The sequence below is a fragment of the Cryptomeria japonica genome, chromosome 1 (assembly GCF_030272615.1).
Source record: "Cryptomeria japonica chromosome 1, Sugi_1.0, whole genome shotgun sequence".
NCBI classification, from domain to species: Eukaryota; Viridiplantae; Streptophyta; class Pinopsida; order Cupressales; family Cupressaceae; genus Cryptomeria; species Cryptomeria japonica.
The window spans coordinates 231,643,579-231,715,667 of NC_081405.1; the positions used below are offsets into that span (position 1 = coordinate 231,643,579).

General features: G+C 33.3%; 3 protein-coding genes and 1 pseudogene across 3 annotated transcripts; 2 read left to right on the top strand and 2 right to left on the bottom strand.

The window, feature by feature from the left end:
• Positions 1-10,545: 10,545 nt before the first annotated feature.
• LOC131035349 (exocyst complex component EXO70B1-like) lies at positions 10,546-11,827 on the bottom strand. Its single transcript, XM_057967025.2, has 2 exons — positions 10,739-11,827; positions 10,546-10,647 (listed from the first exon to the last, which is right to left on the bottom strand). Exons 1-2 carry the CDS (start codon positions 11,825-11,827, stop codon positions 10,546-10,548), a joined length of 1,191 nt encoding a protein of 396 aa, XP_057823008.2.
• Positions 11,828-11,890: 63 nt separating this feature from the next.
• Positions 11,891-12,472, bottom strand: LOC131857150 (uncharacterized). Its single transcript, XM_059209303.1, has one exon. The coding sequence runs from the start codon at positions 12,470-12,472 to the stop codon at positions 11,891-11,893; it is 582 nt and encodes a 193-aa protein (XP_059065286.1).
• Positions 12,473-47,644: 35,172 nt separating this feature from the next.
• LOC131857151 (exocyst complex component EXO70B1-like) lies at positions 47,645-48,965 on the top strand (annotated as a pseudogene).
• Positions 48,966-62,252: 13,287 nt separating this feature from the next.
• On the top strand, positions 62,253-63,980 carry LOC131857153 (exocyst complex component EXO70H1-like). The gene is made up of 2 exons (XM_059209314.1): positions 62,253-62,548; positions 62,618-63,980. The coding sequence occupies exons 1-2, from the start codon at positions 62,253-62,255 to the stop codon at positions 63,978-63,980; spliced, it is 1,659 nt and encodes a 552-aa protein (XP_059065297.1).
• The last annotated feature ends 8,109 nt before the right edge of the window (positions 63,981-72,089 follow it).

Here is a 72,089-nt window from a genome sequence, read left to right on the forward strand (position 1 = left end):
GCAGCCACCGAAGTGCTAACTGCCATTACCACCCCTTCCCAACTATTTGGTAAGGAACATAGCAGCAAAATAGTTTTCATTTCATCATCTAATGTAATTCCTACTGAAACCAATTGAGAAGCTAGAGTATTGAACTCATTGAGGTGATTCGACATAACTCTGCCTTCTTTCATCTTCAGATTGTATAACTTTTTCATGATAAAAACCTTGTTCGATGCTGAAGCAATCTCGTACAATGAGGATAACTTATCCCACAACTCCTTCGTTGTTTTCTATGCTGAAACATTAAACAATACATTATTTGAGAGTGATAGAAAAATCGTTGCTCTTGCTTTCTGATCGAGCTTTTCCCACTCTTCATCTGACAATTTGCCTTGCCCTTTCGCCTTTCCTTGCAATGCGGGCGAGAGATCCTGCTTAATAAGCAGTGACTCCATATGCAATTTCCATAACCCAAAATTTTGACCTGCAAACTTTTTGATCTTCCATTTATCTGCCTCATCCATGGCTCCGAAAGAACTTTACCGATTTGCAGAAAATCAAATCAAGCTGTCCTAGCTCTGATACCAATTGTTGAGTTATAAAGAACACAGCAGAAAAATAAAATGAAATAAAAAACCAGACAACATGCACAGAAAGACAGAGACAAGAAAATTATAGTGGTTCGTCCAATCTGAACTACATCCACTCTTCAAACAGGGGGCAACTCTTTTATTAAAATTACAGACGTGCAATACACAGCAACACTCAGCTGTCTCTCTATATCTTTACATGCATAGACATTATCTCTATTAACCATCACAGCAGCTGGGATAAGCAACGGTTTTGGAATCATATTCTTCAGTTACATGCAGGCCCGAATGATTGGGTTTCACTGACATGCAACGTTACAATGCAGAGCCGTTACATTGGGAAGCTGATTCCTCCATACCACGGAGGTCCGAAACTCCGGAGTGCCCTCATGTTTTCATCGCTTATTAATCTAAATGGAATCTGCACCATGTAAAATGCTTTATCGATTTCTTTTCAACCATGGTTCGGAACAACAGATCGGTCTGCGAATTCCATCGATGCCCTTAAATTTGGCTTTTCTCATGCTTGCTCTAGATGAGCCCACTCCTTCTTATTCGATATGTTCCGAACTACACTCGCCACTGGTCACTGTGCTTCCAGTATAAACGCTTCTTTGGTTTTCGAGCTCTTCGCTGTCTTTGGTTGCACATCTCTTTCATAATCTTCTGCTCACATTTGAAAGCACACCGATGGCCTTCTTCTGATTATTCTTGCCTTCGCATAATCTTGATTACTATGCACTGAAAATGAATGTGTTTTCTATCCCAATGAAGCTAGCTACGTATGGCAGCTAATCAAAGTCTGACGGGTGCATGAACACACAGTGTTCAATTGATCAAAAAGGCTACCCAGTTTGAATTCAAATGCACCCACACTTGGAAGATTGAACATTGGTTTAGGGACTGTTTCAGTGACAATTTAATTAATTTGATCTTCACCTCTTTTTATTCAGTTCATATTTGCCAATGTTCTCGCAGCATGAACCTAAATGGGAGCTTTGTAACAGGGTATGGATATCCATCAGATGTTGTAGTTGCAACTGCCCTGGTAGACATGCATGTAAAATGTTGAAGCATAGACAAGGCACGTGAACTGTTTGACAAAATGCTTCAAAGAAATGTAGTTTCATGCAATACCATAATTGTAGGATATGCACAAAGAGGATTTTTTGAAAAGGCTTCAGAAACTTTCAAGCAAATGCAATTTATCAGCTGTAAAGCCAAATTCCACACCTTTGCTAGCGTCCTCCCTGTCTGTGCCAAAATAGGAGTTTTCGAACAGGGTCTGGATATCCATGAAAGCATAATGGAAGAGGGACTCTTGTGAGATATTATAGTTGGAAATACTCTGATCGATATGTATGCAAAGTGTGGAAGCATACAGAAGGCAGGTGGATTGTTTGACACAATGCCACAAAGAGATACCATCTCATGGACTTTAATGATTGCAAGATATGCAGAAAAGGCTTTAGAAACTTCCAAGCAAATGCAAGTGGCAGTTGTAAAGACGAATTCCAAATGCTCCCAGCCTGTGCCAAAACGGGAATTTTGGAACAAGGTATGGACACCATGAGAGCATTGTGTAAGGGGGATTTTTCTCAGATGTTGTAGCTGCAACTACCTTGCAACATGTATGCAAAGTGTGGGTTCTCTTTTAATTATCATTTCTCTCTACCTCTTTCCCTATCTCTTTGCCCATCCCTTTTTATCTTTGGCTATATAAGAAATTTAAGATTTAATATTTCATTTTAATCAAACTCAAATATTAAACTCAAATATTAAAAAAATAATAATAATTGGAAAAAATATAATTAAATAATATCATTATATTAAAACTTATAAAATATATCATAAATACAAATATAAATAACCAATCTTTTTTAAAAATAAATTATTATATTTAATACAAATTAATTATTAAAATTATATATTTATTATCAAACACATAAACATTAAAAGTATATTGTTTTATGTTTTACACTTGTTCTAAATGATAAATATATGAAGGTGAAATTTTAGCTAGGTTACTTCACAAGTTTTATAAATTTCAATCATACTAAAAGATGAGTAGATTTGCCAGTTAATATTTACAAGAGATGTATAGGAAGGTAGTTGCATTTAAAGATTGCATACTTATTATTGTTATTATAACTTTAAATGGTCAACATAAAACGTGACCTCTTGCTGCCAATAAACCAAAGATTTATATAAAAAATAAAAATAGCCAAAAGATTCACATTATTGATATTTTCACCATTGTTGGTCAAAGTTAGACCCTTCAATTCATAGAATATTATAGAATGTTATACTAGCAATTGCACCTTGGTGGGCAATGGGTATGCTGAAAAGGTTTGGAAGATCAATTATGACATAAATTGATCTAGATTTGCATACAATTGAGGGAAACATAGTGATAGAGAGATATGGAGACATAATGAGATGGAAAAAGTGTGTGTGTGTGTGTGTGTGTGTGTGTGTGTGTGTGTGTGTGTGTGTGAGAGAGAGAGAGAGAGAGAGAGAGAGAGAGAGAGAGAGAGAGAGAGAGTAACATAAACAAGTTATAAAGAGAGGGAGAAACATAAAAATATAGAGATAAAGATGGAGAGGGATATATATAGAGAGGGTGAGGGAGAAAAATATTGAGGAGAGAGGAGAGACTATTAAAAAAAATGATATATATATATATATATATATATATATATAGATAGATAGATAGAGAGAGAGAGAGAGAGAGAGAGAGAGAGAGAGAGAGAGAGAGAGAGAGAGAGAGAGAGAGAGAGAGAGAGAGAGAGAGAGAGAGAGAGAGAGAGAGATATAACTTTGGAAAGATAGAGTGGGTGAGATATAGATAGGAGAGATGAAGGAGAGGGAGAAATAGAGATAGATAATAAGAAAGGGGGAAATCGATAGATAAAAAGATAAAGATATACTTTAAGTTACTGATAAAGAGTAGAGAGAGGGATATAGAGAGAATAGATAGAGTAAGGGGAGATATAGAGATATAGATAGGGAGGGAGAAACATGGAATAAGAGAGTGTGTGTGCATGAGAGAGATATAGAGATAGAGATAGAGAGGGAAAAATAGGGAGTGTGTGAGTGAGTGAGACATATGGAGATAGAGATAGAGAGGGATATATATGCAGAAATCTAGAAATCTAGAGAAGGAAAATATAAAGTAGAGGATAATTAGAGAGATATAGAAATATGGAGTAATAGGGAGAGAGATGCAGGGAGAGGTAAGAAGGTAGAGATAGGAGAGAGAGAGAGAGAGAGAGAGAGAGAGAGAGAGAGAGAGAGAGAGAGAGAGAGATTAACTCATGTTTCTCATATCATATGACTCTTCAAAAGGAGCATTTATCTTCTTACCATTCTTATGATGAAGGAAAAATGTATCTAGGTGACACTTGTTTGTATCAAAATTTTGGTTGTAGGAAGATACAATTATTTTTAATCTTGGTGGGAAAGAGTGTCTCATGGAACATTATTGTTACAGTGACACAAACACATTGACCAATAATAACTAAATGCACTTTTTAGACATAGAGGGTTAAGATAGTTTCCACTGTCTTGAGTGACTAAATATGCCTATCAATCATAGATTCTAAATACCTTAGTTATAATACATTGATTAAAAATGCATATAAATTTATTTATTAAAAAATATTCATCATTAATAATACAAAAAAATAAAATTAGATTATTAATCCTTCTTTCCTACAAACTATCATATTGATTTCAAGGTTAAAGTATGATAATATTGGATCTTCTCAATATGCTTTTTCTTGTTCTTTAAAATTTAAGTAATAATGTATTGAATAAATATTTAAATTTATTTTAAAAAACTATAAGAAAAGGCTAAAGTCTTGGACACCAAAATAACGTATACATGATCAAGATTTTGTTTTTCATCGACCATTTCACCCCCCTACTTTCTATAAATAGAACATTCTCAAATTGTTGATGTTTTGATGATTCAAATTCCCTAGTAGGTGATCATGTCAATGGATGGAGTGAAGCCTACTAGCAATTGACTATATTTTTACTCTATAAGATGGTATGTGGAGTTTAGTTTATGTATTATCAAGGTTATGGTTATTATTAAAAGAAATAACTAACATAGGGAAAAAAAATATGCTCCATGTCGGGTTTAAATTGAAATGCAAAATATAATTGTAGTAATACTCATTACTGGACATAAAAAAAATTGAATGCAAATTAGTGCAGAGTAAAGGTAAACTATGTGTTGAAGAATCTTTGTTGTTGGGAAAAAAAATGGATACTTTGTTCAAACATATAAACCCAATCTAAATTATTTTGACCATTAAACAAAGGAATTCTTCTAAAAAGAACCTTTTGAAGACATAATTTATTATGCTTTCTCCTTTTTAGATGGTATAATTAAAATCATATTTGACTAATATTTAAGAGCCACTAATATGCTTCAACATGTGTTGAATGTGTATGGCCATGTCACATGTGTGAATTGTATGCTACAAGATATCAAACTCATAACTTTAATAATGACATTTTGGATAGGTGCTACTATATATCTAATGTGTATGTTACAAATTGTCAAACATGATATACTATGAAACCTACCCTACTTTTTTTTGGTGTGCTTCATGACATGACCTTCTCATGTCTTTCATATATTTTGTGTTTCATGTAGTGTATTGGTGGATAGTGGTAGCATTGACATGTTATTGGATCATTGAACACCTTCCAACTAGTATGATTAATTCTATCTATTTAGGATATGTGTGATATGTATTGATTAGAAATTATTGATACTAAATAGAATTTTAAGCAAGCAATATTCATTAAAGTAGATCTTAGTTGTTCTTTTGAAGAGGTTTCATGTGTTGTCCATTTAGTGTGGGAGAAGAATTCATTAATTCTCAAATATTATATTCATTCTATAAAATACAATTATATTTTTTCTTAATAAAACTAAATTATCTTTGTTATGCTAGGGATGCACAATTTGAATGAAAAAACACTTGCATAATTTTAATGTTGGGCTCAAATTATTAAATTTAGATTTGAAAAAATATAGTTGTATTAGTTGGGCTCTAATCTAAAACAACTAATTTAACTTGATGAATTGTAATAAGCATTTAATCTTTTCATTTTGCTTCCTCATTGTCGATATGTAGTAGTGTACATTGTGATAATCATATTCCATGAGATGACATCTTGTTCTTCTTTAATTCATATGATCAAACAACTATAGATGCCTACCAATTTTTTATACTTAACATATATGTAAACATGATTAATTTTAACAAATTACTATTACTTTTTCATTTATTCATAATTTGTTCATTTTGTTGTGATGAAATAACCTAATTGGGGCATTAGAATCTTTACAATGGCAATATTATAATAAAATTCTATATTGCTTAATTTTGTTTATAATTTGTCTTTGTGTTGTCTTAGGGCTCTTAACAAAATTACCATTATGTTTAACAACGTCCTTTGTGTTTGCATGAAAAGGTTAGGTCTATTTCAGTAGTTGTTTATGTCGTGGATCAAAATTGCATATACATATTCAAACATTTGATAAATGTGACTTGAATTAGGTTTACTTTGATAACTTCGTCAACATCTACTTGGATAACATTCTCATATACCCAAAGCCTTGTAGTAATCATTTGTAATACACAAATTTTTGACATTTAATATATGACAAAGAGAAAAACTTAGAAGCTACCCGATGAGGATAAAAACTCAAGATTTTACATTTTTAAAGAGGTCAAATACTTCAAATGTCCTACAAGAAGAATATTAATTTCAAATATCATGAAATTACATTGAAATTTTGTATCTTATAATGGGTCAAATCCAATACCATGGTTATAATCTGATACATTTGCTTTTATTCCTTATTCCGTATAGAAGATAGTTTCTTAATAGAATTGAGATAATATCAAATTAGACAAATTCGAAGAAAGATATTAATGTTCCAATAGAAAAATAATGAGATGTCCAACCACTTCTATTAAATGATGTTCCAAATCTTAAAAAAATTGTATCATTTAGACCAATTTAAAGAAAAGCTTTGATGCTAACTATGTGTAATCTAAACTTTTCCTAGGTGACATAAAAATGTTTACATAACTAATCATTTCTCTCTCTCTCCATACTATCATGTATATTTCTGCAATAATTATAAGGTAAGGGAGTCTCATGAATTAAACAACAATTGTAGTCAATGGCGCTTTGTTCAAATTGTTGCGATTATGATGGATGGTGGGAATTTAATTCTCCTCCAAATTTTGTCTCCTTTTTTTGGGTGGCATCGTGAGTTTAGTAATTAGGGGAAGAGCACTAGTAGTTGAGCATGTACCAATTGTTGTAAGGGTTGTTGATACCTTTTGTTCCAAAAATTGAACAAATAAAACCTATTGTTTGAAACAAAAAAATATCAATTTTTGTTAGGAAATGTACCAACAGTTGTTAGGAAACATACCAATAGTTGTTAAGAAATGTACTAATATTGTAAAACGTAACCAATCAGGTGATGCCATATCAGCTGCACAACTATTGGGGTCTCTTTTGCATGCCTATTGGTCTCAATTTTTTTTTTGGGCTGTTTTGGACACCTTCGCAAAAAGCATGCTGATGTGGCATCATATTTTATGATGTGGCCTTGAAACCTTAGTTATAAGTAGGGGACTTGCCAAGTAAGCTGCTGTAAAAAAATTGGAGTGATTTGAAATTTCCAAGTAAGATTTTGAGAAGCGCGAAGTTAAGGTGCACAACTACTAGATCCTTTCCGCTAATTCTCCTCCAAATTCTCTCTTTGAGTGACGAGTTGGTTCTATCAGTTGCAGACTTGCAGTGATCACTTACTTCTGTCAAACACTTGTCCTTTAACCCCTTTGTTTATGTGCTTTTCTCAGCTAGGTTTCAATGGCATTGCAAGATAAAGAAAGTGTCCGCTGGACAAAGAAGAAAGGGCCCACTTTCTTTATTTATTTCTGCTACTTGTGACTGGGAAAATGGTGAGTGGAGATGGTTATCCATGCAATCCGCTATCAATAGTACGTTGTCGTATAAAAATTGGGTTTAAAGTTAGCGCTCTGAACAAGGAAAACATTGCAAAATCGAACGACAAGAAACGTCCAATGTTATGATCCCTTGATCTGTAAATTTAGCTCGTCCATTTCATATTCGACATAATTATCTACTTCATGCAAGGTGACCCGTATTTATGAATTGAGTTAATCAGATGTTAGTTTAACAATACATACCAACTACATTCAATCTTTGTTTCTTCCAATAACACTGACACGAGACCATGATTTCTGCGGTGACTGTAAAATAACACTAACAGGAGCACCGCGCGTAAGGTTTCAAGTTGCTATGCTTTTTCATTGAAAAAAGCACTATAGCAGATGTGAAACAGTCAAAACAAAAGGAAAATATGACCATCAAGAAACAAAATGGAATCCAATGGTTTAATATATTTCAATCATCTTGCACGGGTATTAGAAAACGTAGTCTCCCTCTCCCTCTCTCCTCCCTACCTATCTCTCCTTCCCTCTCTTTATCTCTACCTCCCTCCCTCCCTCCCGATCCCCTTATCTATTTATCTATCTCTACCAATCTCTTCCTTTCTCTTCTCATACATTTCTTTCTCTTTCCTTTTATATATACCCCTCTATATCTCTATCTTGTTGTCTCTCTCCCTTAGAGTCTCTATATTTTCTTATATATCAATCTATCACTTTATCTCAAAACATTTATATCTCTCTCTAGCCCTTCCCTCTATCTTACTCTATATATCTCTATCTCTTCCATTCCACCTCTACCCCTCCCTCTCTATTTCAATATATCTTTATCTATATCTCTCTATCTTCATCTATATGTCTTTATCCATTTCTCTCCCTCTTCCTATCTTGCTCTATCTTCATTTCAACCTCTACATTTCTCTCTCTCCCTCTATCTCTAGAAATGTCTCCATTTTTCTATCCATCCATCTCTATCCATCCCTCCCACCTTCTGTCTTCCTAGACCTCTATATCCTTATCTCTTTCCCTCTCTATCTCTATCTCCTCAAATTTATTCTTCCATCTCTCCTTCCATCTCTATCTCATTATCTCTCCATTTCTCTACCCTTATATATCTCTCCAATTGACCTCATGTACAACACAAATGTATGCAAAATATAGACCACAAAACTTCCTACTTGACATTCCACACCTCTTAGGTGTACCCATTGCACACCAAGGTGCAATTGCTAATAATAATAATTTGGTAGTAAAAGTTTTTTTTTGTTTTAATGAAAATATAAAAATATAATAAGAATAATATATTAAAACATAATCATATCTTAATAATAATTTAATATTAATTATAATATCATAATATAATAATGATTGAATATTAATTATAACATATAATAATATAATTCTATTTTAAGTGGAATAATGAATAAATATGATATCTATTGACATACTTTACCTATACTTCTCTATATATAGGTATGCTAGTTGTACATATATTTATCATTTTCAAAATGTATATGAGGGAAGCTCATGGTCTACATTAAGTTATAAGAGAAAAATCTCAAATAAACTTCTTTTTTTGCACATTTTTCTTTTTGTTTAATAGAATTATATAGTACAAACTTGCATAGATATTTAGCGATAATTTTATGAATCTTTTACCTGCATTAAGATCAGGTTTAATTTTTTTAAGTTTTGTTCTTTCAACCCATGCAAAAATTAACACTCCTTTTCTTTTCCTTTTTTCCATTTGCTTCTTTCATTTTTCTTGTCTTTCTTATCTTGTTTCTTCACTTTTCCTTTCGGTCTATCAAACCTTCAAGGGTTATCATCTAGACATGATAGTGGAATCATCCCCTATGCCCTCACACTTACCTTCTTTTCCTTTCTCATGTGCCTTGTAACTTATCAAGATTTCAATTTTAGTCATCATGACATGACTATAAAGAATTCTCTTAATCCACAATGTTCGATAGAATTCTCTTTTCTTTACTTTTTTTCATTTTCTTCTTTTATTTTTCTTGTCTTTCTCATCTTGTTTCTTCCCTTTTCCTTTCGGTCTATTAAACCTTCAAGGGTTGTCATCTAGACATGATAGTGGAATCATCTTGGACGCCCTTACACTTACCTTCTTTCCCATCCTCATGTGTCTAGTAACTTATCAAGATTTCAATTTTAATCAACAGGACATGACTATAAAAGAACTGTTTTACTCTGCAATGCTCTATGATTAGGTTAAACTAATGAGTTACCCATCAAACTTTCATAATTTTTCATGCCAATCTCTAACATTGAATATGACCTATCCTCCACCTACTATCAACACCCACATGCATTAATGGCTCTTTTTTTCTTTGGATTTGGTTGAGGTTTTATTATTAGTTGTATGATTTTATGTTCATTTTTATCATTTTCTTCTTTTTATCCTAAGCATCCCTGTGATCTCCATCACATTCTATTTTTTTTTGTGTTGGTGAGTTAGACTCCCTCGTTGTTCACTTGTCAATGTATTGTGCTTTTGGGACGGTTCTGGCCATTGTAGACTTTATTCATCATTCATGTCTTTGTTCTCCCCCTTAACTAAACAATTAATCATTTTGATGAGATGCAACAAAAATTTATTATTTCAAATCAGCCTAAATTACAAATATATATCGCAAAGTAATTTTCAAATCAGCCATGATAGTGATGAGCATATGTGAGCGAGCTTGACAGACTAAAGACCCTTCACTAGACCCTTCACTGTGAAATTCACATAACCGTTAAAAAGCTCAAAAATAATTTTAGAAGTGATAAAATGAAACTTCAAATTAACAAAAAAATAATTTGAAATAAGATAATTAAAAGAATCTTTTCTATGTTTTTATTCTTGTTTGTTTGGGTGCTCGGGGAAGGGAAGACCTCAATTATTTTAGTGCAAGTCGCCGGCACACTTGTAAGTCAAATTAAACAATATTAATTTACACGTGGTTCTGCGTAAATGGCAAGCTTACATTTGCACGTGATACTAATTTTTTAACAGAGAAAACTGCAAGCACGTTATCACCGGTCGATTTGTTGTACTGCATATAACAGAATGTATAAATGTGAATAAATCAATCAACAGGATCTCTTACTGGTCCCTCTAAACATGTCCAACACAAAATTTTGCACCTCCTCCGGGGTGTATTTTATGTACGAATTGCTTTCAAACTGGCTCCTCAATCTGGCAACTAAGGAAGCGTAGGGCGGTATCAACTTCTCAGTAATCGAAACCCTTAACTTCTCTCGCAGGCTGACGTCAGGAACCACCCATCCACCATGCCTCGTCTTCACCTCTTCCGTTGCTGAATTGAACTCCTGTAATCTCTCTTTCAAAGCTCCGCCATTAGCAGGAACTTTCTCGTTTGTTAGACACGACAGCAATTTTACCAATGCTGACCTCTCGTATTTCACCGCGTACTGCCCAACTTTATTCCACTCTTTCCTCACCCACTTCATCCCCAGAATATATTTGAGCTGGGAGCCATTCACTTTCTGCACTACGTAGTGAAGGTTGTTCATGAGAAAGAGATACGACAAAGACACGTCTTTATACAGATCACATTTTTTGTAGAGCTTGCACAGCAGGATGAAGATGGTCCATCCGATGTGGACAGACAGCGGGGCAGAGGGATCGTTCAGCTCACTGTCGGGTAGGGCTTTCGCTAGCTTTCCTGGAACGTCTGTGATAATGTTTACCAGACTCTCATTGTAATCGGAGAGAAAAGAGAGATAATTCATAACGTATCTGGTAAGAGGGTGAACAGTGCCGCCAGGAATGCGAACCTTAGATTTCTCCTTCTTAACGGCCTTCTCAAATTCCATCAAAATCCCTCGGCTCGCCTCGCTTAGTTGCACCTGGATCTTGTTGGCTTGCTCGTGCACGCTTCGGCATGACTCTTGAGAATATATGTCTTCTATGTCGGGCATAAGATCCGTGAGCACTTCGTAGAGGTCGAGCACCCTGAACATTCTTTCGGGCGTCCGGCTTGTGGCGGCCACGGCCTCTGCGAAGGCGAGAAGCCTGTCTGTGGGCTCCTTGACGATTTCGGCAAAACAATAATCTCTCGTCTTATCATCAAAACCCTCAAACACATAGGCGCACAACTTCTTCTCTCTGGCAAACAGTGTTCGGATGCTGATTTTGGCGGCGCATATCCATTTCCTGATCTTATCATCCAGGAGTTGCCAATCGATTTTCTGAACATCGTTCAACCTCATCTTCTCCACGCCCAGATTGTATAAACTCTCTTCCACCACGGATTTTCTCGTCAGAGTGAAGACTCAAATACATTCCCTCGCGTACCCACTCTTCGCCATGCGATGCGCTATATTCCGCAGATCCAACACAGCGTCCAACGGAACTATGTTGAATTCGCATGTTTTGTCTGTTGACGAACAGTTGGAGCTGCAGTGGCTACTGTGATCATCTTCGCCGTCAGAGCATCTGGAAGTAGTGATGCTGTCCTCTGTGCTTGAAACAGACGGGGGGCTGGCTGATGACTCCTGTTCGAGATCGATGGGTTCACTGTTAGCTAACAGAATCTTGTGAAACTCGTTCTGCAGACGGGCCATTGACATTTTCATCAGCCGCTGCGCACGGATGAGTTGGGCAGTGTAGGTGCCGCCGATGGACAAATATTCCATCAGGCGTTGGAGATTTTGGACTGTGTCCATGTACATACGGACTTCTTCTGCGTTGCTCTGAAAGAGCATTTTGCTTGTTGTATTTCTGTCCCATTTGTGAATCAAAATCTCTGCTGCAGCTAACTTCTTTTCCATTTCCTCCAAATTACTCCTATCAAATGTGTTTGTCGTAACAGGGTTGCCAAACGTGGGGAGAATTGTAAGGATGTCTCTGGTCATGTTATCGGATGTATTCTATAATATACATCAAGTTTAAACTTAATGAACACAAATAAACCGATGGTGGTTCGGCAACTCGGACCAGTGAAGAAACGCAAGGAAATCTTGCAACCCAAACTTAAACTATGTTGGACCGCTTGATCAGAATAAAATTTGAAAATATTATTATATATTTTTTTAGTTTGTCTATACGTTCGTAATTGGCATTTTTGAAGGCCTTCAGGGCATTTTTAGCCCTTGCAAGAAGTATGCTCTTTCAAAATCTAGTCTACAACTCTTGGAGACCTTTCCAATGAGTTAAACGGCTCGTAATTTTGAGTCCCATGTAGAAAGTTATGCCTAGTTAAAGTTAGGAGAAATTTTATATAGTTTTTTGAAAAATTACATAGTTTTAGATTTTATTATGTAATAAACAAATGTGATTGTTGGACTTCGATTCTCGAGGGGTTTTTGTGACCTTTGGAATCTCATGAACTTCTATGTGTTGGATTTTCGAATGGAATAGATTACTTTTTGGCTTGCTTCAATTCTATATTATCTTGTTCATCCACAACACCGTAGGTTCTCACTTAGGTGTTGTCATCTGAATCCATAATTCGGATCACCAAAATACTTGGAATTTAAATTAAGTTTAAGACATACGATATATAATATAATATTTGATGCAATTGTGTGGAAGCTCTAATCAAGTAGGAAGACGACACGTGAAAAATGCAAGTACTAGATTTGATGTAATTGTCTCGAAGCTCCGATCATTTAATAAAACATCACGTGAAAAATACAAGTGCTACAATTGAAATCGTGAGCTTTTTGAAGAAGACGAAGGAATTGTTAATTGGAGACAAGAAGACGGGATAACGTGGATGGTACAATTGAAGATAAGAAGATAAAGATATGCCATGCCTAGTTTCTAATTTCTTAAGACAGTTTTCCCTTTAAGAAATAAATAAAAGGGAAAGATGCAACAACAAATCAAACCAAATCGCATTTTTGAAGGAGATCCTTGTCAAATTGTACAAGTTTTTATATTGTGTGGGGTGGCAACATTCAAATTTGCTTCTTATAATTTTCGTAAATACTCTCTTTCTCAAAGAGATAAGTTGAAGTTAGTAATTAAAAAAGTTCATAGAAAAGGTGGATAGTGAGATTTGAGGGTTGGCCACCCATTGTTTGAATTGAAGTTTTGTGAAGGAAACAAGTCCCTTATATGCAAATTCTAGATTGAATTTTATTTTAAGAAAGAGGCGCAACCAATAAGGATTTCAAAATGAAGGAATCATAATTTTCAAAAAGTGAGTTTAGAATAGTTGTTTCAATGGAATAGTTGTTTCAATGGAAAAAGTTGGTAAGAGTAAAAAAAGATAATTCGGACAAAGAACTTATGAATGTTAATAAGGGTTTTTAGAGTTGATAAGAATGATGGAGTTCGGAAAAGAAAAATATGAATCTTTGTGCGAAATTGGTAATCTTTATTAAAAAAAAATTAGAAAGTGTTAAAGTAACAAGTGAAAATTTATAAAAAATCTTGAAATTTATGATATTGTTAAAAGAAAGAAATGAAGATTTGGAAGGAAAGATAGAATTGTTGAAAAATTAAATGAGTGTTCGAAATTAAAGCTTCTTTTTTTTGTGATATATGAGATGTTGTTTTTGATGAAGAAAGTAAGGTTGAAGATAAGGATGTGTTTGAATCTACAATTCTTGGGAGTTGTGATATTAATAACAAAGGATGGTTTGAAAAGAATGTTAGTTTTAAGATCATGAAGAAAATGATTTATGAAAGAAAAGGTTTAGGAAAGTATGGGCGAGGAGTTAGAGGGCTCATTTAACCAATGGTAAGGACAAAGAATAAAGACCTTAGATATGGTAAGATAAATAGAAATAATGTTATAAGTGTCACATGTTGAAACCAATTAACTTAAATAATGAAATGTATACAGCGTTTTCATTGTTATAAGGAAGATCATAAAAGGAAAAGTGTTGTGATCTTCATCCTTTTTGTATTTGTGGATTAAAAAATCATTTTAAAAAAACAATGTTGGAATAGAGAGTGGAATGGGCAATATATGAAATATTGCATGCAAATTTAATTTTGGATGGATGGATGTATCCAAGTGGAAAAACATTATAAATATGTTTAAAAGATTGTAGAATCCTAAATTTTTGCATATAAAAATTTGTAGTCAAATAAGGTTTGATTGTTTGCGTCAGGTTCTTGATGGTTACTAGTAATGATTGGAACAATAAAAGATTTTATGTAATTTGAAAGACTATGAGAATTCCTTATGTTATACAAAGGAAGGGAAAACCCATTGATCTCTCATGAAGGAGATAAATAAGTAAATGGGTACTTGAATTCTATAGGAAGTGTACTAAATGGGTCTATAAGAATAGAGTGGCGGTAATGTTACATAATGGGTTGCTAAAGATTTTTTTCATCTTGTGAGTTCATTTAGAATCATGGGAAAGTATTTTGGATAATGATGCCAATCATGCAATTGAAGATAGGAAGATACGATAAGATATGTCATGCATAGTTTTTAATTTCTTAGATAAATTTTTATTTTAGAACTCTCCCAAAAAATCTATAGATCTTTAATGCATGGAGGGAATAGAGTCCAATATACTATCTATTTTTAGGGATACTAGCTCTATAAAGAGACCCCTTGATAGTTCAAAAAGTAAGTTTAATTTGAATTGAGAAAAAGATAAGGCCTCTATATTGAGGGAAGATGTTTAATCCATTTGATCTTTCAAGTTAATAAAATATTATATTTGTGTGCTAACCAATGTTATTTATTTTTTAAGTTAGATTGTAAAAGAATATACGATCATGACAAGTTTGAATTTTTTATTTTCCTTGGAGATGAATAAATTTTTATATTATTTTCAAATAAAATTGAAATGAGTTACTTTTCAAAGTTTGTTCTATTAAAGCCATAAGATGAGCTAGTCATAATATCAAATACCAAAGCTAATTATGCGTATTAGAAGGTAAAGTTAGATAGCTAGTATTTTAAAGAATTAAGCATAGCTCCTTAAAATGTGAAATGACGTTATCTAATATGATTTGGAGATATAGAAAGGAAACAATCCCTAACAATTAATGAAAATCACATCATGTAATAGTGGGGATCCTGATATCACTACCAAAAGACATGGTAAAGTGTTAGTAAATAAAGTCCAATGTAGATATCTTATCATTTTAAAAACTAAAGATTTTATTATCAAATATTATTACTAAAAAACAAATGGAAATGGTGGCAAGATCTATTATCGAAGTCTGAGAACTTTTCCAAGTTTAGTAAATACTAGAGGGATTTGAAATAGTAAATAAGTTTTCAAAGCCTCTCCTCCAACCTTTCATTCTTCCTTAGCAATGTGCATGCTCATGTAGCCTACATCCTAATGAAATGAGTTTGGGATCACTAATAGTAACTATGTCCTCTCTCTTAGATTCCTTAGTAATCCTCATAGGAAATTTTTATAAAATCCCACATATCATGGATGAAATAAAGGAGTGTTTCAGCAAATAAATATCAAAAGGATTTTGAATAATTCATTAATGAATGGGATTAATAGAAGTCACCTTAAAAAGGGTGATTTCACATTAAAACAATAAAATAATTGGATTTAACAACATAGTTAAAAAATTTGATATTTTTTTTAGCAATAATACATATATTTTTTGGAAAAAAAACTCGACTATTAGTTTCTTATCAAACATAATGTACAATTTTCTAAATGTACAATTGTTTTTTGGAACTCTACTTTATATCTTGGGTATACTTATCAAGGGTAGGGGGTAATGTAACCCTTGTTATTTTATCAAAAATAAATAAATGATGCAATTAAATAATTGAAGGAGTATATTGGTTTCTTTTCGTTTAGAAAATCATTTATTAATTGTAAAATTTTACATCTAGCATATAAATAAAATAATTAATAGCATTAAAGAAATTCATAGTGCATGTTTAACCAAGGTTATATGGTATATCTTGGATTATCCTACACATTCATTATGTCTATTATATGTATTTTCTTATAGGAATGAAAGTGTAGCTTACAAGCTTTATATATATTTAGCAAGAGAAGAGAAATGTCAAATTCTAGGAAATATACAAATATGTACTTGAACCTTCATAATCAATGAAATGAATATTTCATTTGTATTTTGCATTATAATTCTTGGGTTTTTGATGATTTTCTAGACCTAAATTTTATCATACTATAATAAATTTAAATTATATTGTTAATTAGGAATTCTATTAATAATATGGTGGTATCAAATAAAAAATACATCCTATGAACTGTTTATTTAAATCCACACATTCCTTTAAATTATCAACAAAATTATTTTTTCTACATGTTCACTTCTATAACTAAACAATACCCAAGTGAAATCATTCTCTCCATGAACACAACTCACAAGATATTCTAAAAAAAAAAATTATAACAATGTTTTACAAAGTGAGTTATTTAGTATTAAAAGGATACCTAATACACCAATTTTATAAATCCTAAAAATTCAAATAGATTGAAGATGGAAAACCAAATACAAGAGGACATCTCTAAAATCTATAACCACAAATATTGTAGTCTACATTAAGCCAAGGTTGTATGCTATACATTCGGCTATTCTAGTTTATTTATATGTTATTAATATCTTTCAAAGTGCAATTATAGATTACAAATTTTATATCTAGTCACCAAGAATAGAGAAATATCAAATTCTATGGAATATACAAATATATACTTAAACATTCATATTCAATGAAAATAATATTTCATTTGTATTGTGCATTATAATTCTAATGTTTTTCACTATTTCATTCTTATATTTTATCATACTATAAGAAATTATTAAATGTATTGTAAATTAGAGCTTTAGTTAATAATATATTTGTATCAAATCAAAAAATGCTCATTTAATTTTTTTAGTCTTACATAATTCATTTCCATTAGTTGACTTTAAATCCACAAACTCCTTTAAATTATCAACAAATTACTTTTCTCTACGTATTCATTTCTATAAGTAGACATTACCCAAGTGAAACTATTGTCTCTACAAACACAACTCACAAGATACTCTATTCTGTAACATAAAGGAAAAAATAAGTTAAAAATCGTTCTTCAAATTCTTGTGACATTATAAGTGAAATTAAAAATTAGATTTCTAATAGAAAAATGAGCAACTAGAAAAATATATGAGAAAATGTTCACTTCATTTGAAATAATAAAGCAATCAGAATATCAAATTGATATTGTTTTGTTTAACTTTATTTTCTCCCATGAGTTTCATTGATCTAAGTTAATTTTTACTTATGTTTATGAATTGCATCTTATTAGCCTAGATTAATTTCGAGGAAAAGGTTATTTTCCAAGTCACAGTGATAAATAATAATTTTTAATTTTTTTAAAGTTATTGAGATAGGGGAGAGGAATAAATAATTATGTACACCAAATTTGCAAACATCTATTTTCTAAATGGTAAGTCATTTTTAATGAAAATTCTAACACACTTTTATTAGTGGATTAAGAGTGTAAATCTTTCTTTTGGAATTTTATGCATCAATGATATAACCACATTAGTTTCATCTTTACTTAATTATCTAAAAAAAAAAAAAAAAAAAAAGTAGAAACATGATATCATTAGTTTCATCTTTACTTAATTATGTAAAAAATAAAAATAAAAAAAAGTTGAAACATGTGTATCAAGGAATGTATTACCAATCACCTTATCTTTAAGAAAATAATTTTTTGTTTCTTTATTATGACTTGTGAAAATAGATATTTTTTGTCTATTTTTTAATTAGATACATAATAGCTACTAATTTTTACTTCATAAATAAAATATTTTTCAATGTCCAACATTATTATCCAACACCATAATAGCTATTAAAGCATGCTCTAGCTAGTAAATCATCTCCTATTATATATTCTACTAACCTATGAAAAGTGTTAGTGACGTATAACAAGGGAAATGAAAAAGGATTTCCTGATAAACTTTGGAATCATTTTCCATTGAGCCTAATAATCTCACCCATTTGAATAATATTTCATAAAAACAAAATTAGGAAATATACAAAAATCCTACAGTATAAAATACTTCATACAACTATTTGCAAGTGTTATATAGTGGCTAGACGAGTTTTCTTTTAATAGGTTTATGTTTACATCATATTCATTCATTATTATTGAAGTTAGAAAGAAGTAGTACGTCATCATTAACATGTGACACTAATATTTATTATTCAATAATTATATAGATTTATCAATAGAGTGAATTTAAAGTTTGATTATTTAGTATTGTAACTAACAATTATAATATCTTAGAGGATTATTTTTTAATCATAAGTGGAAATTTCAATCACACAAATGCCTCCATAAATTAAAATGTGTAAATGTGAATGCGAATCAAATTTAACTCTCAAATTTCAAATAATAAGAATAAATGCATTTAATAGTAATAGAAAATCTCGGATGAGCCATGTTCTTAAATATATTAGTGGTACAAACTATTATAATTATATATAAATCTAAGTTGTCATAATTTATATTATTGAATTGTATTAAATATGTTATTTATGTAATATTGTTGAATATATAAATACAATAATTTGTATATTTAAAAATGATAATTAGTAATAAAATAAATAAACATATTAATATTTAAACAATTTAAAATTATTTATTTATTCTAATTATTAAAAATGTCTTTATATTTTTAATAAATTTTATTCAATAAATTTTTTTAAAATACTGTATATTTTGATCAAACTTTATTTTTAAGTCATTAAATAAATAAAAATTTGGTTTTACACATTCCAATCTCACTTGGTTGAACTTTTAAAATCATTTTAATGCATTCACTTTTTGCATTTCATGCTATGAAATCCAATTTTATTAATTCATATGTTAATCATTGTGTATAAATGCACATAAACATTTGATTCATTACCAATCACCTCACTTTTTCAATGTCAAGTGACTAATTTAAGCTAGGTCTAAATTAGAAATTCCACGTTATATGTCGCTAATAAGTTTACTAATATCTATCTATAATTTTTCTAGGCAAAATTATATTTCATATCCATATAAATCACATTATTTATTATTTTACTCTTCTCACATTTCTTAAAACAAGTATCTAAATAGATTAGTTTATCATGTTAGCCCTTGTGTTCCATATATGATATGAAATATATTTGTTTATGCTAGATTTGGATAGTAAAATATTAAAGCTATGAGATTTCCACAATCCATGTTATATTCTTATGAAGTTTTTTGGATTCGATTGTGTGTATTTTTTTCCCATCAATGTTTCGAATCACACTCCGTGATTAATCATCAAGATGAAAAAAATTCCAAAGATAGGAAAGATATTGAGTTGCAGATTTGAGATAGAATAAAAAGAGATGTGGGGTATGGGAGGGCACGAGGATCAAGGAAGATTAAAAATAGAGAAAAAAAAAAAGAAAAAAAGAAAAAGAAAGAAAGAACCAAGATGGCTACTCCATCGAGGAAAGGTAATTGGTTGTTAGATTCAAGCTCTTTGGTGAAGGCGATAGAAGGAGAAATGTTGTTGAGGTGAGCATGAAAATCCTCTAACTTGTCCAAGCCGTGTGGCCAACAAACATTGGTGTCATCCATATATCGTTTCCACCACTTTGGGTTGAGGGGGAAAGAATGTAAGGTCACTTCCTCAAAATGTTCCATGAATAAGTTACTATAACCGGCGAGAGAGGGGAGCCCATGGCTACTCCATCAACCTGTTCATAGATAACACCTTAGAAGGAGAAGAAGGTTGACCTTAAGCAAAGTTCCACCAAAGAGGCAATCTCCTCATTGACCTTATGCTTAACAATCTCTATGGAGTCAAGAATGGGGACCTTGGTGAAGAGGGAGACCACATTGAAGCTCACAAGAGTGTCCTGAGTATCCAACTTGGTGTCCTTGATAACCTGGACAAATTGGTTGGAATCTTTGATGAATGAGTTGGAGTTACCAACAAGCGGAGAGATTAATTTGGCAAGAAAAGAGGCTAATTTGTAAGTAAGAGACCCAATGGTATCAACAATGGGTCTCAAAGGAATATTGGCTTTGTGAATTTTTGGGACCCCATATATACATGGGGTCCTTGGAAGGAAGAAGATGAAGTTTGGTAGTATCATGCAAGGAAGAGTTGGAAATAGAAGATCTAATTGCCTTCAAAATCTTAGGGCATGGGTTACGAGACAAAATTTTGTAACTACTGGAATCGGAGAGGAGGTCTTCTATTTTAGCCAAGTAATCAAGTTTCTTCATAATGATCGTGGCATTACCCTTGTTCCTCTCTTGAGATGATAAGGTCATTATTACGCATGAGATTATTAAAGACCAACATCTTGGCTTTAGGGATGTTGCATTTAGGAGATTTAGCATTACAAAGCGCCACGACACAATCTTGTCTAACCTCTTCAGCAACATCAAGGGGAAGGGCACGCACCGCATTTTTGATCTCGATAAGGAAATCAATGTGCGGAATGTTGCGGGGAGTCAAGGCAAAGTTGAGACCTCGCTTGAGGAAGTTAAAGGTGAGAGAATCAATGGAGGCGAGAGAAAGGTTGACGACAAGTTTTGACTCCCAATTGCTAATAGGGTTGAGATTAGGAACGGACCTAGGAAGCGGGAAGCGACCCAAGGAGGGGGACACGGAGGACGATAAGACAGTTGGAGGAACATCCGAGAAAGAGGGAGGAGACGTCGGCATGGAGTGGGTGGAATTATCAGTAGGGAGAATGGTCAGATAAGAGATACGTGGGGGTTGATGAGAGGCGGGGGATGTGTCCACCTTCTCCACAGGAAGAACTAGGTACGGCTGGACACAGAGGCACAAAAGATTATCCTTACACGTCTCAACCAGATGATGGGACAATGAAGGAAGGGCTCGAGGTTGGAATAGCTTAGAAGCGATGCAATCACATAAACAAGAAATAGCAGAGCAATTAAAGAAAAAGACGTGAGATTGGACAGCTGAGGTAGAGGACAACGTACCATGAGATGACCGAGAAGAGCCATTGCGGGGAAGCCGTTGGAGGAATGCAGGTTGAGCCATGGCGATGGGCTTACCCAAAGGCGTTGACAAGTCTCCAATCTCCACGGCGATGTCTGTGCTGTCCTAAGGAAACTCGACGTAATGCTGCAGAGGGCACGAGTGGATGGGAAGAATAGAAGACCGTGATACGTCCCCTTAGCCGAGTTAATAGAAGTCTGGGGACAACGAACATGGCGGACCACCGTTTTAGCTTCAATCTCAACGATGATGTTTGCCTTATCCTCGGGGGGAGTCGATGATCTTACGTGGTCCCCAAGAGCTGGGTCAATGGACGTCTAAAAGTAGCGAATGTGGTGGACAACAGATTCTGAACTCTCAACTAGTGACGGATGCACTGAGGTAGAGTCATTATCTGATGGAGAAGGCTTAGGTGACGAGCACGAATCACTGGCGGAGGGGGTTTGGTCAACAAAGAGGGAAGGAGGGGGCGGAGGAAAAGGGAAGGAGGCAGGAGAAGTCACGATAGTGGGGGGTTAGAAAGAGATGGAGTAGAATGATGAGGAACAGAGGAAGGTGGTTAAAAATTGTCAGACGGTGAAGGGGAATGGTTCCCATGGTGTCGACGCTGCAGAGTGTAGAACTTTTTCTTTTGTCTTTTGACATACTCTTCTTTGTGGCCCATAGCCCTGGTATACGAGGTCAAGTCCAAGCGAAGCCATAGATCTGGGCGTAGAGATGAAGCACGCTCTAGATGAAGAGGTACTAACGTGGAATTCAAAAAATCAATAGCCCTCCTTGTGGATTTACTAACTGATCTGAGTAATGAAAGAAATGCCCGAGAGAATATGTGTTTGGTGTAGGGACTCCAAAGATGGTGATAAATTTTGATGGAGGAGGGGATCAGACGACAGTCTCTGCACCTTTTGAGAAAAGCCAAATCTGCAACTTTCCTTGCTAGTTTGATCCTTAGGAATTCAAGCTGCTTAGATTTCATAAATAATTTCCTCCCATGAAGGGTATCGATTAAAGCTATGAGATTTGCATAATCCATGTTATATTCTTATGAAATTTTCAGGATTTGATTGTGTGTATTTTTTTCCCATCAACGTTTCGAATCACACTCCCTAATTCATCATCATGATGAAAAGAATTCCAAAGATAGGAAAGATATTGAGTTGCAGATTTGAGATAGAATAAAAAGAGATGTGGGGTAGGGGAGGGCATGAGGATCAAGATTCAGCCACTAAAACCCTAGGCTTACATAAGAAATCCAACATAACATCAATAAAGAACCATAAACATGTAAATCACAAAACTAAAGAATATTATACCATTCACATGCTCCATGGGTTTTGATTTTCATTGTCCTCCTAATTGCATTGATCTTGCTTGATATTATTGCTCTTAGATTTTATCTGTGCATAGGAGCTTAATAGAGAATGGATAATGGTTGTAGAAAATCCGACAGAGTGCAGGTGTATTTATAGTTGATTGATTGACAAGGGGAAGGAAGAGATCAATTTTATGGAGAACACCATGAAAATGGAGGGCTTCAATTAAGAAGTGGAGGGATAAATGGTCAGTTAAGATTGAAGGGTAGGTAGAAGAAATAATAAAATAAAGGGAGTGGTTAAAATAAATGAGGAGAAAAAGCTAAATGAATTAATTAAATAAATTAAAGAACTTATTTAATTAATAGAGGGAGGGCCACATAAATTAAATAAATAAAATATTTATTTAATTTGGAGAGAAGAGAATTTAAATAAATAAAAATGTTTACTTTAAATTAGGATAGAAAAAGACTTAGAAGAGGATAAGTGGATTAATTAAAAAAAAAAAAAATCGTTTAATTAATAGAAGAAAAGGGGATAATTTTTTAATTTTTTTTGATAAGTCACAGCATAAGTGGTATTTTCTTAGCTTTTCCTTGGAGCTAAGAGTCAATCGAGTAGACTCAAACCCAAGACCTCCCATGTAGGAGGCTCACAGCTAACTGCTATGTTGTGGGGTCATCCCAAAAGAAAAGAGGATAATTAAATAAATAAAAAATATTTATTTAATTATATTAGGACAACTTTAGGTGTCTACAATATCTATTTATTTATGGAATCTTGAAGAAAGTTTCTATTTGAACTATTATATTTTTAAAATCTTTTATCTTTATATGAACTTATCTCTTAGTTTTTATTTTGAATCTCTCACCCATTGGAATAGGTAGCATTCCTTAAACTATTTTTTTCTACTAGATACTTAACTCAAACTTTTAATCATATCATTAAGTTCTACATTGAAAAGAGCATCCATCTCATTAATTTTCAAAGTAGTTTTTCTTTAAACTTTATAACAAATCAAGATGGAGCGGAGTTGCGCTAGGGTTGATGGAGGCAACGGTGTTTTTGGGGACAATGCACATGATGCAAATGATGAAAGTGAGGCCAATGAAGATGATGGTGGGGGATTTCAGGCAGCCTACTTTGCTACCTGTGTTTGTCCCTATTTCTAGGCTTCATCACCCTTGTTTCTGGGGATGCCTTAGTTTCATTCCCCTCCTTGGATGGCTTGGACCCTTGTATTTTTGCTTGTAGTTAGAGCCCTATCCTTGTGTTTTTGTGGGGTGTTTTACTAGAGGGTTTCAAGTCTTCCCTCATGTCTTTCTCTTTGCATTTAGAGGGGTGTGTGTGGTCCACAATGGGTAGGCTTCTTCTCTTTCCTTGCCTCATGCATTGGGGAGGGGGGGTTGTGTGCTCATTGGTGGCTTGACATTCCATGTGCAGTTTCGTTGTGATCAGTGGCTACCTCATGTGCCCCCACCTTTCCTTCTTGGATCGTCTCCATCTATTCTAGTATGGATGTCATGGTGTTTTTTGGTGGGGATGTTGGTACTTCTTTGGAGGGTGTGTGTAGATTTTTGTTGTGGTGGGCTCTATTGGCTTAGGCCCTAGTCTTGCCTGTGGTCAATGGTTCCCTGTTGACTGTTTGTGGAGGGTGTTGTTGGTGGGGGTGGGGTTTCTTCCTTTCTCTCTACACTGCTTCTTGGGGATAGTGGGTGTCATGTTCTTAGTGGGTGGGTCTTCTTATCTATTCATGTATGGTGCCTATGGACCTATGTTTGGTGTATATGGTCCTATGCTCTTACGATTCTCGCCCTTGTTTCGTGGCTCTATATTTACCATTTTTGGGTCTAATGTGTTGTTCTTGGCAGATGGGCTTTCCTTACAGAGTCTATGCTTGTTCGGTGGCTTTGGCTATGCACTCCTACGAGTTTAGATTAGTGTTGAGTGCTATGTGGGTGGTTGTGGCCCCTCAAATATGGTTCCTTTTGCATGCTCTTTGTGCATTAAGGGTTTTGTCTCCCCTATTCTGTCCTGATAGTCCTATTGAGGGGGGTTTGTTTGTTGAATAAGGGAGTGTCCTTTGGTGTAATGGGCCTCTTTGATGGGATAGTCTTATCTTCCATCCAAGAGACTAGTTTCTAGGTGTCCCTTCCTTCTTGGTAAGTTTTTGAAGGTGTTTTTCTTCTCTTTCGAGTGACCCTATGGAGGTGGGTCTTCAAGCTGCAGTGTTCAAAAAAGTTTCTTTTGATGGGTTTATTTGGGGTTTTTTTCTTGTTCTTCAAAATGGTATTGTTCTTCTTAGTGGTTGCTTTCCTTGTGATAAAGTTGGCTGAATTTTGATAGGTACCAAGGGTTGGTTAACCTGTGAGTGTTTAACTAAAGAAGGCTCTATTTGCTAAGTGTTTTCTTTGGTGCTAGAGTCCTGATGCTACCAGAGGATGCTACTTTTTTTTAGGATATTTGCTTCTAACTCTTGTTTCCCCCTATCATTTGTTGTACCTTGCTAGGTTGCTTCCAGTAGGACATCTCATTCTAAGTATGTGTTGGGATCATCTTATCTATGGTTTATTGTTTGGGGCCTTTTCCCTTTTGTTTTTATTTTTTGGGACTTTGTTCGCTAATGCTTTTATGGACAATTGGCCTCTTGAGGTGGCCCCTAATGGTTTATTTGATAGCGTTGTTCGCAATAGGTTGTAGAAAGCCTTCAAAAATATGTTTATTACTTGTCCCCTTGGCTGGTTTGTTCCCAGCCTAAGAGAGGCTATCCAAGGGATGGTTCAAGGTGTGATCCTAAACCCCTTTGTTTTGATTAGGTAATTTTGTGTGTTCATGACTTCAGTTCCATCCAGTTATGGCTCTAGTCAAGAGCCTCATTTCAAAAAAGGGTTTCCCTTTTTTGGTGATGCTTGGGTTATCTAATTGCTTGTGAACTCTTCCCTTTTGTGTGCCTCTATCGTGGCTTGTTTTGGTATGGACCTATCCCATTTTTAATTTTGTGATGGTACGAGCCTATCTCACTTTTTCTAATCAAAACTTTATAACAATTTTTTTATATTAAAGATCATATTTTATGAAGGCATAAAAATAATTTATCATTGTAGTTACAAGGTAAAATCATAAATTTACTAGAAGTTTTTTGCATAAGTTTATCCTTGTTAAATAGAATATTCTTGTACAGAATTGCATACCAATTTAATGATAATTTTATGACTCTTTACTTGCACAAAGATAAATTTAATTTGATTATAAGTGTTGTGATTTGAACCCATGTCCAATTTTAGCTTGCCAAAATGGGTGCTCCTTTTTCTTTTCCATTTTCCATTTGTTTCTTTTATTTTTCTTGGCTTGATAATATCACATCTTCCCTTTTCCTTTTCATTTATCAAAAAATCAAGGTATATCATCTTGGCATGATAGTTGAATCATCCCTAATGAACCAACACTAACCTTATTTCTCTTCCCCATGTGCATGGCAATGATGCAAGAGAACCCAAGAGGGTTGGTGATCACTACCAATCAAAAATATTTTCAATTTTGAGTTGTTTTTGCATCTCTCTATTATGCTTAGATAGATTATTTGTCCAATGTCTTAATGGGATTAATTATGCCTGGTTTACTTCTTATATACCAAGATTTCTCTTGTTGTTATTGGTAAATTAGAAATTATTCTCCATAGCAGATGGAGTAATTTTTCTAGAATTACAACTAGCTATTTCATATGCCTGCAAAATTTGGAAGCATAGACATGGCACATGTTATACACAATATGAATTTGTGAGAAATAAATTAGAACCTTTTGATCAAATGCATTTGGTTGGTGTAAAACCACATTTTGTAACCTTCTCCAACTTCCTCATAGCCTGTATGGGGTCTTGGAGCAATGGAAATTTTGAGCCAATGCATTTTGACAAGTGTAAGCCAATTCAACTACCATTTTCTAGCATGAAAAGATTAATAGGGAGGGAAATTGATTAAGAGAAATAAAAAGCCAATCAACCATATTGATAGGAAGATGAGGCAATGTAAATAAAGGATAATTTTATTAAAATGCTTGATAAAAGTAGCTGGTATTTGATCCGCTTTTGGTTTCATGGGATCTTTTAGGCTTGGACAACCTTAGTTTTCTATTGTTAGTTTTCAATATTTTTGGGGGTTTATCATAGTTAGTCGCTTCTTGTTAACATCTTGGGCTCTGTTAAACATTTATATTGCTATTATAATGGGAGTTGGCCCTTCTAGCTATTTAATTACCAAAAAAAAAAAATGCTTGATAAAAGTTAGAAAGAAAGGAAACTGTTGGTAGCCTCAGTCAAGAGGAAATTGAATGAACAAAATTTTAGGATATATATGATACAAAAGATAGAATATAGAGTAGAGGTGAGTGGCTATAGTGTGTTGAATATCTCACACAACCGAGGGGCGGGCGGGGAGGGGGGGGAGGGGGGGTGAATTAGTTGTACATCAAAACATTTAAATTTTCCCACGGAAATAGATTTGGTAAATAAATCTCAGATTACTTAACCACAAGCAAATATAAACATGAAATATCATACATATGAAACACTGGATATGATGTGGAAAACCCAAGGGGAATGTTGGCTCTCAATATAAAAAAACACCTGTTAGGGTGACATCGGTTAAGGTGATTTTTACAAGATGAATCACTGTAGGTGGGCTCATTGCCTAGCTAAAATTGCTAGCAAAATAAAGAAGGGCTCACTGCAGGTGGGCTCACTACCCAGCTAAAACTTCCAGAAAAAGAAAGAAGGGCTCACTGCCTAGAAGAAAGAAAGAAAGAAAGAATCCACCACTGAAGCACACAACTAACTTGTCAGAAGAAACCTTAGTCTCATTGCCACCGATACCAAACAACATTAGTACACAACCATACTGATCATCCACAACCAAACATAACTTCACACAAACCAATAGGAGATAAATCTTATTTTCAATCCAATTCCTCTATATATTTCTACCTTTTTTTGAGTTAAAGTATAATATTGTGTCACATTTCATGCCAACTTATTAGCATAACTGAATTTAAGTATTTCTAACTAAAAATTAATTTTAGTCAAACTAATGGTCTATATAGATTCATTATAGCTAAGTTTTATATGGGGCACAACTTTTCCAATTGGAAATGTCTACTAAATGTATATTTTATATCGCTTTGGGTCTAATTATCAAAAAATGAAATTTTGTTTTAAAAACTCGACGTTTCAACAACTCTTACTTTAATAAATAATATTTGTTTTGAAATATAAAAATGCCCTTTTATAGATCTACAAGTTAATATTCCAAAAAAATTATCTTTTAATATTTTTTTTGATGGAATCAAGTCAACATACATAGATGTTGGTATCTCAACCTTTACATAGAAGATTACAACATTTCAAGTAAGCATGCATCTAAACTAAAAGCCTCCTTTGGCTAAGCAACCACATGTAGGGGGATACAGCTCGTCAAATTCACCCAAGGGTCGAACTTGGCCCAAACGTGCCTCCAGGGGTTTGAAACTTAGTGAATGGCATCTATATCTCTTACCATCATCCTCTCCAATTGAGCTACAACCCTTTGGCATCTTTAATATTTTAATATTAAAATTTCTTCTTTTAATATTTTAATTATTTTTAATATTTTATATTTTAATTTTATTGAAAGAAGGTCATCAATAGTAAAATATAAGATTGATTATCTTGTCAAGGAAAAATATTTAAATTTATTTAATTTTCTTTTTAAAATATGATGCACTAGATAAAATAATCTATGTTAAGGTGATATAATTCTTTTCTAATTTGGATAAATAAATTTGAAGAAAACAAGTGGCACTAAATGGAAAGAGTTATATATCAGTACACACAACTTTTTAAATTTATTGAAAAATATATATTTATAAAAAAATATTAAAAAATATATCCATTTCAGTACCTTTTATAAAAATATTAAAATACATATCCACAAATTTTTTATTTTTAAACAAGTTCTGCCTAGGGGACAATACCCTTTCTATAAATAAACAGAGAAAACATTACATAGAAGACTAAGAGAACTCAGTTATACAAGTAAGCAATCCCATTCCCAATCTCTATAATCCTATCAACTATCTCTTCTGCCATAACATCAACATTCTCCTTCATGTAATCCGCAAATTTACCCATGTTGTACTCCTTCATTATCCCAACTTTGAATAGACTCCAGGCCTTCCTCATCATCTTCTTCTTCCCCTCTGCATTCAACTAGAAATACACCATCACACAACCCAATTTTGGAGCCACCTCTATGTAGTTAGAGAATGTCAATGACAAGACATTAATAAATGTAGATTAGGACCGTGCAACAGTATCGACCATCCACGTAACCTACTAACCAGTTGTAATCGACGATCAAGGTTAAGGCACGGGGTTAAGATTTGATAGGTGTCTCCATTCCGGAGACTTTCTAGAGAACCAAGTTCCTTCATAAATTTGGGCCAAAATAAAACTTTAGTCATTGATCTATGATCATCAAACAATCTTAAATAATATATTTAAAATCATAAATTAATGGATGTTAGCTTTGTGCCGATGTGGTCATGCTTATTGATACCATCATGTAATTCCTTCTCTAACCCTCTTAATTCCTTTGTCATTTAATTTTTTTAATTCTTTCATATCTCTCTATAAATCTTTCCCATAAATGCACTATTGTGCAAAATTGGTAATATCGTCTGTGCCACTACCAATTTGGAAGTTGTGCATTCTGAGTGGATCACAGTTAGAGAATTTCACTGACAAGACATTAATAAATGTTGATTAGGACCATGCAAAATTATCGACCATCCATGTAACCTACTAGCCAGTTGCAATCGAAGATCAAGATTAAGGCACGGGGTTAAGATCTGATACGTGTCTCCATTCTGGAGACTTTATGGAGAACTACGTTTCCTTCAGAAATTTGGGCCGAAATAAAACTTAAGCCATTGATCTATGATCATCGAATGGTATTAAATAATATAGTTAAAATTATAAATTGATGGATGTTGCATAAATTTGGCATTGGCCGACATGATGAGTCAGAACTCTTGAAAAGTGGCTATTAATAGATAACATAAATGGAAATAAAATCACCAATAAAATATTTATTTTTTCATAAATAATGAAAGATTAGCCAATAAAATTAAACAATTTTCAAATAGTAGATAAAATTTGTCATTACAATTAAATAATTTTTCCTTTGCAATAAAATTTTTCACCCATACACATATATTTTTTCCTTTGAATGCAAAACATTCACCTCATACATTATATATTTTCCCCCACAGTAATGAATTATTCGCAAGGATTTTATGGAATTTTCATACGTTAAAAAAATCGCCAATACAAATTAATTTTTTTCCTAATTTGAAAAAAATTTCGCCATCAATATGAAATTTTCCCCCAAAAAATAATGTTGGATTCACCACGATTTTAAACTTTTTCCCGAGGGAAGGCGGGGTTGGGTTCCTTGAATTTATCCCTGATCCATGCACTAAAATTTCAAGTTATCAATATACACAAATAAAATTAAGAAATAAAGGTAAAATTTACTAAATAAAGTGTGTCGTCTTGTGTAACTTTAATTTTAGCATTTTATCAACACCTAAATTATAATGTTTACTTTATTAAAAACTATATTCAAATAATTTTTTAATTTTTTTTAAGATTACAAACATAAAATTCACAAAAGAATATACATTTCATTACTCTACATCATTTCAAAATTGAAAACATACATCTCACTTTCTATTGATTTAATTTAAAAAAGTTGAATCAACATTGACCATTTCCTTTATAAAAGTGTGATACAACTTTATAATTTTACCCTTTTATATTTTCTTCATTACAAGCATTCTTCATTTATACTAATCTCTGAAATAGAATTCTCAAGTCGACCAAGGAGATAATTCAAAATATCTTCACTAAGTATTCTTGTGATGGAAAGAAATGAGAAGTGGACCACATCATGATGCAACAACATGTTATCCAAATATCACAATCATCGAAGAAAAAGATAGAGCATCTGGGATAAACCATACACGAACTGATCATATCCAAAACCTCAACTTTGGAACATATCAACATGTGCCAAATTAGAATAAGAAAGATAAACACATGAAAAACATAAATCTGAAATCTCATCATTATAATTGAAAAATGTGGAGAAATGCGGAGCACTACAAATTCTACTAGAAAACATCATTACCGCATAGACTTATAGAGAACAACTTTTGGACCTCCAAAACATGAGAGAGATATCTCAAAGAAATATCCAACAACATATCAGCACATCATGAACACATCTACAACATATCAACAATGTGAAGCAAAACCAAACACTAAAAACACAAAATCAGTACGTTGACATCAATGAGAACCATACTGAGATATCAAACATCTTCACATTTGCAACACACTAAAGAGAGGAGAGTGGTCAAGGAAGAAATATATAGAAGCTGCAAGAGAAGAGAAACTGGGAAGGAGCATTAATTTTTGCACATAAAAGAGATTTAGAAGGACAAGAGGAAAATGTAAATGAAGGGAAGTAAGTGTGGGTGTGTATCAGAGAAGAGAAGGAGAAGACCAACATGCAAGGGAGTGAATAGAGGGAAAAACAATGTGGTGAAGAAAATTACAAAATGAATGCAAAGAGATTAAGAACTCGACCAAGCCAGGACATTTCTTGATTATCTATGCACACTTTATCATAATTGGGATTTATCAATGTTTCAAATTGTTACTAGCCACCACATTTATTACTTATAATAGGGTACTTTATCATGATTTGTATAAGATGCATATTTTAGTTGTGAATAGGAGGTGCATAGAAATAAATGGGGGTTTGGTTTTGAAATTTATAGGCTACAAAATTCTTAGATAGGCACAATAGAGGGAAATAAACATAGGCTTGCAACAATTGAAAAGAAGAATGTGTAAAATTGAGAGAAAAATCCCTAGTGTGCAAGGGATGGAAGAGATTTGGACTACATGCATATTGACAGAGCTTGAACATGTTGGGATTAAAGTGTCTCAACCTTACAGTTCAAACATGTTTTTTTATTTATTTTATTTGTACCCACTTTGGAAGTGCTAAAGTTTAGGGAACTAGTGTCATAGGTTTCTATGTTGAGACTATGCCAACTTTCTATTATGGCTATGACAGTTTCTATTTTGGTGGAAGAGTCATGGAGAGTTATTTTTTTGCAATTTGCATTTATGGTTTGAGCTCACTTTCAACAAGTGGTGTGAGTTAAGGAAAACACCTATTTGGTCATGATAACTTCTATGTTGTACTTACATTACATTTGGTAAGATGACCATTATGGAAAAGATAGGTGTTGTTGCTTTGAAAGTTACTATGTGCAACATGTCATGGGATTAGCAAGGGGTTGCTTGTGATACAACTTACCTTTTGGGAATTGGAGATGGTTTTGGAAAACATGGGCACATATCTCTTATGTGATGAGCTCTATTTATATGTTGATGTATTAGTTGCTTTGTATAAGATGGGTTGATTATTTCTAAGGTGTTGTTATTTTTCCATTATTGTTCTTGAATTCTCTATTGTAGCTATTCTTAAAAATAATTAACTATGTACAGTGTATTGTAATTGTTAGTGCTACTGATAATATAATTGAGTCTGGATTTTGGAGTGTGGGTTTTTTCTTGAAATGATTTTCCCACATATATCCGGTGTTGTGGTTTTATTTGTTATATTTGATTTTATATGTGTTTATCTAATCTGCAATAGTTTAAGAGTTTGTAAGAAATTTTTGCATCATCTCTCCTATTAGATTTAGCATTTGGAAGTGTTATTCCATACTTTGGCTTCCTTTTAATTTGTATCAAATCCTAGCCATCTTTTCTATTATTGTTGGGTCAATGGGTTTTTCTATGCTAATCTAGTTTCAATGGGAGTTTTGTAGAGGAAGATTTCACAGCTTTGTTGTAGCTTTGATTTGGAAAGTGCATCTAGTAGAATAGAGGTGGATAAATTTCATGGAAACAATTTTCAGCTATGGAAACTCAAAATGGAGGACATGCTCATGGATAGAGATCTATGGGTTGTAGTTTCTTCAACGAAAACCCAAAATACATCGTAGGATGATTGGGATAAAATAGATCAAAAAGTCAAGGGTTTGATAAGACTCTTTCTGGTTGATTTAGTTCTCCTGAATGTCCATGAGGAGAAGACTGCAACTACACTTTGGAAAAATCTTGCTAATATTTATCAAGGAAAATCCCTCGTAAATAAGTTATTCCTAAGAAATAAGTTGTATTCTCTATGGATAAAGGAAGGAGAGTTTATTGTAGATCACATGAATGCATTCAACATGCTTGTTGCTTTATTGAATTATGTCAGTGACAAGATTGATTATCAAGATAAATGTATTCTTATGTTATGTTCTTTTCAAGACTCATGGGATCAACTTGTGATGGCCATTGGAAGCATGACAACCATTTTCGAGATGGAGGATATGATTGGTTTGTTGTTATTTAAAGAGATGAGAAGGAAATATTCTGAGATGGCTAAGGAGGCCCTGGTTTCTCATGGGAGAATGGTGGAGAAATGTAAGAAAAAGGACAATAAGATTAAGTCCAAATCTTTAGGAAGATCTAAGTCTTTTGGTAAAAATTGCAAGGCAAAATTTTAGAATTGTGACAAATCTGGTCATTTTTGAAAAGAGTGCAAAGAGGAGAAGAAAAAGAAAGGTAAAAAAGGATTTTCCTAATTTTGACTTTGAATATGGTTTGTGGTACCCTAAGGATGATGACTTTACTTTATGTGCATATACAGATGCAGATTGGGCTGGTGATGTTGATGACTGGCAAAGTACTTTCGGTGGAGCTTTCTTTATTGGAAAGAAGTTGGTTTCATGGATCAGCAGGAAGCAATCATGTACTTCTTTATCTACTACTAAAGCTGAGTATGTTGCTACTGCTACTAACTGTACACAAGTTCTATGCATGAAGCAAATGTTGAAGGACATTAAAGTACATTGCACTGGACTGGTAGTTATTCACTATGATAACTCTGCTGCTATTGACATATCAAAGAATCCAATATTATACTCTAAGACAAAGCACATATCTATCAAGTATAACTTTTTGAAGGAGAAGGTGGAAGAAAATAAAGTTAGACTGGTTGATGTGAACACTAAAGAACAAATTACAGATATTTTCATTAAACCTTTGCCTAAAGAATCATTTGAGTACCTGAGAGATACGTTAGGGGTTTCTGTCCCTCTGATAGAGAACTAGTTGATGTTATTTGACATCAGTCTGTATGTATTATTAGATATATTATCCATTTCAGCATTGATGTGGGGATGCTACTATTCAGAGGGAGTAGTTAGCTTTGTGTTTCAGTGGTTTATGTTTTTGTTTTGATATTTATGTCGGATTTCTAGCATTGATGTCAAAGGGGGAGAGATGTTGATGTGAAAAATAACTTAAGGAATTGTATACATTAGCGAGAGAGATACTTATGTGTAATATAGAGCTTTACAAAGATATCATTCATAGGGGAGTTTGGTCTTTGTTTTCAAAACTTCATTGCTATATCTTTGAATGGGAGATTGTTGGTTGTCTTCCATTTGGGGAGACTTGTTTGGCATTTTCTTGGCACTTCGATGTTTTTCACATTTATTGTTGCCATCAATGCCAAAGGGGATATTTTTGGCCATTTGGGGGAATTGATTATGTGTTGCATTTATGTTTTGTCATTGATGTCAACACTAGTTGTTGTGGATGCTTTACTAGCACTCTTCTGGTCCCAGTAGGTTGTGTGGTTTCTAGTTGGATTTGATCCGGTATGCTCTGGTATGTTTTGGTTATGGAATTAGCCTACTCATGTTCATATTCTATCAGTTGGTTTTGGTCTAATGATCAAATGCTATCATGTTTGCTTGGAAGCTTGGTTTGTGGTTCTGGTGAGGGTTTCACCGACAGAGCTTTGATGTTATGCATAAGTGGTGTTGGTGCAGTTTCTAGTATGGATTCAGGATGCTGATGGTGATCATATTCAAGCCTTAGCGGATTGGGATCATTTCTTTAGTGTGTGGACCTATATCGGGTCCCGGTTGATCTAGGTTATGGACCGACTTAATGTAACATGTGGATTGGACCTCTCGATGTGTTTCTGGGATGTCTTATGAGTTGAATATTATTTGTTTGGTCTAAGGTCGACATGTTTTGTAATTATGTAATTGGTTTATTGTTTGGTAGTTGACTTGATTGTTTATGATCAAGGGTTTGTATATATATGATGTAAGATCTCATTGTAGATCATCATGGTCATAGGAATGGGATATGGATATGTAATGTGCGAATAATGTAACATCATTCAGGTAGAGGACTTGGTTGATCATTGGTGATCAATTTGGGTTTATGTAAGAGGATTTAGTCCTCTGGTATTGAGCTTAACCAGAACTGTACTCAGGCATAGGATATGTTATCTTTGCAGTTCATTCATTTCTCTAGATTGTAGTATGGATTTCTCTGTAGTTAGTGAGACTCCTTTTGTGATGAGCAGTGCACTCTAGGTTGTTGGCCTTCTAGCAAGTGCAGGTCCCTCAATTGTAATTCACATACTTACTGTAGACGTATTATCTGATTGTGGGTAGGCTTCCCGCCATAGTTTTTCCCTTTACTGGGTTTTCCATGTATAAATCTTGGTGTCATGTGGATGGTATTTATTCTTTGATTATTTCTTATGCTTAATTGTTATATCTTCTATTTCGGTAATAATGTTTTGGGTTCCAATATTAAAGTTTTAATTATTTAATGTTCCAGTAATCTGAGACAACTGATTCACCCCCGCCTCTCAGTTGTTTTCCTGTTATTTGAACTATCTAACATCTCTTAGTTTACATTCATAAATTTTTGCATATAATTTTTAATTCTAAGCATACATCATTGGCCTTGTTTGCCTACATTCCTCACCTATCCTCAAGATGTCAGTTCCCACAATCTCCCAAAATCTTAAAAATAAACAAACATGGAACCCATTCGATCCCTAGGATTTCATCACTCCCAAAGAAAAGGTTGTGATCTTAATATCTTCCATAGAAAACAGAGCCATTAAGACTTTATTCATATCCTTGATAATTATAAACAAGATAATCCTTAGCATGTCAACTTGAACTTTCTCATTCAACTTGCACTTCAAGCCTACCATATCCTTGAAGAAATTGAAGCTTTCTAATCTAATAGGTCCCATATCTTCCATCACGTTATTGTTAGACAATTAGATCCTGGGGATTTTGTTAACCTACCTCCTAACATTGGAAGACAAGTGGAAGAACTTAGTATTATGATCACTAGCATTCAACCAATTGACTTTAGAATTTTAGAGCCAAAAAATCTCCCCCATCTAGAGAATTCTAGCTAAATCTGTCATCCTATCCACCTCCTTGGCTTTGAGGATTTGAGTAAAACTCATCTTTGTGGCATTCTTCTTATTTATGATTAAATTATCTTCCACCTTATTTTTGAGAGAAAATAGATCTCATATAACCCTCTTATTCTAGGCCCTTGTGAAGTTCCTGATCTCACCAAGTTTCTTGAAAATAATAAATCTCTTATTCTTTGTAACCTCCAAGCCCCACCACTCAAAAAAGGCCTTTTGAAACCTAGGATTCTCATACCAAAAGGCTTCCATCTTAAATGGGATTCTTGAAGGCTTATAATTGGGGAAGATACATAAGGAGATCAACAAATGATTGGACCCCTCAAAATTTTAGTGCACTTCATAAATAAAGCTATCTAAGAAGAACATCTAATTTGAATTAACCAAGAAACAATCCAATTTGTAAAGAATATTCTCATCCCCTAGCCTTCTATTACTACAAGAGAACCATCCCTTCTTAGTTCACGAAAACTAGTAGAACAAGAATTGATATAAGACTTGCCACCTTTGCTCTCCTCACTACTAAGAGTAGCATTGAAATATCCTCCAATCACCCAATTATCCTCCCTTATTGTATTCCAAAAAAAATTAATAATTTCCTAGCACAACTTCCTATCCTTCTCTTGATTAGGGCCATTAACATTTGTAATAAATTGATTGAATATTCCTTGTAAATTTTTGAGTTTGATTGATAAAAAGTTATCAGCATCACTGAACTTACTCCCAATAAACCTATATATGTTCCAAGCCACAGTCAAGTCACCAACAATTGTAATGTAGCATCAACAACAAACCCCTCACTAGTCTTCCAAAATTGAGGAATCAATTCAATATATGATTTAGCATCCACCTTAGTCTCTCGCAAAACCAAAACATTAAGGCATTCCATCTCCACTAACCACTTAAGAGTACAAAACTTCTCTAGGCCATTCAAGCCCCTCATATTCTAGCTAAGAATCTTCATCTTTTAAGTTTCTCTAGGAGGTACTTACCTCATTTATTAAATTTTTTTTTAAGGGTATCCTAAGTGCCTCTACCTATCACAACTAGTGCATTGTGATTGGATTTACTAGCTTCTAATTTTCTTCCCCTAAGATTGACCATACCAATGTCTAATGTCCCATTACCCTTCCCCTTTCGATCACTTATGGTCACTATATGCTAGGAACTCTCCTTATCCTCATTTGAAGCATCACCAGATATAACCTCATCATTCCAACAAAATTTACCAGTAGGCTTTTCACTTGTTGTCCCAAAAGCCTTAAGCAAGCTCCATCTCCAAGAAGAATAGGGGGAGAAACCATTTAGATTTATAGGAGTATGGGATACCAAGACATCATCCTTACCTCCAAATTACAACTCAATATTTCCTTGTTGCAATTGGAGAGGAGCTATAATGCCAAGGACCTTACCTTGAGTACTCACCAACAACTGATCTAAGGATGGAATACCACACTAACTAGGATCAGAGTTACCAACATCAACATCTTTTGTCTTACCATCAAGAACCACTTTCTTCTTGTTGCTAGGAGTAATGAAATTAACATTTAAACAATCTATGTCCAGATGCCTAACCTTGTCACATTTGAAACATCTGATCAAGAGACATTCATAATCTGTCTCTTGCATCCAATCTCCCACCATGGAGGATACACAAAAAGAGTGTTAATTATGTTTTGTCAAATTCACTAAGACACAAATTTTAGAAAAATAGGCAATGATACTACCAGGATTGGGATTAGAACACTTGACATAGGAGCCAATTGAGCTCCCAATGAGCTTGAATATTTACTCAGATCATAATTACTAGGGGAGTTTAAACTATATCCAAATAGGGACATCCTTGATAATTTTTTCTCTAGGATCAAACCCAAGAGACTAAGCCTTAATGTATAGACCTTTATTCCCCATGAACCAGGGACCACCCTTAAGAACACTATCCCTACCACATTCAAATTGAAAAACAATTTGGAAAAACCCTAATGGAAGAAATCTCACTTCAGGTGAGAGGCTAATCTAGAATTTATTGATCCATTCCCTACGCTTGTCCATAGATGGATAGATCCCAACAAATTTTATAATAACCATATGCTTCCTCATCAACCTTCAAATTAAGGAACTCCTTCATAATGAAAATATACAAGATATTATCCATGATATCCAAATTGACATTCCTCATAGTCATTCTCAATGCCTTCCTATCAGCAGTTTTGAGATCATTATTAGCTTCCTCAAGTAACATCCTAGAAGGCTTGCTCCATCTCAGACTTGGCATTCAATCTTGACTTCTATGGCTCTTCTACATCCTTGTTCTATTTTTCTACTTCTATGATATTATTCTGATCAATCTCTATCCTAGTGGCATTCTTTGCCTACTGTGATCCATTTTCTGCTCGCGTCACTTAGAACATTATTAGGATTTCAAAATGAGGATTTTGAAAATGAAATTTTGATTATTAATTTATAAGTTTAATAATATAGATTATTAACTTGATAATATAGATTATTAACTTAATATTAATATTAAGTTAATAATCACAATTATTGAACTTACAAATATTATGTTAATATTAATATTAAGTGACATAAAAGTGGAAAAATGAGAGGAATGAGAATTTAATTTACATTATCATTTAAATATTTAAAAATATAATCATTAAATTGAAGTTTCATTTTTTTAATTTGAGATTTATAATATGTAATAAGTTACTATTAAATTTAATTAAAGATAAAAAATACAAATGCATGATTAAAATTTAAAACAAGTTTTGGGGAAAAAAGAAACTAAAATTGTTAATGTAATGGATAAAAAATGAAATTATGAAAAGTATTATAATAAACCTTTAAATTTAATGATTATAATTAAACATTATGAATCTCAAATCAATCATTATAAATTCACAAATCATTTGAAATAATTAAAATAAAACGAGTTTACAACAATTATAATTATATATTTATAAGTCTTGAATTTCTTTTTAAAATTAGATAACTTAAACTTGTGATATTAAATCTTTGTGTAGTGTAATATTAAGATCACAGTTGTCTCAATTCGAGTTATGCTTTGTAAGAATTGGGTTTTGTTAGAGCTTTGGCTTGTAATTGATAAATTTAGTAGTCATGTCAAATAATAGTCTAAAGTTTGTGTGAAGTAAATAACAACCATATCAAGTAATTTCGTAGCATTGCTACTATTAATTTGAGTTGGTAGTGGTATTGCCTCCATAAATTCATGATATGAAATCCATGCGAGATGCAATAGAAATGTGACACTTGTCTCAATTAATCAATTAATTAATCTGGATCCATTTTACTAAATAAAATCAAACATATATTGCTTGATCATCATCTCAGTAGATGCACTGGTTCTGACAAAATAATTTAATTTATTCCTTTTAAGTTTCATGGCCAGCCTTAATGAGTATGAATACGTCTGGCTATGCTAAATGTCCATTCGAATTCATTACTCTATGAAGCAAAAGGTGATGAGCATTGAATTTACTAATTTCTCAACATCACTACTAGGAATTTGAGTTGGTACCACTTTCACTAAATTGTGATATGAGATTCATGCATGATGCAATGTAAATATGATAGTTGTCTCAATTAATTAATTCACATACCAATTGATCTAGCTAATCTAAAGGCATTTATGGCAACTTGTTTGAATTATAGGTCTTCATTGTGGTCTTCCTATGACTTTATTAGCCTTAAAGCCTTAAATAATTTAAATTTAATACACTTCTATCAGATTTTGTACCAATTTATGAAATCGAAGAATTTGAATTAATGCAAGAAAATATTTTCTTGTAGATTATACTCATGTGAGCTTAATACATTTCAACATTAAATTCTTAGGGTTTTCTTTGCCAATTTATGTAAAATGAGCTATAGTTTCATGTTTGCAAATACATTTGGCAATCCCTTTAGTCATGGACATATTGATTAGGTTGACAACAAATTTGAGGCAAACGGTCTTTTTAGGAATAGTTTTAGGCATGCATCTAAAATGTATTTTCTAAAATAACTTAGACTTGGTGCTAAGAGAAATCAAATGGATCTAAAGAGACAAGTTTCTAGTTTCACAAACTAAATACAGAGTTAACATGAATGGCTCCTCTTGTTTTGTATGGTCTCTCTTGGATATAGGAGAGGATAGGATGGTCTATTATAGTTGAGTGTGGAAATGATCAAAGTGGAATTTTTAGGTGGTTTGGATGATGTAGTGGAAGCAACTTGGTTTGGAGTTGGTGTGCCTTTACCTTGAGTTATTGAAATCTATCTTGAGACTCGAGTTCCTATTCACTAGAATCGGATCTTAGGAGGATATTGAGAAACTACCTTTGTTGTGCATCACAACAAAGTGTGCAAAGCATGTGGATTCCTCAAGAGACTACTTGCCATTAAGCCCATCAATGACATGATGTGGATTGACGAATTCATGGTTGAAGTTGTTGCAGAAGAAGGATATCTCATAGATGTCTTAATGGCATGTTTGTGTGTGGACACTATTCACTCTTCACTCTAGCCCCTGGGTAATATCCTAGGGATACTTTTGGAAATTTTGGTTATTTTAAAAAAATTGGAAAATTTTGAATCTATTCTCTCTAGGTAATATCTCAGGGTTACTTAGAATTTTGTAAATTTTGACCAAATGTAATGAAATACTACTTGTTTGTCATTTCAATTATCAATTGGACATCAAAATATTTTTTGTCTTTATGTCACATGAACTACTTCATTTTTTAAGCCATCAAATATAAAAATTTAAATAGTTTTTTTAGCTTCCAAATGCATGAACTTGAAGAAAAGATTGGCCTCCTCCATTTTTAAAACTTAAAAAAACATAATTATAACAAAAAATATTCTCTTATTTTGGGAGTATTTAAACACATGTTAAACTAAAAATATGAACAAAAAATAGTTATATGTGTGTGTACACACACGTACACACACATGCATATGTATGTGCACACACACACACACACACACACACACACACATGTTTCAAATAATAATTCGTCAAGCAAAACTTTATAGTTTTTATAATTCACTAGTAAAATTATTTAGTATGAATTATATCAAAACATAATTTGTAAAGTTAAATTTTATAGTTTTGTATCTTTAAATAATTCACCTGTAAATTAGTTTTTTGGGTTATATCAAATGTTTGATTTGTCAAACAACTTAGTTTATATTTTAAAAAAATAAAAAATATTCGTCGACATTTTCTACTAATTTTTGCTGATTTCAAGAAATTTACCACCAAATTTATATTGCATTTCTACAAAAAATAAAAATGATGCCAATAAAAATAAATTTTGTTTCTACAAGTAACATAAAAATTGCTAAAATTTTACACCTTTTTTGAGGGAGTTTAGTTAAAGTTTTCCCTAGACTAGGTTTGGTTGAGGCTTTTATTATTGTTTGTAAATTTTTTGCATCATTTTATCTTTGTTATGTTTCTCTTATACATCCCTATGATCTCCATCACACTCTAGAAAAAATAAAACTATTTTGAAGGTTATTTATTTTTTCAAGGCTCTCATCATTCACTTGTCATATGTTTTTCTTCGAAGGTTGTTTGTTCCCATGCATGGCCATTACAATATTTTTTCAGTTTTCATGTCTTTGTGCTCCCATTGTGTTGTTTCTAGGTAAGGTTTCAACATATCTCATGTTTTAATTAGATTTCACTTGGTCTCAACCTTGCTTTAGGATTTCTTTAAATGTTTCCTTGTCATGGTCATTTTATCATTGTGTTTTCTCTCATGTCCATTCATTTTTATTTTGGTCTCAACCAAGTTTTGTGATTTGTTACATTTTTTGGTTTTGCCCATTTTTTCCTATTGTTTCATTTCTTTCCCTTGGTTGAATCTATTTCTACCTTAGTGTTCATTTTGAGGCTATTTTTTATGATATAACTAGTTTCATCAGGTCATTGAACTAGTTTATGCAACCATATTAGTTTTGGTATGAGGTCGATGGTCCCTCCAATTCCTGTTCTCCAATGCATTCTTTATTCTAGGCCTTTCAAAGATTGTGGATCAAGCTTGCATCATTAGGTCCCCCTTATTGACATGTAAATGGTTGTAACTGTAATCCTTATTGCTTGATAGCCCCTAGTCTTTCTTCATAACCTTCAAGGTTCTTAAGGGTTTCTTTGATGGTCTAGCCTTTTAGTTGAAGGTATGTGGTATGACTAATGCTCAATCCTTGATGTTTTATGCTATGAACCATAAGCAACATCGATTCATAAGGATTCCTCATTTTGGCTCACCATTTTTTGTATAAGTTTTGTAGTATTTCCCAAAATCTAATTCCTTAAACTTTTCACTAAGATTTATGGGTAGGCATAGGTCATCAAATATTATTATATGTTGGTTTTCCTTGTTTATATAAGTTATGAGGATTGCTCGATACTTGATATCTAACACAAAAATTGTTCACATCATAAAACATAAAGATTGGATCATTCTTGATTGTTTTCTTTTAAATGAACATTGATTATTATCATTTTTAGAGGCCCTTATAAAAAAAGCATATATGTCTTTTAGTTATTCCAACATAGACTATACTTCGACTTAAAAAAATGAGTTCAAATTTCATCTTTCTAGGAGTACGATGCAGGGCCATCACTTCTCATCAATTTTGGTTTTTTTTAGTTTGCTCCTTCTCATCTATTTTGGTTTGTTTAGTTTTGTTTCAGTTTTACTTTGTTTTTTCTTTTACAGGCATTTGGTCGGTTCTTATGTCCATTTCACATCTCCATGGGATCACATTTGGCGAATGTTCATTGGTAGCAAAGATTCTACAAGAATCTTACGTCCTAATATTTAGTGGAGGTTATTGAACCCGTGGAGTTGGGATTGAGACACGTTGTTTTTGACGCCACATGGACATGAACATTTTATGATGTTCGTTGAACAATTTTGGTAACGAAGGAGAAAGGGAGAAAAATCCCTCATTGTTGGGAATAAGTTTTGGGGGGGAAATGTAGGAGGAGGGAGAAGGGAGGAGGGAGGAGGGAGGAAAAACGGGCCTAACAGAGGATAATCTGATCCTAGGAGGAAGCAACTATATTTTGTAATCCAAATACTATCAGAAAAAATTATGCATTCCAATGTCTAATTCTCTGATTTGCTAACTGGTTCTTCAGAACCCTTGTTAAGATATGAAGTTTTGTTTAACATAAATAATGCTTTGTTAGCTTTGATTAAACTGTTATGTCACTTGAATAAAGTTCCTATCACTGCTGAATTTCCTTCCATTATATTGTCTCTATGTCGTGAATTTGTTTATGTTGAGTGTCTGTCAGACAGGTTGCCATCATATTGAAGGAGACTATGAGACGAGATCGATAGATAGAGAAACCGGTCCTTGGAAAGGATCAACATCATTTGTAGATTCAAAAAATTGATAGAAATAATGAACATTGAGCCTTTGTTTCTCTGTTTTGAGATTCGGTTGTCTGGAATATTTTATTTGATATGAACTCTTGTTGATTGGGAACTCCTGTTTGCTCTGTTCTCTTTGATTAAGTTTCTGTCATTTCTGAACATCCCTTCGTTATTCTGTCTTGGGTTGTGAATTAAATTTATGTTGATTGTTTATTAGTCTGGCTTCCATGAGAGTAATAGATTGGTCAATTATTCTTATTAACATTAGTTGTTCTCATAGTAGACCATAAAAAATAAGTAGTTGTATCTACCTCTATTATTGTATTTTGTTGAACCTCAAGGAATACTTCCTTAGTTTAGTAGTGCGTAAACGATTCCTTAGCTTAGCTTAGTGTTGAAACTTAAGGAATACTTATATGAGAATAATAATAAGTGTCTCAATTCCAAATCAAGATTCTTTGGATTAGGATTTCAAGTGTATATTTTGGGGTTAGGGGTCTTGCAAATCCATGACTAACTTTCATAATGTACTTTGGTGGTGGTAGTTTTATGTAATTCATTTTTATTGAATCTCTATTTTCTATATCTTTGTATTTCACCTATAGTTTTCAATGGTAGTGATGTCAAACATATGATGTCCTTATGATTGTCAATGTTAATCTTAGTAGATTATTTTAGATTTGGTTTGTATCTAATAATTATCAAGGTTGGCATGAAAAATGTCAAGAACATTTGTAATTATAATTTTTTCTACATTATGATAGAAGATTAAATTAAATTTGTAATAATTAATATTGTCACATTAAACACTAACCAAAATCTCAACTTCTAATCTAGTAAAGGCATATGTATTACATTTATATATTAAAAGAGTATATGTGAGAAAGCAAAGGGTTTTTAATGCATGCTTTATTATGTTAATAATAGTGTAGACATTTGAGATTGATATTTATTATTCTAACCATGCATTTGTTAGATATACTTTTCCCTTTCACAATATGGTGATTGAATTTTCCTATCATTATATTTGTGCATTCAAGCAATGCTATGTATTTCACATTCTTCTTAAGAGAAAAAAATCTATCTCGAGAGATTATTGGTATTAATGGTGTTAGCATTGGTTGGTTATCAAAATAATATAAATATTTTCTTCCATGAGAGCATGAAATATAGTGTGTAGAGAAATATTCAAATAACTACATACATATTAAGTTCAGATTTATTAAGAAGGTTCACATTTTATTTTATTTTTAGATAATTCACTATGTTTTTATGTAATAGACAAAAGATGGAAATTCAATATGAAAACAACCAAATACGGAACATCCTTATGTCAACCAAAAATAATAGAAATTAAAATCAGTTGTGCCAGACTATAACAATTCTTCTACATTGTTCTCTCAAACCTACTTCAAAAATTCATTTATTTTCACTCTCACATTTAACTAAACAATTGATAATTTTGATGAGATATAACAAAATTTTATATGTTTTAAAATCACCACACACACCTATATATAATCGAGAAGTAGTTAGATAGGATTATTTAAAAAATAATCTTTTCTATATTTTATTATTGTTTGTTTGCGGGCTCGGGGAAGGAAATACTTAATTATTTTAGTCCAAGTCACGCGCACAGTAGCAAGTCAAATTAAACAATATTAATTTAAAAGTATCTACCACTCTATGATTTAGTTTACAATTAGAAGTGATTCTAATTTTTTTAATATAGAAAACTAAGCGGGGTATCACTATAAATGTGAGTAAATCAATTAATAGGATCTCTTAAGTTTGAAGGGTTCTAAATCAGAGAAAACACAATAAGGGCACTTAAATCAAACATGACTATCCATTGTTTAAGAAAGAGGTGCAACCAATATAGATTAGAAGAAAGTAAAATGTCAGTTTGGAATAGTTGAGGGAAAAGTTTCATCCAGGAGTAAAGAAGAAAAAAAAAAGACAATTTGGAGGAAGAATTTGTGAAAAAGTTGATTTAGGAGTAAAGAAGAAAAAAACAGAGAATTTGGAGGAAGAATTTGTGAATCTTAAAAAAAAAAAATTAGAGGAGTTAGGAAAATAAAGATAAATATATGAATATTTGTGTGAAATTGATAATTCTAAATATATATATATATATATATATTAAAGAGAAAAATGAAGAATTTGATAAAAAAAGATTTGAAATTGTTTGAAATTAAAAGAAAGAATGAATATTTGAAAGAAAAGTTAAAATTGTTAGAAAAATATAATGAGCATGTGAAATCAAAGATATTTGTTTGTGATGCCTCAATTGACACAAGAGATTTGTGTTGTTTCTTTGATCAAATAGTTGATTTGTATGATATGGATGAATTTTTTTTTATCGAGAGTGTAAGGTTGAAGATAAGGATGTGTTTGAATATACAAATCTTGCAGGTTGTAATGTTAATAACAAATGATGGTTTGATTAATATGGATGGATGGATACAAAGTGACAAAGGTTAATTAGTGTTTGTCTAGAATAGAAGTTCTAGGCTAAATTAGTGAGTACCAAATAGTACTTTAAAAATAAGGTTCTTAATTCAATGTTAGAGAACAAGATACCATATAAAATTTATATTGGCAAAAAGTCAATTTTAACACATTTAAATATTTTGGCTATGAATGATTTATTTGGGTACAAAAGAAAAGATGATCTAATTTATATTTTAAGACAAAAACGATATATACTTGTTCATCATAACGAAAATATTAAAGGATATAAACTTTATAATAGAAAGATATTTAACATTCTGCATTTCAAGGATATCACTTTTAGTAAATTTAAATGCTTATCTAAGGAAAAAAGGTCAAAGATGGAAAAGAGTGAAAAGGTGCATGTTGAATCAAAGTTAGAGTAAACTAATGCATACAAAAGATGCAAAGATAAGTTGACATGATATTTTAGATATGAAGATTAGGAGAACATTTTTCATAAAAGTCCTAAGAAGAATAGGGTATAGATTTGACAAGAAATTTTTCATTGGTAATTATGAGAAAATCCAAAAGAAAAGGAAGGTCATTTAACAAGTATACTCTATAAAAAATTTGTTATTTTTTTTCTAATATTTATTAATAATGAATTAAGTTATATGGAATAATATCTCACTTTTAAGGAGAAGAAGTCTACAAAGAATATCATGAAAGAGACAATGTTGTCATTGAGGTAGGGCAAGACTTGAGACTTATTATGTTGGATTGAAGAGAGAAAATCCATTAACTATAACTATAACTATATTTTCAAGAAAAATATTAGATAATGTAGATCACCTGAGTGGTACAAGACACATTTTGTGCATAGGTATATCCTTCAATAGAGGCAATTGACTATGGTGAGATCTCTTTTTCAATAGTCAAGTTAAATTCTAATAGACTGTTGTTATCCATAGTGATTGCATATGATTGTGAAAGAATAAGATAAACTTAAAGAAACCTTTCTTACATAGTGATTTATTTTTTAAATTTTGATTGTATTAAAATTAAGATAACTAAATATTGACTAACAATTGTGTTTTTATTTTGTTTGATAGAATTGTTAGCTAGAACAAGTGGTAGAAACTAGTTTTCCTATACACATCTAAAGAATATATGGTTTCAATAGATGCTTCAACTAAATAGTCACATATAAAAAAAATTGTCTGCCAAAATTATCCGAATGAATAAATTTATTCATCATCTCTAACAAAAATTGAAAAATCAAACTTGCTGTCGTGGTCGTAGATTCTCTCTATTGGTATTTTTCACGTCATGTTTGATTAGGTGATCAGAGCTTCCAGAATGGTTACGAGACAATGACCTTGACAGTCCACCTTCCATTAAATTTCCAACTATAGAAAACGCTGAGGGGAATAAACGGTCAAAAAGGACCCGGCGATAAAGTCATACAATTGTATTATATTCGATATACTACGCGTTAAACTTAGTTTAAATTCCATGGGATTTCTTCGGTTTTGAGTAAATGTCGATGGCCCAACTCATCTGCGCGCAGTGGCTGATGAAAATGTCGATGGCCAGTCTGCAGAATGAGTTTCACAAAATTCTGTTATCTAATAGTGAACCCATCGATCCGGACCAGTAATCATCGGCCCGACCATCCTCCTGTCCGAGCACGGACGACTGCATAACTGGCTCCACATGCTCTGACGGCGATGACAACGGCAGCAGCCAATCCAGCTCTAACTGTTCGTCATCAGACAGAACATGCGAATTCAACATGGTTCCCTTGGACGCCGTGGCGGATCTACGGAATATAGCGCAGTGTATGGCGAAGAATGGATACGCGAGAGAATGCGTTCGAGTCTTCACTGTCACTAAAAAGTCCATGGTGGAAGAGAGTTTATAAAATCTGGGCGTGGAGAAGGTGAGGTTGAACTATGTTCGAAAAATGGAGTGGAAAGTCCTGGATGACAAGATCAAGAAATAGATATACGCTGCCAAAATCAGTATCCGAATTCTGTTTGCCCGAGAGAAGCAGCTGTGTGTCGATGTGTTTGGGGAACATGACAAGATGAGAGATCCTTGTTTTGCTGAAATCGCCAAAGAGCGCACAGAAAGGCTTCTCGCCATTGCAGAGGCTGTGGCGGCCACGAGCCGGGCGCCCGAAAGAATGTTCAGGGTGCTGGACCTCTACGAAGCGCTCACCGATCTTATGCCGGAAATAGAAAGACATATTTTCTCAAGAAGCTTGCCGAAGCGTACACTAGCAGGCCAACAGGATCCTGGTGCAACTAGGCGAGGCGTCCCGGGCAATTTTGATGGAATTTGAGAAGGAGAAATCTAAAGTTCCTATTTCGGGCGGCAGTATTCATCCTCTCACCAGATACGTTATGAATTATCTCTCTTTTCTCTCCGATTACAGGGAAACTTTGGTAAACATAATCAGGCAACCACCAGGGGAGCTCCCGAAAGCCCTCCCCGAAAATGAGCTGACTGATTCCTATGCCCCGCTGTCTGTCCACCTCGGATGGACCATTTTTATCATGCTGTGCAAGCTCGACAAAAAATCTGATCTGTACAAAGACGTGGCCCTATCGTATCTCTTTCTCACGAACAAAAAGTATAATGGGTCTGAGCTCAAATATATAATGGGGGAGGAGTGGCTTGGAAAACAATGGAATAAAGTTAGGCAGTACGCGGTGAAGTATGAGACAGCCGCTTGTATGAAAGTATTGTCGCGTGTAACAGATGAGGAAGCTCCTCCGAATGGAGTAGTTTTGAAAGAAAAAAAAAAGGAGTTCAATTCAGCGATGGAAGAGGTGAAGAGAAGGCATGCTGGATAGATGGTTCCTGACGTCAGCCTGAGAGAGATGTGAAGTGTTTCAATTACTGAGAAATTGATAGCGATATGCACATCAAATACACGCCTGAGGAGGTGCAAGATTTTGTGTTGGATGTGTTGGTTGACTGATTTATTTATTCACATTCCCCTCCCTTTTCTGTAATATTATGTTAATATAAATTTCACGAGGAAGTGTGACTTCCAACGTGAACGGGCATCTTCCATTGAAATAATTGAGGTCCAAATCAAATCAAAAGATTGATTACCTTTTGCTTCTACGCTACCTATCCGCCCTTCCCCGAGCCCGCAAGCAAACAATAATAAATAACTGGAGAAAGATGTTTTTACTAATCTTATTTAATTATTTGTGGATTAAAATATATTATAAATAATATTTTATGAGAAACTGTATTTATCAAGAATATATCATAAAATTCTGTTTGAGCTCATTAAAATTATCAATTGTTTATATATTAATAAAATTATCAAATGTTGAGTGTTGTAAGAGTAAAATTAATTGAATTTTAAAAGATAGAATTGAAAGGGCATTCTAAAAGTATTTCTAGTTCAGTTTTCTTAGTGTTATAATTTCTGCTGTTTTTGGTTAGATGAAGAGGCTAAATTCTAATTTACTTGATTGTTCTCACATTGAAGTTCTATCTTTTGTATATTTATATCTAGTTATTGATTTAAATATACATTAGATAACTTCATAATCTAATGTTTAAATATGTTTTAAATAAAACATTATTTAACAAAAATATAATCAAAATTACATTGAAGTTAAATAAAATATGATCCTTGAATGTATATGTATGTTGGGAAGTCTATATTTTAGAACCAAACTTAGTTTATGTTTTCACCCTATTCATAATCATTTAAATAGAAAAATATTTATATATATTTTATAATCAATGAATACTAAGAGCATTAATACCTATAATCTTTTGAATTCATAATGAAAATTAAAAGACAAATCCATCCTAAATGTCTACACAATTATTGACATAGATTTGAATACTATCTCCTTTTTATCTCGCATATCTTCCTTATATATATATATATAGATAGATATATATGATGCACATACACTTTTAAATTCCCATTTGTTTTACTCTTGTATCATCATAGAAAAGCTATAATTTGAAAGGCTTGTAGATAGTTTTCATACCAACATTGAAAAAGTGTTGGCTATAATTCCACGCATGTATATATTTGTAGAAATGTTATCACACGTGTGAAGGAAAATCAAGATTTTATTTTGTTGGTTTGACAATCTTACACATCTCTATTTGAGCTTTATTGGATATTTCATTTTCTTTCAATATTTTTGGTGTTATCAATAGTCATACACTTTAACTTTGATTTCTTGGTGAAGCCATGCATATTATAGAATATTGTACATTTCCATTGAGTATTTCAACATTTTTATGAAATAAATAAAATGGACCAAGATTGTTGGGTTCAATGAAATCTCTTATAAAGATTAAGACTTTTTTTTTATCATTTATTCTTGTTATTAAGTTTTAGGATAACACTTTTCATGCATTTAAGGTGAACAATTAATTTTCAAGTTCTAGAATCTTGTCTCCACACATAGAAGTATGTTGAATCAAGTTAAGGCATGAAATTTGGATGGTTGGGGATCCTCACTTTAACATTTTCTAGTTTCTTCTTTCCCTATTTATGACTTGGGATCTAGTGGATATTTTCACTAATCTATATTGCTTTACCATCACTAGTTTTGGCATCCCTTTAGGTCTAGAGTTCTGATACTTTGTCACCATATAAGATAGTATTTTGAGAATAAAAAAAGAAATAAAAATATTAGAGTTAGAGTATAAGTGTTTCATATAGGATACTACACAAATAAAGGGGTTTTGGTTACCTCTTAGTCATAGGAGATGAATACTACATGTGATGCAGACTCCACAGGGAACTAGTGGTTATTCACCCCACTACCCACAAACCTATCAAAGTACTCTATTCTTCACACAAATACCCCTCCAAATTAATAATTCAATGTATCACAAACTTTCCTCTTACAACTTCTCACATCAAATGTCCTTTTGGTCTTCTTCTCATTGACCACTTCCTTGGTCTATCAGGACACAATCCCACATACTTGTATGGGATGGAATAGAACCTTCACCCAACCATATTATGACCCTATAGGCATAAGAAAACACAATTAAATCACCTTTATGTTGTCAATACACTTCCAAGGGTGACTTACCTTGAAATGACCTAGTTAGCTACTAGCCCTATTTTTGAGGTTTCCGGCCTATAATTCAAAATTATTCCAAACAACCCTCCAAAAAAATTGTATTTTGGAATACCCTTTTGGCCATTATATAACTTATATCAGAATGGACTCCTTCTCTCTCAAGGTAGGGTCAATGGTTTTGACTATTCTCATGGACCTAATGTGCCAATTAGGCCACTTTTACAAAGTAACCCCTTAATTAAAAATTTCTTTCATCAAACCACTTGGAAAAGGTCTTTTAATCTTAAAATACACTGAATCCACCCATTTATTGGGTCTATTCCATCCATACAACCTACAACAATCCAATTTTCTTTCAACTGAGACTAGTCACATAGAGATGCCTAGTCTTTTATTGCCCATATCTCCCATATGAAATTATCTTCCTATCCAAAACCACCATATTCCTAGAGTACATACATGGTCCTGACTTTCCACCAAAGTCTGGAATCCTCCAAAGATGGAAAGTCAAGATATAGGCATTTGAATCCAAAACCCTAGGTAGGCGAGGGTTTGGTGACTAGTTTCAGAAAAACTGATGGATCTCCCTGTAAATTTCACTAGACCAAAGTAAAATTGAAGATAATTCATTTCCCTACTCCACCATGTGCCTTGTTTTTGTAGATGAATCCGTACAAGAAAGTACAAAGATCAGAAATAGTGAAATTGACAGAAAAATGTGTGTATTTCAATTGTATTCAACTCCAAAACTTCAACAAAACCAAATATTCAACCAATAGAGGTATAAAAATCACTTATAACAATGAACACAACTTCCTCAAACCATATTTTAAAAAAAATGACTGTTGGAGACAAGTTGCTCCTCTCAGACAAGTTGTCAACATTTGACAACTTTTACAAAATTGGGTATTTTGAGAAATAGGCCTCCAAACATTACATGAATGAATAATAATGGTTCCTTACAATTAAATTCAACATAAAATACCTATCCTACCCATCCATAGAATCCTACTGACCCGTTGACCAAAGTTGACCAAGTTGGCTTATATATGCCTAACAGGATCAATGACCATACAAATGGGTCCAAACCAATACAAAACTATACAAATTGGTCTTGAGGACCTTATTAAATGCAAAAATGACTAAATGAATCATGATACATGTTGAGCCTTCATGATCCCTCATGGTGTCCTTATGGTGCCCCTATACCATACTCCCCGGGTAGAAGAATCTCAAGCTCCACTTGAGATGAGGTCCTCCAAACATGTGTCATGCTTCTTGATATAATTCTCATCAATCCAAACTACTTCAACTTTTGGAAACCCTTTCCACTTGACAAGATACTTCTTATAGACATTTCTCTTGGTCTTCTTGACAACCTTGGTATCCAAGATACGTTCAAGTTGCATGGGATGACCGGGTGGAAGATCCTTGAGCCACTCCACATAATGCTCTTTCTGTATACCTATCTTATCACCTGAAACAACATCACTTTTATAGGGCATAAGGTTTGCAACATTGAAAATGGGTGAGAGACAAACGTCAAAGGTTGATTCAATCTCATAAGCATTAGGAGAAAACTTGTGAACAATTCTACATGGACCCATTTTATTCATCACGAGTTTAGTGTATTTCCCCTTTGGTAACCTCTCCTTCTTCAAGTGTGCCCATACCAGATCTCCCACCTGGTATTGCACATCCCTCCTCTTCTTGTTTGTCTGTTCGTTATACTTGATAGCATTTTGTTGGAGTGTAGTCTTCACTCGATCATAAATTTCTTTGATTGCTTCTGAAAAACTTTCTCCCTATGCATTGATTCTTCCTTAATTAGGTAACTCTCAAAGATCCAAAATCTTCCTATGATTATCCCATAAACTATTTGGAAAGGACTCTTCTTGGTACTTCTAGTAACTAAGTCATTATAGGCCAATTCTGCTTGGGGAAGGACTGCATCCCATACTTCACCATTCTGTTTGGTTAGACACCTTAATAGGTTCCCAAGAGACCTAATGATCACCTTTGTATGCCCATCTATTTGTGGGTGGTAGGCAGAACCAAAGGATAAGTTTGTATCCAACTTCCTCCATAGGATCCTCCAAACAAGACCCACAAACTTCACATCTCTATCTGACACAATGCTAAAAGGAAGTCCATGAATCCTCACTACTTCTCTAAAGAAGATGTCTGCAATATGGGAAGCATCTTTGGTGCTCTTACAAGGTAGAAAATGAACCATTTTGCTGAACCTATCTACCACTACAAATACACTATCATACCCCTTCTGTGTCCTTGGTAACCCCATCACAAAATCCATGCTAATATTGTCCCATGGTCTGCTAGGAATGGGTAAGGGTTGATACAAACCTGCATTTGTAGTTATTCCTTTAGCCCTTTGACACACCATGTTTGCATCCTAGGCCAGCAATAATGTCTCCTGACTTGTTCCAAAGTCTTATCAAGGCCAAAGTGGCCACCTAAAATCCCATAATGCTTCTCTTTGATGATATTATCCCTCATTGAACAACTAGGGATGCATAGTTGACTAGCTTTGAACAAAAGTCCATCTTGAATTAGGAATTCAAAATACTCCACATGATATTGGTTAGCAAAATCTAAACATACCTTGTACATCTCCTTAAAATCTGCATCGTCATCTTACATGGCCTTTAGGGAATCAATCCCCACACTCTGCAACTGTACCTCCTACACTGTTATCACCTTCCTACTCAAGGCATATGTCACCTTGTTGGGTTGTCCTTTCTTGTGCTTAATAGTGAAGGTATAGGCTTGGATGGACTCTACCCATTTCATATGTTTGTGACTCAACTTGTCCTGACTATTGGGGAAAATTAGGGCCTGATTATCCGTGTAAACAATGAACTCTTTCGATAGGAGGTAATGCCTCCATTTCTTGAGGGCTTGTACAAGTACACATAGTTCTAAGTCATAAGAATGATACCTTCTCTTGGCCTCATTTAACTTCTCATAAAGAAGGAAAATGGCCTCCCTTATTGACTTAAGACCACTCCTATGGCCATATTACTAGCATCACATTCAATTGTTAAAAGTATTAAAATCAAGAAGTATGAGAATAGGTTGTTGAGAAATTTTTACCTTCAATGTTTCAAAATCCCTTTTCACTGCCTCTGTCCAAGCAAACTTGCATCTTTGTCTCCCTTTGATAGTTTCCAACATAGGTGCACAAATCTTACTAAAGTTCTTGATGAACTTCCTATAAAAGGTAGATAGGCCATGAAAACTCCTAACCTCTCCCATGGTCCTAGGAGTTGGCCAATTCACAATGGCCTTAACCTTAGAAGGGTCCATCTTAAGATGCCCCTTGGAGATGAAAAACCCCAAATATACAAATTATTGCTTCATGAACTCACACTTCTCTAAGTTGATGAGTAGCTTCTCCTCATGTAGTTTCCTCAACACCAAATCCAAGTGCCTTAGGTGGTCCTCCTTGGTCTTACTAAAAATGAGAATATCATCTAGGTATACCACAACAAATTTTCCTATAAAAGGATTAAGAACACTATTCGTGATTCTCAAGAAAGTGCTAGGGGCATTACTCAAGCCCAAAGGCATCAACATCAATTCATACAACCCTTCATTGGTTTTGAAGGCTACCTTCCACTCATCACCTTCCCTTATCCTAATTTGGTGGTACCCACTTTTCAAGTCTATTTTGGTGAAGTAGCAAGCCCCTCCCAAACAATCCATTAGATCTTATATTTTTGGCATATGAAATTTGTAGCTTATGGTGATCTTATTGATAGCCCTTGAGTCTATATATAGCCTCCATTTGCCATCCTTTTTGGGTGCCAAGATGGTTGGTACTACACATAGACTGAGACTCTTCCGAATCATACGTTTATCAAGCAACTCCTACACTTGCTTAGAAATTTCCTCATTTTGAGTGGGAGTCATTTTATATGTAGCTTTCTTGGGAAAGGTGACTCTGGAAATGAAGTCTATGTGATGACTTATATCCCTAATAGGTGGTAGAGAGTTTGACATATCTTCTTTCACCACACCTTCATATTTCTGCAACAACTTCTTCACTTCAAGTGGAACACCCTTACCCTCGACCTTAGACTGATTTGCCATGTCCTTCGGGTTCAACACCAAATCAAATCCCATGTCTTCATCTTTAAGAGTTTGCAGCATCTACTTCTCGCCAACAAACATAATCCCTAATTCATTCTTCCTATCACCCACACTATTAGGTAAAGGATTCAAGGTAAATGACTCACCATTATTGGTGATGGTGTATGTGTTATTTTGTCCATCATGTTGAGCCTTCAAGTCATACTAGCATGGCCTTCTAAAAATAAAATGACATGCATCCATCTCAACAATATCAAATAGTATCCTATCCTTATAACCTCCTATATGAAAATCAACCCAAGCTTGTTCATCAACAAGAGTTTGTTGCCCTTTTGTTAGCCATGAAACCTTATAAGGAAATGGGTGAGGTAACCTTTTAAAATGCATCTTTTCTACCATTTCAATAGACACTAAGTTATTAGTAGACCTAGAGTCAATGAATACCTTACATACCTTTCCTCCCGATTTGCAAGTTGTTCTGAATAGAGTTTTCCTCTGTGGTGTTTCTTGAGAAGTTGGCACCTTCAAAAAGGGTCTCCTCATCATGATAATTTCTCCTACCTCTGCATTTGTGCCTCTGGATGGTGAGTTCACACTTTGGCAATCCTCCTCTTGGACCAACTGAGTCCTTCTTTCTCCTCCTTGGGTATTGGTCTGATTTTTCTCAAGACACCTCTTTGCAAAATATCCTTCCTGTCCAAAAGAATAGCATCTCCCAATGAAAGTGACATTGCCTCTTCCTGGTCCTCCAAATCTTCCTTTATCATTAACCTTTTCCCCCTAAAGTTGCCTTTGAAATTTGTGCCTCCTTGCTGCTCACATTGGCTAGATTCCCCTTGTGTCTTTTGAGGTTAACCCCTACCACCAAAAGCTCCCCTTCCTTTGAAGTTTCTTCCTCCTTTCCCTCTACCATTTTGGTCACTCTTCCTCCTTAGCTTCTCCTTTGCTCTAAGTGCCAATTGGAAGCACTTGCTTACTATGTCAGGGGCTAGGATTCTAGTTTCATCTTGAATGATATACTTCAATCCATTGAGGTACCTTGCCACACTTTCCAGTTCCTCCTCATGCTGCTTGGTTCTAAGACTTAGTTTGTGAAACTCTTCTGTATATGCACTTACATCAAAGTCTTTTTGCCTCAAATTTTGCATCTTCCTATAGATTTGGACCTCATAGTTTGTTGGTACAAAATGTGCCTTCACTCTTGTTGACATCCTATCCCAAGATGTTATCATGTTTCTTCCTTCCTTCACCCTATCACCTTGCAAGGAGTTCCACCATGTGAGTGCATATCCATTCATTTTGGACTTGGTAAATGTAACCTTATTTTTTTTTGGGATATCCTATTCTATCCAATCCATGACTTATTCTACATCCCATGCCCCACTAAACATAGGGACATCATCCTTGCCACCAAAGGAGCCTCAACTAACTGCATTTAGGGCTTCCACAAATTCTTTCTGATCTGCAGGTAATTCCACCTCTTGCCTTGGGGTTTCTTCATCTTCCCTTTCCTTACCTTCTCTATCAGATTCACATTCTCCTTCCTTCCCTTTTCCCTTAGCCTTTTCCAACTCCTTTACTCTAGATTCAAACATCTCCTCAAACACCTTCCTTACAGCCTCTTGTGACATTGAATTAGGAGGCATTATGTCAGCCTCTTCTACACTTCCATCTGCTGACATACATCAAGATCACTTATCCCAAATTACCTAAAGCTTGCTTTGATACCACAATGATTCAGAGTCCACAGGGAACTAGTGGTTATTCACCCCACTACCCAAAAACCTATCAAAGTACTATTTTCTTCACATAACTACCCCTCCAAATTCATCATTCAATGTATCACAAACTTTCCTCTTACAACTTCTCACATCAAATGTCCTTTTGTTCTTCTTCTCATTGACCACTTCCTTAGTCTATGAGGACACAATCCCACATACTTGCATGGGATGGACTAGAACCTTAAACCAACCATATTCAAACCCTATATGCCTAATATAACACAATTCAATCACCTTTATGTGGTCAATACACTTCCAAGGGTGACTTACCTTGAAATGACCTAGTTAGCTACTAGCCCTTTTTTGAGGTTTCTGGCCTATAATTTAAAATTATTCCAAATAAACCTCCAAAAATATTTCAGTTTGGAATACCCTTTTGGACACTATATATTATATGTCAGAATGGACTTGTACTTTCTCAAGGTAGGGTCAATGGTTTTGACTGTTCTTATGGACCTAATGTGCCAATTAGGCCATTTTTACAAAGCAACCCCTTAATAAAAACTTGGTTTCATAAAAAAAACACTTGGAATAGGTCTTTCCACCTTCAAATACATTGAATCCACCCTTTTATTAGCTTTAGTCCACCCATACAACCTACAACAATCCAATTCGCTTTCAACTAGGACTAGTCACATAAAGATGTTTGGTCTTCTATTGGCCATATCTCCCATATGCAATTATCTTCCTATCCAAAACCACCATAGTTATAGAGTACATATATGGTCCTTACTTTCCACCAAAGGCCAGAATCCTCCAAAGATGGAAAGTCAAGATATTGGCATTTGAATCCAAAACCCTAGGTAGGCGAGGGTTTGATGACTAGTTTCAGAAAGAAACTGATGGATCTCCCTATTAGCTTAATGAAAATTCACTAGACCAAAGGAAAATTGAAGCTAATTCATTTCCCTACACATCCATGTGCCTTTTTTTGTAAATGAATCTGTACAAGTAAGTACATAGATAAAAAATAGTGAAATTAACAGGAAAATGTGTGTATTTCAATTGTATTCAACTCCAAAACTTCAAAAAATCCAAATATTCAATCACCAGAGGTATATATACCCCTTACATCAAGAAAAAAAACTACCTTCAACCATATTTCAAAATAAAATAACTGTTGGAGACAAGTTGCTCCTCCTAGACAAGTTGTCAAGATTTGACAACTTTTACAAAATTGGGTATTTTGGGCATTAGGCCTCCAAACATGACATGAATGCCTCAAAATGGTTTCTTACAATTAAAAAAAACATAAAAGACCTATCCTACCCCTCCCTAGAATATTACTTACCCATTGACCAAAGTTGACCATGCTGGGTTATATATGCCTAACAAGATCAATGACCTTACAAATGGGTCCAAACCAATACAAAACCATACAAATTGGTCCCGAGAACCTTATTAAATGCAAAAATGACCAAATGACCCATGATACATGATGAGCCTTCATGATCCCTCATGGTGTCCTTATGGTGCCCCTGCACCAACATGAAGAGGGAACCCATGTGTTAGTAGAGTATAGGTAGGCTCAATACTAAGAAAATGCTAGAACACATTGACATGAATGAAGGGGACATATTTAATCATTTATATGTTAAAAAGGAAGAGAATGCTGAAAGAGAAAACAATGCACTAGAAGTAGCAAATAATAAGGAACTAGTTGAAACCTTATAATTCATGCTTCCTATTGAAGTGATGATACCGTTTAGGATTTCCAACATACGAGAGTACACAAATAAAGGTGTTTTGGTCACAAATAGAGTTATACCTTATGAAATAGAACTATATACAAATAAGACAAAATAAATTGAGAATAAAAGGGTTAGGAAATTTAAACTTTGAGAGGGTTCGAAAAAGGTTGTGTGTCTTAAAATTTTAAATCAACTAAACATGCTTAAGTCATGCTTAAATATGTTACTTGGGTTATTTGTGGTCACTAATGATATCTAAAATCTTGGATCTTGTATTTTCACTGAGAATACCCCTCAAGATCATTTTATCTAATGCAGGATGAGCTTCCTATTTTTAACCTTTTCTTCAAATTATTCCTGAGGAAAATATTTACACATCTTAAACAAGTTATTTAATGTAGGAATAACTTAGATAAAATTCTCATCTTAGTGGTGTATCCTAGGGTCTATGTGGAGATGGATTTAAATAATTAGCTTCTTCAAAATATTAAGTTAATTTTCTGTAGGTTTGAATTTTATCAACCTTTATTATATTTCGATAAACATATTGCTTATTTTATTTGTAGACAAGAAGGTCACTTGATAAGAGATTGTCCTATTAGGTTGAATATGTTTGTTTATCCCCTAAGTTTAGGTCCAACTAGTTTTTCACACTATTGAACAAACCTCCTAATTTTCCTAAGGTGTATACTCAACAAAATAGGTTAATTCTTTCCAAAATATCTAGAATATTAGTATTAAACCACCTATGGTTTCTACCTCATTGTACAATTTTTTAATGATGTTAGATGGATAGATATTGATAAGGAAGAGGAAAGAACCTTTTGGATATGGTAATATTTAAGGTAGTCATTGTTAGAGAATGCCAAGATTTGAAAGAACAAATAAACCTTCCACAAATGAACAAAAATGAGTACAATAGGATATATATAGTATAATATGAAGAGTGTGTAAATCTAGAATGAGATCCTTCAATATATACACAAGGTAGAGGAGGTAGGAATATATGATTGACTACCCCTCCAGAGGTACATCATATCAATGCTTAAGAGACACATTTTTTAGCATACATCAAGTGTGCATGAAGTAGGTGTCTCAAATGGTGAACACATTTGTCACAACCACATGAAGTGAGAAAAATGGTAGCTTTAGATTGAATTGAATCTACCTTACAATATGATATAACACATGATTTGGAGGGAAAATTCATCCCACAAATATGGAAGGTAGAGCTTGACATACACATTTTGAAATCTATTAACTATTTTATTCTCCTTTAGTAAGTTCTTTAGTCCCTCATCATTGTTCCTATCCTTACAAAAATTATCCATTCATTAGATAAGTCAATGATTATGGATTTAGGGTACATGGAAGAATTTGGCTCCACAAAATGTCCAAAAAGTGGAATTATTTTCCCTAATTTTGAAACATGTTATCTCAATTAAACTAAAAATTTGAGGGTCTTAAATATAGAATCTTAAAAAATTCTAGTACTCTAAGGAAATCTTTTGAATTTGTAATTTATTCTAATACTGAGATGATATAAAATATTGATGTAGTACTTTAAATCTAGTTTAAAAAATGTAATTTATTCTTAAGCACAAATGATATAAATTGATTTTTAATAGTCATGTACAAAAAATCACTATTTAAAATTAATTTTATATGACCATAACATGCACATGTGTGACCACCATAATTTGACCTAAATAAAAGTATTTTTAGAATTATTTTTGGGAAAATATGTGTATTATATTGAAGATTGATGAGGATATATTTTTAAAAGTATTTAGATATTTTTTATTAATTTTTAATTGATCCCAATTGTTGTTTTTTAAAACCTCTTATGTACAACTACCATAGTTTGAGTTAAATTAATTTTATTTTTTTAAATCATTGTGTAAAAAATTATGTATAGATCGATGTCACATAATTTTTAAAAAGAAACGTACAAAATTAAAATTTATTAAAAAATACTAAATCTTAACACTTCAATATTATGGAATAATTTAAGTAAAAATTAATTAGAAAATAGAAAATAAAAAATTGAAATAATAGAAAAAGAACATATTTAAAAATTAGGCATCATCATCTATAAATGAATTTTAATTTCATAAAAATTCTAAAAAATAGTGGTTAGCCATATTGCCAAATCAATTTTTTCCTTGTTGTTTTCATGGCATTATACTTTGTAGGTCTAAGGCTAAGGGTTGGGTTCCCAAGTCTTAGAAAAGACAATATCATAGATTCAAATTTGAAATTTTATATTACAATTATATTAAATATAAAAAATATAAACAATACTTTTAAATATTGATAATTAAAATCATTTTTTTTTATGATAATGAAAATGAAAGTTATCAATATATAAGATCAACAATGATATTGAATTTAACTTTTTTATCCTATAATTAATAAGTTCAATTACATCAGCTCACCATCAAGAATTTGTCAAGGCAAAAACTCAGAATTAATGCATTTTTTTAATAATAAACCAAAATTTTAAATTGAAAGGAAATTAAAAGAATAAATTTTGAAAAGGAAGATGAAATGTTAATCTTTATAAGATGCAATGATAAAATGCTAGTAATTTTCAAAAGTTAATAGTAATGTGAGAGCTTCAAATGTTTTTGATTAAGTAAAAACAAGTTTTAAGGGACCCGAAACCCAATTACATTCGAAAGATATTTAGGAAAGAAACAAAACAAAACAGCTGCAAAAGACTAGAAAAAACACCAGTATCAGAGAAAAGGACAGCAAGAGGCCAGCAAGAAATTGACCCCAAGCCCAGCGTTACAAGAAATTTAAAAACTCTTCATGGTTTCTTCTGCATTCTGCACCAAGAGCATCATTGCCTTGGCCGCTTCCCTCAAGTCGGTGTTTTCCTGAGCAATCTGACTCTCTTTCATTTTCGTGTCCTTCTCAGCAGTAGTCTGCCTGGTTTTGCGCCTAAAGATCTGGTGGGGTGTTTTTTTAATAATAAACCAAAATTTTAAATTGAAAGGAAATTAATAGAATAAATTTTTAAAAGTTAATAGTAATGTGAGAGCTTCAAATGTTGACTTGGTCTCCTTCAATATATTCAGGCGTTTGCTTTATCGCAACAGAGGGTTTACTCAGTCCATTTCAATATTGAAACAAAGTATTTAGGGCTCTGTAGTAGTATTTTCTTAAGAAATTAGGTGTCCCATCATTGTAATTTTTTCTTTGATATCATATTTAAAAAAATTAGGTCCACTGACACCATTCGTAGAATCCTGGATACATAGCGTTCATCGCTTACACCACCATAAGTCAGTCAAGCGAAAATCTCGTGGAGACAAAGTCATACAATTTTATATATCAAATATTTGTACATGTTAATCTGACTTTACATTTCAAGGGATTTCTTAGGTATTGAGTAAGAAGTCTCTTGCCAAGCATTTGAACAGGAGCGGCCACACAGAGAAAACGAAAGCTCGTATGCATTGGAAAGGATGGAAGCAACTTTGGCCGCAGCAGAAATACTGATTACCAGATGGGAGTGCAAAAAAACCACAATAAAAATGCTCTTTCAGAGCACTGCAGAAGAAGTCCGTATATACATGGAAACCGTTGACAATCTCCAACGGCTCATGGAATATTTGTCTGCCGTTGGCACAGATGCTGCGGGAATCATCCGTGCACAGCGGCTAATGAAAATGGCCATGATCCGTCTGGAGAAAGAGTTTCATAAAATTCTATTATCTAACAGCAAACCCATCGATCCTGATCGGGAGTCATCGGCTCGTCCGTCCTTCTATTCCTCCACAGAGGGTAGCCTCACTAGATCCATTTGCTCTGACGGCGACGACAATCGCAGCAGCTTCTCGAGCTCCAATTGTCTGTCAGTAAACAGACTCTGTGAATTCGACATGGTTCCGTTGGACGCCGTGGTGGATCTGCGGAGAATAGCGCAGCGCATGGCGAAGAGTGGGTATGCGAGTGAATCCATCCGAGTCTTCGTTCTCAGCAGGAAGTCCGTGGTGGAAGAGAGTTTATACAATCTGGGCGTGGACAAGGTGACGGTAAAGGATGTTCGGAAAATGAAATGGGAATTTCTTGATGAAAAGATTAAGAAATGGATTCACGGTGCCAAAATCAGCATCCGAATCCTGGTTGCCCGAGAAAAGCGGCTGTGTGAAGATGTGTTTGAGGGGCTTGATAAGATGAGAGATGCTTGTTTTGCCGAAATCGCCAAGGAGACCACAGGCAGGGTTTTCGCCTTGGCAGAAGGAGTGGCAGCCACAAGCCTGACGCCGGAAAGGATATTCAGAGTGCTTGACCTCTACGAAGCCGTCACTGATCTCATGCGGGACATCGAGGCCACATATTGTCAAAACTCCTTCCCAAGCGTGCATGAGCATAAGATCGTGACCAAGCTGGGAGAGGCGGCCCGGGGAATGTTGAAAGAATTTGATAAGGCCATTGAGAAGGAGAATTCTAAGGCTGCCAGTCCGGGCGGCATTATACATCCTCTCACCAGATACGTTATGAATTATCTCACTTTTCTCTCCGATTACAAGGAAACTTTGGTTAACATAACTGCAGATGCGCCTGAGGAGCTACCCAAGAGGCTACCCGACGATTACGCCGTTCACAATCCCTGTGACCCGTTGTCTGTCCATCTCGGATGGGCCATCTTCCTTCTCCTGTGTAAGCTTGTCAAGAAATCTGATATGTACAAAGTTGTGGCTCTGTCGTACCTCTTTCTCATGAATAATCTTCACTACATAGTCCAGAAAGTGAATGGCTCCGAGCTCAAATATATACTGGGCGAGGATTGGGTAAGAAATCAGTGGAATAGGGTAAGGCAGTACGCTCTCAATTATGAAAGGAGCGCGTGGATGAAAGTGCTGTGGAGTATAACAGACGAGGAAGATGCAGGGAGAGGTGGAATTTCGTCCGGGCAAGGTCTGAAGGAGAAATTGAAGGGATTCAATTCAGCGATGGAAGAGGTAAAGAGAAGGCATAGCGGATGGGTGGTTCCTGACGTCGTGCTGCGAGAGAAGCTAGGTATTTCAATTACTGAGAAATTGGTACCAGCCTACAGTTCCTTTCTTACCAGATTCAGGAGCCAATTTGAAAGCGATACGTTGGTTAAATACACACCTGAGGAGGTGCAAGATTTTGTGCTGGACATATTTAAAGACAGGCCCTTGTCTGTGAGCTTCACGAGATCTTGATGACTGACCGATTCGCATTTATATATTGGCATCTTTCTTTTTTTTTTTTGTTTTTGTTTGTAAGTATGAATATTCAATATAACAAAAAATTTCTCGTCCATATTGTATTAAGAGAATCAGAGCGAGTTGACTTACTTTAGTTTCTTGTTAAATTTAGAAACTTCGTTAATGGGAGAGCAAATAATTCCGGTTGATTACCTCTTAGTAGTATAAAATACATCTACAGATGATAACGTGCTTACGTTTTACTTTTTTTTCTTTAAGAAGTTGAATCATTCAGTAAATATTAGAGACGCGACTCCCCAGGTTAGGCATTAGTAATAATAATGTTATTAGTGCCTCTTCGTAGCCACATACTAATGGAATGAATAAATTGTCTTTTTTTTTTAATATTAAAGATCGAGAGTAAACAAAATACAATCAGCTGTAGACAGGGGAGGCTGCGCCTCAACCTCCAAAACTACGGAAGATCTGTGTTACATTACTAGAGAGTAGTCCAATGTAAAAAAAGGAACAGTGCAAAAAAGGAAAGTCTAGGCACTACTGCAAGATGTGATCAAAATGATCAATCCAAGTGGTCCACCCTTGGGCCCCTTCCATCTGAATCACCTTCTTTCGGTCTTGGATCTGGGACAGCTTTGCAATGTGATCAGCCTCAGGCATCCTGTTGCTGTTGATCTCTTTAAGCAGCTTCTTTAGAGCCTCTTCAAAGGAAGATTGGTTTTTCGCGAGCCTTCTCCACTCGTAGCCATCCTTCATCTCATGTATGAACATTGTTGCGTGCCCATCTTGCAGGAACCGGAGGAGCTTATGCCTTTCGACATTCATCACGAAGGAGACCTACGAGGCAATTTTAAAAAAGGTGAGTCTACGAAGAGACTTAGTAAGACATCTGCCATTGCCATTAAACTTGTCCTCATTTCACATCTTCCAAATGAACCAAAGGATATAAGAAGATAAGATAAACTAGAATAAGTTAGCATCCTTTTTTAGTCCATCAATATAACGAGAAATAATGTTAAGGATATCCACATGATTAGGAATGCAAAAAGAAAACATTAACCAAACCTCCCTGGTGAAGGAGCAGTCAAAAAGAATGTGTTTGCTGGTCTCAGGTAATCTTCAAATGGAACACATATCAGTACTAAGGGGGTTTCTCCTTATTGGGAGTCTGTCAATAATAAGCTACCATTTAAAGCATTGTATTTAGGGGGAATCGAGCTTTTCCATAGTCGAGTAAAGCATTTATACCAGGAGTTGTCAAGCAGATCCAATTACCACAGCATGTTAACATGATTAATAATGGAGTCATTTTTTTATAGATATATATTATTTAATGAAAATTATTAAAAAAAGTCATTTAAAATGATAAAAACACTATTTCAGGTTGTTATTTTGAATTTCATAGAATAAATATAATTGTATTAATTAAATATTTAATTTGATAAATATAATATTAATATGATAAAAAATCTAATGGTGGACATAAAAATTTGGCTACTCAATTCATAATGACAAATATAATATAAAAATATCATATTTTTTTTTTTGTGATTGCAAATATAGTACATAAATGTTATGCAAAAGTAATTGAATAGACAAAATAGTTTATTGTGTTGTTATTATGTAGCATGTAATTAGTATAAAAACCATAGTGACCTCGATGAAGCCCTCTAGAAATTCTCATCTAGACAACAAATGTTCAAACTCAATATATATTTTTGAATGTCTTTTAATTATAATGTGTTGATGCAAGACTAAATATACTAATTTTTATGCCTTTGTGATGTAATATATCTAGTACTAATGTTTTGATTGCATATGGTAATAGTTAGTTAGGGTTGATTCTCTAAAGTAAGAACATGAGATACTTCATCATTCTAACTAGATAAGGTTTTTACTCTAGATGAGTAAAACAAAATATGCTTTGACAACCTAAATAATTATTCTGAAAACTCTTGGAAAGATTCTTTTATATATCATCAAGTTTCTTTGTTTTATAAAAGTAAGGAAAAATTTAAGTAGTTAAATTCATAAAAAAAGATATTCACAATTAAAAATAGACTATTTACAACCTACAAAGAACTCTACAAATCTCCAACCTAAAGTAAGTATATTAGGCTAATTCAAAACAAGGATCAATAGTCATAATTGGGATTATGCCTATCACCAAACTAAATTATGTTTTTAAAAGATTGGATTGACAAAGCTAAATTATTATTTCTATTTTTTAAATAATAGAGAATAAATTTTTATTTGAAAAAATCTTATTTAATTTTCAACAATTAGCAAGCATTATGTCTTCATTATACATTTTTTTAAAATCATCTATAAACCTCATTTTCAATCCCTTACAAGAACCATGGTGAAACTTAGATGAACATTCTCATACATCTTACATCCTATATTAGATACATAATCTTCTCAATTTTAATGAGATTTTTTATTAATGTTAATACAATTTTCTAGAAAATTCAGGGATCGAATGACCATTGAAATTTATTTCAACTAAAAGATTTAAATACAAAATATATTGAACAAACTAAACATAATCAAACACAAAGATCCTCTCAACCCCTCATAAACCTAGTCAAAGAACCAACATAATATCCATTAGGATAAACTATCTTTATTAGGTTTAAATTCCTCAAAGATAAGAAATTTGAATATTTTAATACCTCTACATAATCTAATAATATATTTTTTTTCTTTCTAAAAAGTAAAATGATCCCATTCCAAATTTTAAATTTATGAATCTAAATACATAGACTAGTGGTTCATAATCCCTAATATCGAAAAATTGGCAATCTACTACTAATTTTTTTTACAATTCTAAATATAGAAAACAAAAATGTTCAATGAAAGATCCAAAAACCTAAAACCTGGAACAAAACACTCATTTAGATCACAAAATATGGAAATTGAAATACTCACTTCAAAATATAATATTTCAAAATCCAAAAAATACCATGTCACATCTAACAAAATAATCCATCTCTAAACCTAGCATGGTGTATGAAATCATCAATCCCACCTGTAGCTAATCCCAATCCATTTATGCATATCTTAATATTACCATATTTCAATCTACCCTTCTTACCTATACTAGTACATAAGCCCACATATCTCCATCACTACATCCCTTTCATATAAACTTTTACATATCATACCACTAAATTTATGTTTGCAGTACATGTAGAAAAGCCATCCACACAATTATCAAAGCTCGTGAATGAAATCCATAAAGAATAGAACTATTAGTGTGATCCACCTAAATTGAATGCGTATAATGTAACATTATTATCTTATAGAGGAAGTAGACATGTGATTAAAAAGAAAAAATGAACTTCAATAAAATAAAAAATTGAAACATTAGTTATAAAGAGGAAAAAATCAACATAATAGTTTTTTTTTCTTTTTTTCTTTTTTGGTAGGAATCATATTTGAAAACCTTAAAAAAGGAGAAAAGGAAAAAGTAAAGAAAAAAATTTGTGTTAAAATCTAATTTTTGAATAAATATTATATTAATTAGATTGTTAATTCCTTTTGTATTTGATAATATAATACCTTTTGTCAATTGAATTTTTTCATATTTTCATATGTTTTATCTAAGTAATTTAACAATTTTATGAAGCACACCTTGATTTGCAATAGAAATTTTTTGAGAGCTTTCCTCGGATCTTACATAAAAAAAAAAGAAAGAAAAGAAAAAGTATACTATCATTCGTATAATTAAAATAAAAATTAAAAGGTGAAGAGATACAATTCCCTGAGTGTTTATTTTTCTTAGATTTCTTTTTCAAGCAAAGAGACACCTTGGAAATGATATATGTTGATGTCTTTTACATATATTTTGCAAAATATATGTATTCTAGTTAAGAATAAACATATATATACATACACACTCTCAACTCATTTACAAGAATCACATCTTATTTAATTTTAATACAACCAATAAATTTTTTGTTAAATTTTATTTAAAATAATTCTAACATAAATTTTTAGAAGTTATTGATATTTTAGGCATTTGAATATTTTTAACAAATGATGAAATTAAATAAATTATTATACACACAAATTAAAAGTCATTTTCTTTCAAATTTGAACGATATTCAATAATTCTTGAATGTTTTTTTGATTATACCATTCAAAATTTATGAACTCTCGCTCTTCATTGAATCAAACAATTGATAATTTTTTTAATATATAAACAATTAGTAGCTTTGATAAGCTAAAATATTTTTTAATTTTATATTAAAAACAATCTATTTTTGAGATAAATTTTCTTTTAGTTTATTATTTCTATTGTATATTTTCTAATCCATGAATAGTAAAACAAGATTATTGAAAAATATATATAAATTTTAAATATTCTTTGATTGTAGGTCAGAGAATGATAGATAGTGTACAATTAAAAGATGATGTTTTGTAGCCTTCCTTTCGATTTGATTTGAACCTTAATGACTCAATTGTAAGTTGTCCACTCCCACTCAAAAATTCTTCTTCATCAAATTTATATTAACATAAACTTAATATTGAAATAATATTTTATTAAATATAAAATCAATCTTATTCCAAATACATTTTCTTATAGAATGTTATTTATTATATATTTTTTAAGCCACAAATACTTAAACAATATTATTAAAAATGGCGTGTTAATGGGCTAGAAAGGGTTCATCCTTGGAACATATGAAGGTAGCCCGGTAATATGGTTGTCACCGGAGCAAGATTGGATCAAGGTTAACTTTGATGGCTCTACTAGAGGAAATCCTGACCCATGAGTGTCGAGTGTGTGGCAAGAAACTATCAAGAACAAATTTTGGCTAGATGTTATCAACAATTAAGAATGGGACTAATAATGAAATTGAGACATTTTGGCTCTTTTGACAGTCCAAATGGAAAGAAAGTTGGGGATGGTGAATCTTCACCTTGGGGAGATTCTCAGATTATAGTGCAATATTACCGATAAAAAAAATATATTATTGATGAAAATTTACACATTTTATAATTATTCTTTTGTTCCAGCGCATCGGAGGAGGGAAAGGCGGTGTAAAATTTAAAAGCGATATTACGTGGCCTCCGTTTTGATTAAATTTAAGCACTTTTCCTAGTCAAATTTATATTAACATAAACTTTACGGAAAACCGAAGACACCCCTTTGGTAAGTTTATACGATTCTGTGACTTGATCGCCATGTGCTTTTTTACCGTTAGTCTCCTCAGCTGGAAACTTGGACAGCACGTATATTTTAGTGTCCAATGTTCTGTGATTTTGATGTGGAATGGATTATGGATGTCATTGCTTCGATTTTTTTAATAACGGAGTTTTCTCAATGAGAAAAGGGAAACTACGACCACGAGAACTAGTTTGATTTTTTTATTTTCCTTAGGGATGAAGTAACATTTAAATTATCTTTTAATAAAATCATAATGTATTCACTTAAAAACATTTTATTCTACTTGAGAGCGGATTGTTTTGACCAATTTCAGGAGCAATTAAAAAGTGTAAAATGTATTATATCTAGCAATCGGATTTTGGTGTACAATGGGTATATCAAATAGATGTGGAAGATCAAATAGGGAAAATTTTGGTCTGTTTTATGCATACATTTGTGTATTATATGAGGTCAATTGGTTGGCTATTTAGAAAATGATGTTGTATTTGCAACAAAGGTCTTATAAAGCCAAGGGGAGGGGGGCTTAGAGAGAGAAGGTATGGAGAAGAGACATATGGAGAGGAGAGGGAGAGATGAATTGAGAGAGGAGTGAAAGATAGATAGAGATGGAAGAGATAAATTTATAAAGGAGACAATGAGAGTGGGAGTGGGTGAGAGATTGACAGATGGAAAGATAAAGATAGAGATAAGAAGTTTTGTATAGAGAGCTAGAGAGGGATATATATAAGGCAATGAGAGATGAAGGGATAAAAAAATAGAGATAAAGGGGGAGATAAAGAAATAGAGAGGCAAAAATATAGATATATAGGACTAGGAAGAGGGTGAGGGAGAGAGAGGGAGACATATATAGAGGTAGAGGGGGAGAGAACAAGTTAGATGTAGAAATAAAGATAGAGAAAGAGACGAAGATGGAGAGAAATAGATAGAGAGATAAAGTAAGTAGAGGGAGAGATAAAGATAGAGATAGTGCGATAGAGAAGGAGTGGAAGATAGAGATGTGTAGAGGAAGGAGAGGGATAGATATAGAGATATAGATCATGAGAGATTGTGAGATGGAGTGATATAGATATATGAGATGTAGAGAAAACAAGAGGGAGAGATAGGGAGATAGAGAGACTGGGAGATATAGATATATGAGATGTAGAGAAAACAAGAGCGAGAGATAGGGAGATAGGGAGATAGGGAGAGATTGTGAGATGGAGTGATATAGATATATTAGATGTGGTGGATTAAGCAGCTCATCAATGTCAAATTCATCCATGATGTCTAGATATGTGTTTGTGAGATGGGTGCAAGAGCTCGACATATATATACATAAATAATTTAAATATATACATAAATTTGAAAAAAGAAATTAAAAAAATAACTTTTAAAATGAATCTAGATCTATATGTACATATATATTTAATTCAAATTATTAAATAGGGAGATATAGATATACGAGATATAGAGATTGGGAGATAGGGAGATATAGATATATGAGATGTAGAGAAAACAAGAGGGAGAGATAGGGAGATAGGGAGATAGGGAGAGATTGTGAGATGGAGTGATATAGATATATGAGATGTGGTGGATTAAGAAACTCATCAATGTCAAATTCATCCATGATGTCTAGATATGTGTTTGTGAGATGGGTGCAAGAGCTCTACATATATATACATAAATAATTTAAATATATACATAAATTCGAAAAAAGAAATTAAAAAAATAACTTTTAAAATGAATCTAGATCTATATGTACATATATAATTAATTCAAATTATTAAATAAAACTTAAAATTAAAAATTTTGGATCCTAAAACACATGTAAATTAAATCCTAAAGATCACATGCACATACACATGTACAAACTAGACACATTCAATGTATGAAATATATACACATGTCATGGTGGGCATACATGTTTAAACTATATACACATACATATGTACATTGTAAATAGTTAATTCAAAATTTAAATCTCAAGATTGAAACTTTTTTAAAACTACACATGGTACACACTAGAGATTAAAAAATAAATGCACATGTGTACATTCTTTCAATTTGTCTGAAGTGGTCATGTATTTGATTGAGGATGTCAATTTTAAGGTGTCCTATTTTGGCAAAGAGGTCCTAATGTACATTTTAAAATTAAATTTTAAGGGGTTTCAAATGTTATAAATCAAGGATGTAGATTATTAAACCTCAGTCCTAAGATCCCCTTCATGTGTTGAAATAGTATGTATACATTGAAAGAATTTAATACTTCCTAGGTCATGTCATAGTTAAGGTACATGTGTACATTGAAAATATATTTGAGGGGTCCTATAAATTAGCTAGAGGTCCTAATGAAATCTTGAATGTTAACAAATTTCAATTTAGTTTAAGGGGGGCCATGTGATAATGAATGACTTAAGGGGTCATGTTAATTATGTCTTAAGCATGGGTCATGTGGGTGATAATTAATGTTTTAACTAGGGGTCAGATGTGATAATTAATTTGTCTCTAGGGGTCATAGACAAATGATTGAAAGTAGAGGTCCTAATGAGATCCTAAATTTACATTAGGTCTACATATACATGTTGAAAGTACATGTAAGGGATCATGTGATTTAAATTAATGTCTTTTAAGTGGTCATGTGATAATTAAGATGTCTTAACCTGAGCTCATGTGTGATATTTAATATCTTAATGGGTCTTATCTTGACTACAGGTCCTAATGAGATCCTGAATGATGTAGGTTTTTAAATGTATGCATTGAAAGTATATTTTGAATACCTTAAGTTTGGATTTGAATTTAGTTAAATCATTTGAAAGTATATTTTGCTTACCTTAGGTTTGAATTTTAATTTCGTTAAATCATTTTTGTTTTCGGTTTTGTACATGTTTTTGTTTTTTATTTCATTTCATTTTTGTTTTTTGACTTCATTTTCATTTTTGTTTTCATTTTGG

Excerpts from the sequence above, each read along its gene's own strand:
- LOC131857150 (XM_059209303.1), bottom strand. The coding sequence starts at position 12,472 with ATGACCAGAGACATCCTTACAATTCTCCCCACGTTTGGCAACCCTGTT.
- LOC131035349 (XM_057967025.2), bottom strand. The coding sequence starts at position 11,827 with ATGAGGTTGAACGATGTTCAGAAAATCGATTGGCAACTCCTGGATGAT. Across the intron at positions 10,648-10,738 it reads TAAAATACACCCCGGAGGAG|TACAACAAATCGACCGGTGA; the intron begins GTGCAAAATTTT and ends TGTTATATGCAG.
- LOC131857153 (XM_059209314.1), top strand. The coding sequence starts at position 62,253 with ATGGAAGCAACTTTGGCCGCAGCAGAAATACTGATTACCAGATGGGAG. Across the intron at positions 62,549-62,617 it reads CGGGAGTCATCGGCTCGTCC|CAGCTTCTCGAGCTCCAATT; the intron begins GTCCTTCTATTC and ends CGACAATCGCAG.